The 72089-nt window shown below is 38.9% G+C and overlaps 1 protein-coding gene across 2 annotated transcripts; it reads right to left on the bottom strand.

The window, feature by feature from the left end:
- Positions 1-33719: 33719 nt before the first annotated feature.
- PCDH18 (protocadherin 18) lies at positions 33720-47285 on the bottom strand. Of its 2 annotated transcripts, none has more exons than XM_025921964.2 (4): positions 44313-47285; positions 43373-43461; positions 43119-43282; positions 33720-35675 (listed from the first exon to the last, which is right to left on the bottom strand). In XM_025921964.2, the coding sequence occupies exons 1-4, from the start codon at positions 46788-46790 to the stop codon at positions 35008-35010; spliced, it is 3399 nt and encodes a 1132-aa protein (XP_025777749.1). In that variant the 5' UTR covers positions 46791-47285; the 3' UTR covers positions 33720-35007. The 2 variants fall into 2 exon arrangements, with proteins under 2 accessions (XP_025777749.1, XP_086560348.1); XM_086704222.1 differs by having other exon boundaries at positions 43373-43458; positions 44313-47284.
- Between the last annotated feature and the right edge of the window lie 24804 nt (positions 47286-72089).

The raw sequence follows: 72089 nt of genomic DNA, 5'->3' as shown, positions 1-72089 counted from the left end.
CAGTACAAGCATATCACCTTACTTATTCAAAAGGACTATTAAGCAAAGAAGGCTGATTGGCTAGCAAATAAACACATGAGACCTGAAACAATATTACTGGGAGGGAAAAGGGACAGAAACAGCAAGTATATTGTACCCTGTTGATGATCACGCTCAAAGTCTGCACTTGGTGAAACAGTAGGACAAGAATTCAGACTCTGGAAGGCAGACCCAGTCCTCTGGACTGAGACCTTCTATGGCTGCAGATTGAAGAAGCACAAACACTTCTACCAGCTTGCTCAGGAACGTATCCAAGCCTCGAACTTGCAGCTGTGTGAATGGCTGTACCAGTGGTTTCCAGCCCTAATCGATCACCTCAGCACTTTGTTAGAATGTATTGTTTTAGCACTTAAGTCTACAGCTGGCTTCAGCTACCTACTAGAATAGATTTCAGTGCCCAGATATTTTGCAGGAGGCAAATTCCCCCTTGGACAAGTTAATTCTTAACATTTAGTCAACACTCCAGCTTCCAAAGGATGGCCTCTGTGTTTCCTACCTTATCTGCAACCCTTACCACTTCAACCCATGTTAGTTAACACTCAAGCATTGTGGTATTCTCACTGATACACTGGAGTCTGAGTTCAATTAAAAAAAAAAAAACAAAAAAACAGGTTATTTGGTTCATGTGTGGAAGGTTCCATGTGATCTATATTCTTCTATCTATTTTTACAGAAGAATATTTTAATTTTAGAAGTTTTTATCATCCTTCTATAAAATTGTTAATCACCCCAATATCATACTTTTCCTTTACATTCTATCCATTCTATCAGACTCCTCAATTTCTTCTAAAAGAAATGTTCTAATTTGACTTGAAAGATACGTATCTTTACTCTTTCATGCCATTTTATTTCATAACTTTAGAAAACACTTTTTAAGGGATTCTATTGAATGGGCTTACCTTATAGGTAGGAGTGTTTTATTATGAAGTTGTATTAGTTTCTGATGAATAGCACTGTTTTTAGTTGGTCCAAGAGCTTTGCTTCTTGTTCCAAGTTCTGTCTGAAGCCAATAATACTAGAACAAAGTTACAATATATTTCTTTTTTGTCTTTTCTAAAGGTTAATGGTCTAGTTTCTGAAATAACCATTTAGGAAATGTTAACTTTATGTTAATTCAAATTATTCTCCAAAAATTTGCCCTGAAATAACCTCTTGCCATTTTTACTCTGTACCTGGAAGAAAATAAAAAAATTCCCATGGTGGATCTTGCAAATGGAAAGAAAATGCATTAAACATATATTACTAAGCCGACTAAAGGAAAGTTTGTGGGTTTTTTTTTTTTTTTTTTTTTTTTTTTTTTTGCTAGAGTTATTTTGGCATATATCTAGACTATTTCTTTCAACTGGAGAAAGTAAAAAATAACCATCAGTGCACAAAGTCAACATGTTTGCCTTGGAATGTGCCAGAAAAAAAAATAAATAAATAAACCCACTTAGAAAACAAAGAAATATTCGGGTAGGTAATACAGAAGCTTTGGTTTGAGTGATGAAGTGTAGCAGCTTAGAAGTGCAAAACCCAGAGAATCGATGACCCAGGGCTGGTTTGGAGTATAAATTTGAGGCTTGTATCCTTTGAAAATGCATCAAAAAGAGATAAATGGATAGTGATCTTTTCACAAAGTTTCAGGGATCTAGAATATCAAGACAAAATATTGCCTGAGGGGAAAAGGTTAAATTTCCCAGATGCCTTAGCATTAAAGTATGAGAACAGGGAGGCAAAGGTTTTAACAATAATTGCTAACTACCCTTTTCTCTACTGTTAGACAATTTGTATTCTTCAGACATTTCCTGGCCCATTCTAAAGGGTAAATTCATTAAGGTTTACCCATTTTCTTCAGGCAAAAAATAGGGATATGCATAATATTTTGTTATTATTTCCTTCCAAATATTGCTGCTTACATAATGTGTAGTATTTTCAAAAAGCAATTAGCCTTAGCAAGCAACATTCTTTAAGTGTGTGCTTTTCAAACCGTTCTACTCCATGTCTCATTTTGAAAAACAGACAAAAGAAATTAGAAAGAAAACCTAGTCATCTCTTATAATGCTTTGAGATTTCTAATTAGAATAAATACCGTGACAACAAACAAACAAACAAAGGAAATGAATGGTGGGAGGAAGCTTATACCTATACGTGTCTTTTTGTTAAATCAAAGACAGATTGTATTCCTCCAAGTCTCCCTGTCCATTCCAATCTGATGCCCAGGACGGGTGTTACTATGACAATACTATTCGGCTAGATTTCTCATTTTAGGGAGACACATCTAAACGAACAGTGATAATTTGCATTTTCTTCCATTTAGATATCTACATATCATGATACCTGGATGGATTCTGTGGAATGGACAGTCAAAGAAAACCTGGAGCAAAGCTCTGAGTACATCAACCTCCACTAGTGTGTAGAAAAGAAGTGAGAAAAATGTACACGCGGAAAAGGAGCACCCAGAGAATCCGTTAAGAGTTCTTAGAACCTTATGATGAGATGACTGCAGTGATCTTAAAATAATTCCAAAAAGTCTTTGATTCAAGAGGTAGAACCTAATTCCCCTCCTCTCTCAATGTGGCTGGAATTAATAGTTTACTTCTAAAGACAAGAATAAAGCTGAAGTTACACGGTGTGATTTGAAAAACTAGATCATAAAAGGCACTTTCCTGGGCCACTCACTCTGAAGGCAGCCCGCTGCCATATTATAAGAAGATGTCCACAGAGTAAGGAATTGTGGCCTCCATCCAATAACCACGCAAGTAAGCCATCTTGGAAGCAAATCATCTAGCCCTAATTAAGCTTTCAGATGACTGTAACCCTTGCTAACATCCTAACTGCAACTTTGTGAATGATGCTGAGCCAGAATGACCAGCTGTGCGGCTCCCAAATTCCTAACCCACAGAAACTGTGAGGTGATAAATGTTTGTAGCTCTAAGTCACTAGGTTTTGATGTAAGTTGTTACATATAATATATAATTAACATAAAAACCGAGGGAATAATAAGATTTAAAGAGAGATGGTATGCAGACAATGCCAAATGCAGTATAAAGTCATATAAAAGGAGGATCAAGAAGCATCCCCTGGCTTTATGAGGTTGGAGGCTATTCATAGCTTAGGTAGGGGCTGTTTGATGAAAAACTGGGAATGGAAGGCAGAAGTCTATCTAGAACTATGAGTTAGAAACTGTGATTAGTGAGTTGGAAAAGTGTATTTAAGAAATTTCGTTACAGATGGGGCGCCTGGGTGGCGCAGTCGGTTAAGCGTCCGACTTCAGCCAGGTCCCGAACTCGCGGTCCGGGAGTTCGAGCCCCGCGTCAGGCTCTGGGCTGATGGCTCGGAGCCTGGAGCCTGTTTCCGATTCTGTGTCTCCCTCTCTCTCTGCCCCTCCCCCGTTCATGCTCTGTCTCTCTCTGTCCCAAAAAAAAATAAACTTTGAAAAAAAATTAAAAAAAAAAAAAAAAAAGAAATTTCGTTACAGAATATAGGGGGGACAAAGTGTGGTAACTGGAGTAGTTCCTGTGTTCCAGAGGAGGTTAAGATAAAATACACAGCGGTACCTGGGTGGCTCAGTTGGTTAAGCCTCCAATGACAGCTCAGGTCATGATCACGTGGTTCGTGGGTTTGATCCCTGAGTCAGGCTCTGTGCTGACAGCTCAGAGCCTGGAGCCTATTTCGGATTCTGTGTCTCCTTCTCTTTCTGCTCCTCCCCAACTCACACTCTGTCTCTCTCTCTTTTTCTCTCTGTCAAAAATAAATAAACATCGAAAAAAATAAGATAAAACACACAAAAGAATATACTATTAATGTAGGGTTTGACATGTGGAGACGAAAATTAAGGGTCTGAAAATACCAGGGGAAAAATTTGGCAATATACCTGGGAAGGGAATGTTGTAGAAACGTGGTGGTGACCCATCTATTTACATTTACTCATTCTTAATATAAAGGGAATATAGATGATGGTTGCAGCTAGAGATAGATTTGCATGCAAAAAGTTCAAGTATGTCTATCTGATTGATATTACCTCTGTAAAGTTGAGCTACATGTTTAAAAAAAAAAAGAGACGGGGCGCCTGGGTGGCGCAGTCGGTTAAGCGTCCGACTTCAGCCAGGTCACGATCTCGCGGTCCGTGAGTTCGAGCCCCGTGTCGGGCTCTGGGCTGATGGCTCAGAGCCTGGAGCCTGTTTCCAACTCTGTGTCTCCCTCTCTCTCTGCCCCTCCCCCGTTCATGCTCTGTCTCTCTCTGTCCCAAAAATAAATAAACGTTGAAAAAAATTAAAAAAAAAAAAAAAAAGAGACTAGGATTTTTAAAACAGTGGCTAAGTGACAGAAGTCTCTCCCTTTTCTATCACTTCAAAAGCAACAAAAAGCAATGGGCAAAATAGTAGTGTCACCAAGATGGTGGGGTAGGAGACCCTAGCCTCCACTGTCCCACAGAGAACAATTAGACAATGATCCACAAAAGCTATGAGAGAGCTCAGGAGTCCATTTCAGAAGCTTCAGCAACACAGCAGAGCAAAAAACCCAAGAAGAGCTGGGGCAAAAAGTCCAGATGAACAGTTTCAAGGTGCCTGCATTATCCAATCCCCTAAACCGGCACTGCTCAGAAGCAAGATGGAAAGAGTTCTGGCACCAGAGAGTTCCCCTGACTGGGAGTAGGAGAATCTGGTGAGCAGTCAGCCCTTCCAGACTTTCAGGGCACTGCACTCAATCCCGGTTCATTTTCACCCCACCCAGAAGACGGCAAAACTGAGCCCTCACAGCTAGGAACAAGGAAGAAGGGCAGGGACTACCCGTATCAGTCCAGGAGCAGGAGCCACAGTGGTTCCCACTGGCCTGCTCAGCAGGAGACCCCGACAGCCTACCCTGCGGAGAACGTCAACCCCCTTTGCCAATGCTGCACACCACCCCCCCCCCTTTCATCACTGAGGATCTTACTGTGGACCATAGCAGACCGTTCCATAGAGGACCCCAGCAGCTTTTGCCACTGAGGAAACAGTGGTTACCGAGGCCACCCCAGACCCTGCAGATTTCACCACTGAGATTTTTGCCCCAGAAGTTTTCTTTTGTTTGCAAACCACCCCCCGCCCCATCCCCACCCCCCACCCCCGCCTTTGTCCCTTCCCGTTCCCTCTGCCGCCCTCACAACGGAGTCTGGAAGCACCAGCAGCCAGCCCCAGCCTCTGTGACTGAGCATGCAAGACACCAGCCCGAGCCCCTAACAACTCACCCCCTTTGCCCCGCGTGTGCCCATGGCTAGCACTTACACTTGCGTGATTGCATCTCTATGGCCAAGGCCCCCGTGGCTGCTGTGGGCGTGGATCTGGCCCTGCCTCCTGTCACTGGCCCCCACGGCCATGTGCACACCCATGGCTAATACCCGCTGCTGTAGAAGCACGTGTCAACAACCTAAGCCCACACGGTTGCCTGGCACTTGCAGATTGTTCCCAATTCCTGTCACTAGCCTGCACCAGCATATGCACCCGCAGCTAGCCCCTGCGGCTACACACGTGCACGCTGCTTGCCTGACTCCTATCCCTGGCCTCCACTACCATATCTGCACCTGTAGCCAGCTCCTGTAGTCATGCAAATTCACACTGACCTCTAGGGCTCCCACAGTTGCTCTCATACCCCAGCTGGTCCCTGTCCCTGCTGCGGGCCCCCAGCCCTTACCGCTGCTGTTGCTCCTGCAGCGGCCTGGCCACCACCACACCGGCATCTGCAGCCAGTCCGCACAACAGAGGGTGTAATTCCATCAGCCCCAGTCACCACCGCTGTCCGCTGTGGCTCCTAACCTTGAACCTGAGGCAGCGCTGAGTACATCCACAGCACTTGCAGCCAAGTTCATGAAGGTCCTGTGTCCCCCAAACAGATTCAGTGCAAAGAGATTTCCCTCAAGACGTATAATACTAAAACTGTACAATATCAAAGACAAAATGAAAATCTTGAGAGCAGAAAGATAAAAGAAGTTGGTCATTTCTAAGGGAACCCCTATAAGGCTGTCGTTAGCTTTTTTCAGCAAAAATCTTGCTGATCAGGAAAGCCTAGGTTGATGTATTCAAAATGCTGAAAGAAAATAACTGCCAGCCGTGAATACTTCCCCTGACGGATTTGTCCTTCAGAAATGAAGAGATAAAGATTTTCCCAGAGAAACAAAAACTGAGGGTGTTCATCACCACTGCACAGGCCTTACGAGAAATGCTGAAAGGAGTTCTTCAAGGTGAAATGAAAGGAGGCTAAGTAGTAACATGAAAATACATGGTAGAGATAAGTATGTATGAAAATCAGACTATCCCGGGGCGCCTGGGTGGCGCAGTCGGTTGAGCGTCCGACTTCAGCCAGGTCACAATCTCGCGGTCCGTGAGTTTGAGCCCCGCATCGGGCTCTGGGCTGATGGCTCAGAGCCTGGAGCCTGTTTCCGATTCTGTGTCTCCCTCTCTCTCTGCCCCTCCCCCGTTCATGCTCTGTCTCTCTCTGTCCCAAAAATAAATAAATGTTGAAAAAAAAATTAAAAAAAAAAAAAAAAAAAAAAGAAAATCAGACTATCCCAATACTGTGTGTTAATCAGCTAACTCTAATATAAAGGTTAAAGGACAAACCTATTAGATATAGCTATAGATACAGTAATGTTAATGGATATACAATATAAAAGGAGGCAAATTGTGATACCAAAAGCATAAAATGTGGAGGGGAGGGAATAAAAGGGTACAGCTTTTATATGCAATAAATTTAGGTTGCTATCAGCTTCAAGTAAACTGTATTTCTATAAGATGTTTTATGTAAGCTTCATGGTAACCACATACTTGCACACACACAAAATCTACAGTAGATACACAAAAGATAAAAAAAAGTCTAAGCATTTCATTATGGAAAATCATCAAATCACAAAGAAAGATAGCAAGAAAAAAAAAAGAACAAAGGAACTATAGAACAGCTGGAAAACAATAAAAATATGATATTAATAAACCCCTACCTATCAATAATTATTTTAATTGGTGGTCTAATGTAGAGTAGTGATGATAGATAACCATACTATAATGTATACCTGAATGTTGCTGAGAATAAATCTTAAGTGTTCACACCTCAAAAAAGAAATGGTAATTATATAATGGAATGGAAGTGTTAGTTTTTATTATGGTGGTAATCATTTTCCAATATATACTTAAAGCAAATCAACACCTCATATACCTTAAACTTATATATTGTTACATGTCAATTGTATCTCAGTAAAACTTGAAAAAAGTAATAAAAATAAAACTCATGTTCTGATAAAACATAGGGATATTTATAACCTCAAACCATAAATTATGAAGAGAGAATGACCACTTTTGCAAAAGTCAGAAAGGTAGATAGAAATACACTAAGATTCTATGGTTGATTGAATAGTGGGCCTCAAAACAATATGTTCACTCAGAACTCGTGAATTTGACCTTATTTGGAAAAATCTTTGAAGATGTAATTACATTAAGGATCTCAAGATGAGATATAAATCCAATGAAGGGGAAAAGACAAGAAGGAGAAGTTCCCTCCCTTCTTAGGACCCACCGGAGTTGGAAGAGGCAAAAAAGGTTCTCCTCAAAGGCTATAAGAGGAAGAATGGCCCTGCTGATGCCTTGATTTCACACTTCCCACCCACAGTGCTGTGAGATAATACATTTTGGTTGCTTTAAATCAACGGGTTTGTGGAAATTTGTCATGGCAGCCTCAAGAAACCAATACAGATTACCTCAATTTTAGAATTCAGGAAAAGAACCAAAGCATGTTCTCCAAAGAGTGGCCTGCTCTGTAAACAACTTACCAATCAAACAGTAGTTTAGAAACTTGGTTCAACAGCTAAACCTTAGAGGAACTGCTCTGGGCATAAGACCTTGGGATTCAAGCAAGACAGGTCTGAAAAAAAGAGCCACAGACAAGCCATATTTGCAAAGAAGCAATCTCAAACTTAAATAAACTCATAAAAAAGAAAACCAGAAAGTATAGTCCAGAAAGTTCAAGGACTTATGGTGAGAATTCAGAAGGAAATAAAATGTGAACAGGGAAAGTACAGTAAGGAAACCTAGGAACATAGATCCACAAGCATACAAAACCATCAAGGAAACGAATCCTCATTGGATGTAGCAACTAATGAATCAGACACTGCTGAAAACACAATAACTGACATGGAGGACAGGACTGGAACAAAAAAATGTAGATGAATGATACAATTAAGACAAAAGTTTAAAAAAAATAGACAACAATGAATGATAAGAAAGAAAGGCAAATGGTATTTCATTTTCAAAATTGGTGTCCGAAAAGAATATGAAATAATTATTCAACAAGGAAGCAGTAAAACTATTGTAAGATAAAATAAAGCAAAACCTTCCAAAATAAAATAAAAATAATATAAACTTTCCAAAAATCAAAGATGTGAATATATAGACTAAGAAAACACACTTATCACAAGAGAAACTGGCACAGAACAATCATGATATAAATCCTAAAAATTTTACTGAACGTTGAATAAACAGAAAAAACAAACCTTCTAGGGATCCAAGCAAAAAGGATCAAGTCAGCTAGAAGGGAAACAGAGTTATTCTGGGCTCTGATTCCTTGCTGCATCATCTAACACTGGAATCAGAGCAGTGTAGACACAGCTTTCAGAGTAGGAATGGATAATGTAAATATTCTATGTCAATTTATTTAAGCATCAAGTGCACTATGGCAAAAGAACTAATGATGGGCAATAAATTAATTTACCTGAACAAGTAGAATAAAAACAATTGCAGAGAATATGATTATACATAAAATGAAAACATTACATGCCCTGAAAATGTAGGAATGGGATGGCTAAAATTATAGTAGAAGGAAAACAGTGAGAACTTTGGTGAATAGCATGAATGTTTCATCTTTCATAAATGCAAGTTAAATGAAACCATTTAATGGTATAAATAAAGTTGCGTGTGTATTTTAAGGTATAAAGATCAATAACACGATAGGAAAAGACATGGAATAAAAAGAGTAAGTGCAATAGAAATATTGAATGTCATTGCCCATAGTAGGAAGTTAATAGACATTTTCTAAAAAGGAGATTAATTAAAAAAACAACAACAACAACAACACAAAGCAATAAGAAAAAAAAGTGGAATTCATTAATATCAAAATCACAAAAGGAAGGCTACACTTATTAAAAGAGTAATATTTTTAGGGGCTCCTGGATGGCTCAATCAGTTGAGTATCAGACTCTGGGTTTTGGCTCTGGTCATGATCTCACAGTTCATGAATTCGAGCCCCATATCAGGCTCTGTGCTGACAGTGTGGAGGCTGTTTGGGATTCTCTCTCTCTCTCTCTCTCTCTCTCAAAATAAATAAATAAGCTTAAAAAAAGAATAACATTTTTATGTTGGCCTACAAAGCACAATATGCTGTAATAAACATTCTTCACACAACAACATTTATATTGACTAAAAATTAATGAATAGGTAAAGGCATACTAGCCAATTACCTATGCACCAAAACCAAAACCAAAACCAAACAAAAACCACAACCAACAACAAAAAAAATAGATTCAACACTAATGGAACCAACTTTACAGAGAAAAACAATAAGAAAGAGATAGAAACACATAGTAGTTGTAAACCTTTTTTTTTTTTTTTTTTTGAGAGAGAGAGAGAGAGAGAGAGAGAGAGAGAGAGAAAGAGTGAGTAGGAGAGGGAAAGAGAGAGAATCCCAAACAGGCTCCATGCTGTCAACACAAGCTTAATACAGAGCTGGAGCCCATGAACCCTGAGATCACGGGCTGAAGTAGGATGTTTAGCCTACTGAGCCACCCAGGTGCCCCAGTAGTGGTAAACCTTAAGAGTCATATCTCCGGGTGCCTGGGTGGCTCAGTCAGTTAAGCGTCCGACTTCAGCTCAGGTCACGATCTCGCGGTCTGTGAGTTCAAGCCCCGTGTCGGGCTCTGGGCTGATGGCTCAGAGCCTGGAGCCTGTTTCCGATTCTGTGTCTCCCTCTCTCTCTGCCCCTCCCCCGTTCATGCTGTGTCTCTCTCTGTCTCAAAAATAAATAAACGTTAAAAAAATTTAAAAAAAAAGAGTCATATCTCCGTATTAGAAACATTATTATATCTTTACTAAATTATGTGTAAATATGTCTGTGCATGTGTGCATATTTCCAAAAGATGAGGATACATATTCTTTCCAAATTCTTAAATACTGTTTACAAGTTTATCATTTATTGGCCCTCTTAATAAATTCCAAAGAGTAAGAATAACATAACCACAATGCTATAAAATCGGAAATAACAGCAAGAATGGAGGAATGCTCTTTCTACCAGAAAATTTTTCTTACACATTTCTAATATAAAATGGGGAATCAAACTAAAATTGGAAATGATATAGGGGCACCTGGGTGGCTCACTCGGTTAAGCACCTGACTTCAGCTCTGGTCATGATCTCACAGTTTGTGAATTTGAGCCCCGCATCAGGCTCTATGCTGACCGCTCAGAGCCCAGAACCTGCTCCCAGTTCTGTGTCTTCCTGTCTGCTCCTCTCCCACTGGTGCTCTGTCTCTGTCTTTCAAAAATCAATAAACATTAAAAAATTTTTTTAAAAGGAAATGATTTAGAAAATTATGTCAATTAAAATACGCTATTTCTAATTTTTTTTTAACGTTTATTTATTTTAGAGAGAGAGACAGAGAGCAAGAGACAGAGGCTGAGCAGGGGAGGGGCGGAGAGAGAGGGAGACACAGAATCTGAAGCAGGCTCCAGGCTCCCAGCTGTCAGCACAGAGCTCCTGGTGGGGCTCAAACTCAGGAACTGTGAGATCATGACCTGAGCTGAAGTTGGATGTTTAACTGACAGAACCACTCAAGTGCCTCTAAAATAAATATTTATAAACCTATGAAAGACATAGGTAAAATAGTGCACAGAGGAAACATATAATATCAAAAGTAGCATACAATCAATTTGGAATGTTTGAAAAACGACAAAACAATAGTAAGGAAAGAAGTGAATAATAAAGTGGCACCTGGGTGGCATAGTCGGTTGAGTGTCCCACTTCCCCTCAGGTCATGATCTCACTGCTGGTGGGTTCGAGCCCTGCATCAGGTTCTGTGCTGACAGCTCAGAGCCTGGAGCCTGCTTCAGATTCTGTGTCTCCCTCTCTCTCTGCCCCTCCCCCACTCGTGTTCTGTCTCTTGGTCAAAAATAAACATCAAAAAAAATTTTTTTTTAAAGAAGTGAATAATAAAAATGAAAGCAAAAATTAATTCATTTTAAGCAGTTAAATGTTAGAACCAGTACATATAGCTTATTGCTATTTCTCGTGAATAAAATTGATAACATGAATAAAAAGGGCAGTTTTCTAACCTTACTTATCAATGACAATAAAGAGATAACAACAGACATTGTAGAAATTAGTAGAATTCTAAACAACTAATATTCTCAAATCTCTTCACATTTGTTCAACAACACGAATGAAATGAATGCTTTTCTTGGAAATTATAACCTAGCAAAACTGACCAGAGAAAGCGGCTCTGGACAAAAACTTACATGATTTACCATTCAAGAAATGCAGTTGCCTAATCGCCATTACCCAGATGGTTTCACAAGGCAATTCTTCGAAACCTCAAGTAATAAATAATTGCAGGGAAACTTCAATTGATCTGAACATAGGGAAAAAAAAGAAAATTTCTTTTAGAATGTGTGCATCACATTGATACCAAAATCTCATTAAAGATACACAAAAGAAAACCACAGTACATTCAAACATATTACAATAAAAACATTTTAAAAATAAGGAGCAAAATTCAGCTGTTTGTTTCTTAAATAGTAAAGCAAATTCAGTTTTTTCCTGGAATGTTCTTGTGATTAAATATTAGGAGAGCTATAAATATAAATCAACATATTTATTAAGTCAAAAGAGTCATATGAATCTCATAGATGTAAAAATTTTTTAGTAAAATCCAACATTTATATTTGATTTTAAAAACCACAATAATATAGGGTAATTTCTTTATGATGCTGTTATATGTATGTGCAAAAATAGCAATATACATGCTAATTGAGGAAACATTAGAAACATTCTCTTTAAAATCAATAATAAAGCAACAAAATTTGTTATCGATATTTTGATTATAATATTTCCTGGAGGTATTAGCCAATGATATTGAAGAATGCATTGGGGGGATGAATTTAGAAACAAAATTGGAAGGAGAGTTTCAAATTATAATTACTTGAGAATAATATATTTTTTCCTTGGAAAATCTAAAAGGATCAATTGGAACACTAATATATTTAATAATTGTCTTATATTATTACAAATAATAAGGCAAAGCAGTTACAGGGCTCAGTAAAAAAAAATTGATACATAGGAATAAATGGGTTTCTCATGGACAATAACTAGGTATAAGAGTAAAACACCAAAAGATAAAATATGAAACATAAAAAGAAATATATAAAATCTTGTTTGAACGGGGCGCCTGAGTGGCTCAGTCAGTTGAGTGTCCGACTTTGGCTCAGGTCATGATCTCACAGCTTGTGTGTTCAAGCCCTGTGTCGGGCCCTGTGCCGACAGCTCAGAGCCTGGAGCCTGCTTTGGATTCTGTGTCTCCCTCTCTCTCTCTTTCTCTCCCTCCCCCATTGGCGCTCTCTCTCTCTCTCTCTCAAAAATAAATAAACATTAAAAAAAATTAAAAAAAAATCTTGTTTGAAGAAAACCATCCGTGCCACCCAGAAACACAAACGAAGGCTTTAGCACAAGGAAAGACACATTCTCGAAAAAGAATATATGACATCCCCAAAACATCAGTTCTCCTGAAATTAATCTATGAATTTAATGCTCTCCTAGTAAGAATGCCAACAGCCTATTTTTAGAAACGAGACAAATTGATTCCAAACTTAAAATAGGAATAAATGTCCTAAAAATAGACAGAAAGAGAAAGAAACAGAGAGAGATTATGTTGCTCTAGCTGTATCACTTTAAATTCACAATAATTAAAACAGCATGATACTGAATAGAAAGGCAATTTCTATACTGTTAACCACTACAAGCATTGATATTTTTATGTTATTGTATTTTTTATTCTGAAACTAATCAATTGCTCACCATATGATTCATTTTCTATGAGTTTTTAGTCAAAAGATTGTTTAAATGAAAACCACAGTTGAGAGCTTGAGAAAAAAATATATATTATACAAATTGAAGGAGAATATTTATCAGCAGTAGCTTTTTGCCGGAACTAGAACCAAATAAAATGAGGAAAGTGTGAAGAGTCAAGGAGAGATGTGATTAAATCAAATTTTCTTTTCGTAGAAGGGGTTGATATTCAGGATATGACATCCTGAACAGTGGTTAACTTTCTGAAGGCATGTCAGCAGAAAAGGAAAATTGAAAAGCACTCAGAATAAAAATTAATTTAAGAAAAGTTGTTCTAGAGAGAGAGGGAAGATGGCGGCGTAGGAGGACGCTGGGCTCACCGCGCGTCCTGCCAATCACTTAGATTCCACCTACACCTGCCTAAATAACCCAGAAAACCACCAGAGGATTAGCAGAACGGAGTCGCCGGAGCCAAGCGCAGACGAGAGGCCCACGGAAGAGGGTAGGAAGGGCGGCGAGGCGGTGCGCGCTCCACGGACTGGCGGGAGGGAGCCGGGGCGGAGGGGCGGCTCGCCGGCCAAGCAGAGCCCCGGAGTCTGGCTTGCAAAAAGCGGAGGGGCCTGACAGACTGTGTTCCGACAGCAAGCGCGACTTAGCGTCTGGGAGGTCATAAGTTAACAGCTCTGCTCAGAAAGCGGGAAGGCTGGAGGACAAAGGGAAGGAGAGCTGCTGAGCCCCCGGACGACAGAGCTCAGTTTGGTGGGGAACAAAGGCGCTCGCCAGCGCCATCTCCCCCGCCCATCCCCCAGCCAAAATCCCAAAGAGAACCAGTTCCTGCCAGGGAACTTGCTCGCTCCGCGCAAACACCCAACTCTGCCCTTCTGCGGAGCCAAACCTCCGGCAGCGGATCTGACTCCCTCTTGCTGCCACAGGGCCCCTCCTGAAGTGGATCACCTAAGGAGAAGCAAGCTAAGCCTGCCCCTCCTGCCCCTGTGCACCTTGCCTACCCACCCCAGCTAAGACGCCAGATCCCCAGCATCACAAGCCTGGCAGTGTGCAAGTAGCCCAGACAGACCACCCCACCCCACAGTGAATCCCGCCCCTAGGAGAGGGGAAGAGAAGGCACACACCAGTCTGACTGTGGACACAGCGGTGGGCTGGGGGCAGACATCAGGTCTGACTGCGGCTCCGCCCACCAACTCCAGTTATACACCACAGCACAGGGGAAGTGCCCTGCAGGTCCTCACCACGCCAGGGACTATCCAAAATGACCAAGCGGAAGAATTCCCCTCAGAAGAATCTCCAGGAAATAACAACAGCTAATGAGCTGATCAAAAAGGATTTAAATAATATAACAGAAAGTGAATTTAGAAAAATAGTCATAAAATTAATCGCTGGGCTTGAAAACAGTATAGCGGACAGCAGAGAATCTCTTGCTACAGAGATCAAGGGACTAAGGAACAGTCACGAGGAGCTGAAAAACGCTTTAAACGAAATGCATAACAAAATGGAAACCACCACAGCTCGGATTGAAGAGGCAGAGGAGAGAATAGGTGAACTAGAAGATAAAGTTATGGAAAAAGAGGAAGCTGAGAAAAAGAGAGATAAAAAAATCCAGGAGTACGAGGGGAAAATTAGAGAACTAAGTGATACACTAAAAAGAAATAATATACGCATTATTGGTATCCCAGAGGAGGAAGAGAGAGGGAAAGGTGCTGAAGGGGTACTTGAAGAAATAATAGCTGAGAACTTCCCTGAAGTGGGGAAGGAAAAAGGCATTGAAATCCAAGAGGCACAGAGAACTCCCTTCAGACGTAACTTGAATCGATCTTCTGCACGACATATCATAGTGAAACTGGCAAAATACAAGGATAAAGAGAAAATTCTGAAAGCAGCAAGGGGTAAACGTGCCCTCACATATAAAGGGAGACCTATAAGACTCGTGACTGATCTCTCTTGAAACTTGGCAGGCCAGAAAGAATTGGCACGAGATTTTCAGTGTGCTAGACAGAAAAAATATGCAGCCGAGAATCCTTTATCCAGCAAGTCTGTCATTTAGAATCGAAGGAGAGATAAAGGTCTTCCCAAACAAACAAAAACTGAAGGAATTTGTCACCACTAAACCAGCCCTACAAGAGATCCTAAGGGGGACCCTGTGAGACAAAGTACCAGAGACATCACTACAAGCATAAAACATACAGACATCACAATGACTCTAAACCCATACCTTTCTATAATAACACTGAATGTAAATGGATTAAATGCGCCAACCAAAAGACTTAGGGTATCAGAATGGATAAAAAAAACAAGACCCATCTATTTGCTGTCTACAAGAGACTCATTTTAGACCTGAGGACACCTTTAGATTGAGAGTGAGGGGATGGAGATCTATTTATCATGCTACTGGAAGCCAAAAGAAAGCTGGAGTAGCCATCCTTATATCAGACAAACTAGACTTTAAATTAAAGGCTGTAACAAGAGATGAAGAAGGACATTATATAATAGTGACAGGGTCTATCCATCAGGAAGAGCTAACAATTATAAATGTCTATGCACCGAATACCGGAGCGCCCAAATATATAAAACAATTACTCATAAACATAAGCAACCTTATTGATAAGAATGTGGTAATTGCAGGGGACTTTAACACCCCACTTACAGAAATGGATAGATCAACTAGACACACGGTCAATAAAGAAACAAGGGCCCTGAATGAGACATTGGATCAGATGGACTTGACAGATATATTTAGAACTCTGCATCCCAAAGCAACAGAATATACTTTCTTCTTGAGTGCACATGGAACATTCTCCAAGATAGATCATATACTGGGTCACAAAACAGCCCTTCATAAGTTTACAAGAATTGAAATCATACCATGCATACTTTCAGACCACAATGCTATGAAGCTTGAAATCAACCACAGAAAAAAGTCTGGAAAACCTCCAAAAGCATGGAGGTTAAAGAACACCCTACTAACGAATGAGTGGGTCAACCAGGCAATTAGAGAAGAAATTAAAAAATATATGGAAACAAACGAAAATGAAAATACAACAATCCAAACGCTTTGGGACGCAGCGAAGGCAGTCCTGAGAGGAAAATACGTTGCAATCCAGGCCTATCTCAAGAAACAAGAAAAATCCCAAATACAAAATCTAACAGCACACCTAAAGGAAATAGAAGCAGAACAGCAAAGGCAGCCTAAACCCAGCAGAAGAAGAGAAATAATAAAGATCAGAGCAGAAATAAACAATATAGAATCTAAAAAAACTGTAGAGCAGATCAACGAAACCAAGAGTTGGTTTTTTGAAAAAATAAACAAAATTGACAAACCTCTAGCCAGGCTTCTCAAAAAGAAAAGGGAGATGACCCAAATAAATAAAATCATGAATGAAAATGGAATTATTACAACCAATCCCTCAGAGATACAAACAATTATCAGGGAATACTATGAAAAATTATATGCCAACAAATTGGACAACCTGGAAGAAATGGACAAATTCCTGAACACCCACACTCTTCCAAAACTCAACCAGGAGGAAATAGAAAGCTTGAACAGACCCATCACCAGCGAAGAAATTGAATCGGTTATCAAAAATCTCCCAACAAATAAGAGTCCAGGACCAGATGGCTTCCCAGGGGAGTTCTACCAGACGTTTAAAGCAGAGATAATACCTATCCTTCTCAAGCTATTCCAAGAAATAGAAAGGGAAGGAAAACTTCCAGACTCATTCTATGAAGCCAGTATTACTTTGATTCCTAAACCAGACAGAGACCCAGTAAAAAAAGAGAACTACAGGCCAATATCCCTGATGAATATGGATGCAAAAATTCTCAATAAGATACTAGCAAATCGAATTCAACGGCATATAAAAAGAATTATTCACCATGATCAAGTGGGATTCATTCCTGGGATGCAGGGCTGGTTCAACATTCGCAAATCAATCAACGTGATACATCACATTAACAAAAAAAAGGAGAAAAACCATATGATCCTGTCAATCGATGCAGAAAAGGCCTTCGACAAAATCCAGCACCCTTTCTTAATAAAAACTCTTGAGAAAGTCGGGATAGAAGGAACATACTTAAAGATCATAAAAGCCATTTATGAAAAGCCCACAGCTAACATCATCCTCAACGGGGAAAAACTGAGAGCTTTTTCCCTGAGATCAGGAACACGACAGGGATGCCCACTCTCACCGCTGTTATTTAACATAGTGCTGGAAGTTCTAGCAACAGCAATCAGACAACAAAAGGAAATCAAAGGCGTCAAAATTGGCAAAGATGAAGTCAAGCTTTCGCTCTTTGCAGATGACATGATATTATACATGGAAAATCCGATAGACTCCACCAAAAGTCTGCTAGAACTGATACATGAATTCAGCAAAGTTGCAGGATACAAAATCAATGTACAGAAATCAGTTGCATTCTTATACACTAACAATGAAGCAACAGAAAGACAAATAAAGAAACTGATCCCATTCACAATTGCACCAAGAAGCATAAAATACCTAGGAATAAATCTAACCAAAGATGTAAAGGATCTGTATGCTGAAAACTATAGAAAGCTTATGAAGGTAATTGAAGAAGATTTAAAGAAATGGAAAGACATTCCCTGCTCATGGATTGGAAGAATAAATATTATCAAAATGTCAATACTACCCAAAGCTATCTACACATTCAATGCAATCCCAATCAAAATTGCACCAGCATTCTTCTCGAAACTAGAACAAGCAATCCTAAAATTCATATGGAACCACAAAAGGCCCCGAATAGCCAAAGTAATTTTGAAGAAGAAGACCAAAGCAGGAGGCATCACAATCCCAGACTTTAGCCTCTACTACAAAGCTGTCATCATCAAGACAGCATGGTATTGGCAGAAAAACAGACACATAGACCAATGGAATAGAATAGAAACCCCAGAACTAGACCCACAAACGTATGGCCAACTCATCTTTGACAAAGCAGGAAAGAACATCCAATGGAAAAAAGACAGTCTCTTTAACAAATGGTGCTGGGAGAACTGGACAGCAACATGCAGAAGGTTGAAACTGGACCACTTTCTCACACCATTCACAAAAATAAACTCCAAATGGATAAAGGACCTGAATGTGAGACAGGAAACCATCAAAACCTTAGAGGAGAAAGCAGGAAAAGACCTCTCTGACCTCAGCCGTAGCAATCTCTTACTCGACACATCCCCAAAGGCAAGGGAATTAAAAGCAAAAGTGAATTGCTGGGACCTTATGAAGATAAAAAGCTTCTGCACAGCAAAGGAAACAACCAACAAAACTAAAAGGCAACCAACGGAATGGGAAAAGATATTTGCAAATGACATATCGGACAAAGGGCTAGTATCCAAAATCTATAAAGAGCTCACCAAACTCCACACCCGAAAAACAAATAACCCAGTGAAGAAATGGGCAGAAAACATGAATAGACACTTCTCTAAAGAAGACATCCGGATGGCCAACAGGCACATGAAAAGATGTTCAGCGTCGCTCCTTATCAGGGAAATACAAATCAAAACCACACTCAGATATCACCTCATGCCAGTCAGAGTGGCCAAAATGAACAAATCAGGAGACCATAGATGCTGGAGAGGATGTGGAGAAACGGGAACCCTCTTGCACTGTTGGTGGGAATGCAAATTGGTGCAGCCACTCTGGAAAGCAGTGTGGAGGTTCCTCAGAAAATTAAAAATAGACCTACCCTATGACCCAGCAATAGCACTGCTAGGAATTTATCCAAGGGACACAGGAGTACTGATGCATAGGGGCACTTGTACCCCAATGTTCATAGCAGCACTCTCAACAATAGCCAAATTATGGAAAGAGCCTAAATGTCCATCAACTGATGAATGGATAAAGAAATTGTGGTTTATATACACAATGGAGTACTACGTGGCAATGAGAAAAAATGAAATATGGCCTTTTGTAGCAACGTGGATGGAACTGGAGAGTGTGATGCTAAGTGAAATAAGCCATACAGAGAAAGACAGATACCATATGGTTTCACTCTTATGTGGATCCTGAGAAACTTAAGAGAAACCCATGGGGGAGGGGAACAAAAAAAAAAAAAAAAAAAGAGGTTAGAGTGGGAGAGAGCCAAAGCATAAGAGACTGTTGAGAACTGAGAACAAACTAAGGGTTGATGGGGGGTGGGAGGGAGGAGAGGGTGGGTGATGGGTACTGAGGAGGGCACCTTTTGGGATGAGCACTGGGTGTTGTATGGAAACCAATTTGACAATAAATTTCATATAAAAAAAAATAATAAAATAAAAAAAAAAAAAAAAAAAGAAAAGTTGTTCTATCATGGACTAAACTGGATTATTCTGAGTTATACTCAAAACCACCGTCAGAAATATGTGCAATTAGTGAATTTGGATATTTTCACTGAGATTCAGACAGTGAAATATCAGCAGACTTGTTACGCTAAATGAGCAGAAAGCATTCCTCCACATTAAAAGAAATTATGTAGTTGAGAGATTCTTTCTATGGAAGGCCAGACGCTCTGTAAATCTGTCATAGTATACATTCCTTCATCCCAGACATTAGTTTAATGTATGGCATGTCTTTGCTTTTTATCAGAATGCATGCATTATAATAAAAATGAGGAATATGGAAGAGATAGTGCTTTCGTTTTGTTTTGCCATTTGTTATTTGCTTGTTTGTTGTCATAAAAGAGCTAACGCTGCGAATCACAACCCTTCAACAGTGACTTGCTCAATAGGAGAGGAAGGATTCTGCAAATACTGTTCTGTGGTGAGTGGCATCATCATTAATTTCATGTGTATCCCCGAATATGATGTGGGCTGGTTGGATGCCTTATGCATGGTGTAAGCTCTCAACTGACAGGCTGGGTCTACAGCTCATTCTGACAGTTTTTCTGGCTGTTTCATTGTTACAATTTCAGAGCAACAATTTTGTTTCTTGCTGCTCGCAATCTTCATGTGATAGTTCTGGGTAAGTCTCAGGTTTCTCTTATATTATTGCTGACACGAAATGTTCCAAATGTACTTTCAGAGAACTTGGTAAGAACTCTATTGTTAAATAACTTGTGCATATTGTATTATACACACATATACACAATATACTTTGGGGGAGAATATACCTCCTTTTCCTCAATATGCTACCTTCGTGATGCACATAGATTTCTCCTTATGTGACAATTTGGGTTTCACTCAAAACAAAACAAAATTATGAAGTTTTTTTCCTAAATATGGGAGGGGCCCTGAGATGAAGTTTGATGTTCACTGTTAATCACTGTATCTTCAGGCTCCACCCTGGGAAGATGGCGGCGTAGGAGGACGCTGGGCTCACCGTGCGTGTGTCCTGCTGATCACTTAGATTCCACCTACACCTGCCTAAATAACCCAGAAAAACGCCAGAGGATTAGCAGAATGGAGTCTCCGGAGCCAAGCGCAGACGAGAGGCCCACGGAAGAGGGTAGGAAGGGCGGCGAGGCGGTGCGCGCTCCACGGACTGGCGGGAGGGAGCCCCGGCATAGGGGCGGCCCGCCGGCCAAGCAGAGCCCCCGAGTCTGGCTTGCAAAAGCGGAGGGGCCTGACGGACTGTGTTCCGACAGCAAGCGCGACTTAGCATCTGGAAGGTTATAAGCTAACAGCTCTGCTCGGAGAACGGGAGGGCTGGAGGACAATGGGAGGGAATGTTGCTGAGCCTCGGGATGACAGAGCTCAGTTTGGCGGGGAACAGAGGCGCTCGCCAGCGCCATCTCCCTCGCCCATCCCCCACCCGAAATCCCAAAGGGAACCAGTCCCTGCCAAGGAACTTGCTTGCTCCGTGCAAACACCCAAGGCTGTGCTTCTGCAGAGCCACACCTCCGGCAGCGGGTCTGACTCCCTCCAGGCACTGCAGGGCCCCTCCCAAAGCGGATCACTGAAGGATAAGGGAGCCGACCCTGCCCCCCCCACCCCTGTGCACCTTGCCCATCCACCCCAGCTAATACGCCAGATCCCCAGCACCACAAGCCTGGCAGTATGAAAGTAGCCCAGACGGGCCACACCACCCCACAGTGAATCCCGCTCCTAGGAGAGGGAAAGAGAAGGCACACACCAGTCTGACTGTGGCCCCAGCGGTGGGCTAGGGGCAGACATCAGGTCTGACTGTGGCCTGCCCACCAACTCCAGTTATACACCACAGCACAGGGGAAGTGCCCTGCAGGTCCGCACCACTCCAGGGACTATCCAAAATGATCAAACGGAAGAATTCCCCTCAGAAGAATCTCCAGGAAATAACAACAGCTAATGAACTGATCAAAAAGGATTTAAATAATATAACAGAAAGTGAATTTAGAATAATAGTCATAAATTTAATTGCTGGGCTTGAAAACAGTATAGAGGACAGCAGAGAATCTCTTGCTAAAGAGATGAAGGGACTAAGGAACAGTCAGGAGGAGCTAAAAAATGCTATAAATGAACCGCAAAATAAAATGGAGACCACCATGGCTTGGACTGAAGAGGCAGAGGAGAGACTAGGTGAACTAGAAGATAAAATTATGGAAAAAGAGGAAGCCGAGAAAAAGAGAGATAAAAAAATCCAGGAGTATGAGGGGAAAATTAGAGAACTAAGTGATGCACTAAAGAGAAATAATCTACGCATAATTCTTCCAGAGGAGGAAGAGAGAGGGAAAGGTGCTGAAGGTGTACTTGAAGAAATAATAGCTGAGAACTTCCCAGATCTGGGGAAGGAAAAAGGCATTGAAATCCAAGAGGCACAGAGAACTCCCTTCAGACGTAACTTGAATCGATCTTCTGCACGACATATCATAGTGAAACTGGCAAAATACAAGGATAAAGAGAAAATTCTGAAAGCAGCTAGGGATAAACGTGCTCTAACATACAAAGGGAGACCAATAAGACTCGTGACAGATCTCTCTACTGAAACTTGGCAGGCCAGAAAGGAATGGCAGAAGATCTTCAATGTGATGAACAGAAAATATATGCAGCCGAGAATCCTTTATCTAGCAAGTCTGTCATTTAGAATAGAAGGAGAGATAAAGGTCTTCCCAAACAAACAAAAACTGAAGGAATTTGTCACCATCAAACCAGCCCTACAAGAGATCCTAAGGGAGATCCTGTGAGACAAAGTACCAGAGACATTGTTACAAGCATAAAACATACAGACATCACAATGACTCTAAACGCATATGTTTCTATAATAACACTGAATGTAAATGGACTAAATGCACCAACCAAAAGACATAGGGTATCAGAATGGATAAAAAAACAAGACCCATCTATTTGCTGTCTACAAGAGACTCATTTTAGACCTGAGGACACCTTCAGATTGAGAGTGAGGGGATGAAAAACTATTTATCATGCCATTGGAAGTCAAAGAAAGCTGGAGTAGCCATACCTATATCAGACAAACTAGACTTTAAATTAAAGGCTGTAACAAGAGATGAAGAAGGGCATTATATAATAATCACAGGGTCTATCCATCAGGAAGAGCTAACAATTATAAATGTCTATGTGCCGAATACGGGAGCCCCCAAATATATAAAACAACTACTCACAAACATAAGCAACCTTATTGATAAGAATGTGGTAATTGCAGGGGACTTTAACACTCCACTTACAGAAATGGATAGATCATCTAGACACATGGTCAATAAAGAAACAAGGGCCCTGAATGAGACATTGGATCAGATGGACTTGACAGATACATATAGAACATTGCATCCCAAAGCAACAGAATGTACTTCCTTCTCGAGTGCACATGGAGCATTCTCCAACATAGATCAATACTGGGTCACAAAACAGCCCTTCATAAGTATACAAGAATTGAGATCATACCATGCATACTTTCAGACCACAATGCTATGTAGCTTGAAATCAACCACAGGAAGAAGTCTGGAAAACCTCCAAAAGCATGGAGGTTAAAGAACACCCTACTAAAGAATGAGTGGGTCAACCAGGCAATTAGGGAAGAAATTAAAAAATATATGGAAACAAACGAAAATGAAAATACAACAATCCAAATGCTTTGGGACGCAGCGAAGGCAGTCCTGAGAGGAAAATACATCGCAATCCAGGCCTATCTCAAGAAACAAGAAAAATCCCAAATACAAAATCTAACAGCACACGTAAAGGAAATAGAAGCAGAACAGCAAAGGCAGCCTAAACCCAGCAGAAGAAGAGAAATAATAAAGATCAGAGCAGAAATAAACAATATAGAATCTAAAAAAACGGTAGAGCAGATCAACGAAACCGAGAGTTGGTTTTTTGAAAAAATAAACAAAATTGACAAACCTCTAGCCAGGCTTCTCAAAAAGAAAAGGGAGATGACCCAGATAGATAAAATCATGAATGAAAATGGAATTATTACAACTAATGCCTCAGAGATACAAACAATTATCAGGGAATATTATGAAAAATTATATGCCAACAAATTGGACAACCTGGAAGAAATGGACAAATTCCTAAACACCCACACTCTTCCAAAACTCAATCAGGAGGAAATAGAAAGCTTGAACAGACCCATCACCAGCGAAGAAATTGAATTGGTTATCAAAAATCTCCCAACAAATAAGAGTCCAGGACCCGATGGCTTCCCAGGGGAGTTCTACCAGACGTTTAAAGCAGAGATAATACCTATCCTTCTCAAGCTATTCCAAGAAATAGAAAGGGAAGGAAAACTTCCAGACTCATTCTATGAAGCCAGTATTACTTTGATTCCCAAACCAGACAGAGACCCAGTAAAAAAAGAGAACTACAGGCCAATATCCCTGATGAATATGAATGCAAAAATTCTCAATAAGATACTAGCAAATCGAATTCAACAGCATATAAAAAGAATTATTCACCATGATCAAGTGGGATTCATTCTTGGGATGCAGAGCTGGTTCAACATTCACAAATCAATCAATGTGATACATCACATTAATAAAAGAAAAGATAACCATAGGATCCTGTCAATCAATGCAGAAAAGGCATTTGAAAAAATTCAGCATCCTTTCTTAATAAAAACCCTTGAGAAAGTCGGGATAGAAGTAACATACTTAAACATCATAAAAGCCATTTATGAAAAGCCCACAGCTAACATAATCCTCAGTGGGGAAAAACTGAGAGCTTTTTCCCTGAGATCAGGAACACGACAGGGATGTCCACTCTCACCACTGTTGTTTAACATAGTGTTGGAAGTTCTAGCATCAGCAATCAGACAACAAAAGGAAATCAAAGGCATCAAAATTGGCAAAGATGAAGTTAAACTTTCACTTTTTGCAGATGACATGATATTATATGTTGCAGGATACAAAATCAATGTACAGAAATCAGTTACATTCTTATACGCTAATAATGAAGCAACAGAAAGACAAATCAAGAAACTGATCCCATTCACAATTGCACCAAGAAGCATAAAATACCTAGGAATAAATCTAACCAAAGATGTACAAGATCTGTATGCTGAAAACTATAGAAAGCTTATGAAGGAAATTGAAGAAGATATAAAGAAATGGAAAAGCATTCCATGCTCATGGATTGGAAGAATAATAATGTCAAAATGTCAATACTACCCAAAGCTATCTACACATTCAATGCAATCCCTATCAAAATTGCACCAGCATTCTTCCCAAAACTAGAACAAACAATCCTAAAATTCATATGGAACCACCAAAGGCCCTGAATAGCCAAAGTAATTTTGAAGAAGACCAAAGCAGGAGGCATCACAATCCCAGACTTTAGCCTCTACTACAAAGCTGTCATCATCAAGACAGCATGGTTGGCACAAAAACAGACACATAGACCAATGGAACAGAATAGAAGCCCCAGAACTAGATCCACAAACGTATGGCAAACTAATCTTTGACAAAGCAGGAAAGAACATCCAATGGAAAAAAGACAGTCTCTTTAACAAATGGTGCTGGGAGAAATGGATAGCAACATGCAGAAGATTGAAACTACACCACTTTCTCACACCATTCACAAAAATAAACTCAAAATGGATAAAGAACCTGAATGTGAGACAGGAAACCATCAAAACCCTAGACGAGAAAGCAGGAAAAGACCTCTCTGACCTCAGTCGTAGCAATTTCTTACTTGACACGTCCCCAAAGGCAAGGGAATTAAAAGCAAAAATGAATTACTGGGACCTTATGAAGATAAAAAGCTTCTTCACAGAAAAGGAAACAACCAACAAAACTAAAAGGCAACCAACGGAATGGGAAAAGATATTTGCAAATGACATATCAGACAAAGGGCTAGTATCCAAACTCTATAAAGAGCTCACCAAACTCCACACCCGAAAAACAAATAACCCAGTGAAGAAATGGGCAGAAAACATGAATAGACACTTCTCTAAAGAAGACATCCGGATGGCCGACAGGCACATGAAAAGATGCTCAACGTCGCTCCTCATCAGGGAACTACAAATCAAAACCACACTCAGATATCACCTCATGCCAGTCAGAGTGGCCAAAATGAACAAATCAGGAGGCTATAGATGCTGGAGAAACAGGAACCCTCTTGCACTTTGGTGGGAATGCAAATTGGTGCAGCCACTCTGGAAAGCAGTGTGGAGGTTCCTCAAAAAAATTAAAAATAGACCTACCCTATGACCCAGCAGCAGCACTACTAGGAATTTACCCAAAGGATACAGGAGTACTGATGCATAGGGGCACTTGTACCCCAATGTTTATAGCAGCACTCTCAACAATAGCCAAATTGTGGAAAGAGCCGAAATGTCCATCAACTGATGAATGGATAAAGAAATTGTGATTTATATACACAATGGAGTACTACGTGGCAATGAGAAAGAATGAAATATGGCCCTTTGTAGCAACTTGGATGGAACTGGAGAGTGTGATGCTAAGTGAAATAAGCCATACAGAGAAAGACAGATACCATATGTTTTCACTCTTATGTGGATCCTGAGAAACTTAACAGAAACCCATGGGGGAGGGGAAGGAAAAAAATAAAAAAAGAGGTTAGAGTGGAAGAGAGCCAAAACATAAGAGACTCTTAAAAACTGAGAACAGGGGCGCCTGGGTGGCACAGTCGGTTAAGCGTCCGACTTCAGCCAGGTCACGATCTCGCGGTCCGTGAGTTCGAGCCCCGTGTCGGGCTCTGGGCTGATGGCTCAGAGCCTGGAGCCTGTTTCTGATTCTGTGTCTCCCTCTCTCTCTGCCCCTCCCCCGTTCATGCTCTGTCTCTCTCTGTCCCAAAAATAAATAAACGTTGAAAAAAAAAAAAAATTTAAAAACTGAGAACAAACTGAGGGTTGATGGGGGGTGGGAGGGAGGGGAGGGTGGGTGATGGGTATTGAGGAGGGTACCTTTTGGGATGAGCACTGGGTGTTGTATGGAAACCAATTTGACAACAAATTTCATATATTGGAAAAAAAAAAAAAAGATTGTTTCTTCAGCACTGCTCTCTTGTCATGGCTGATAGGATAGAGATTAAGGTGATTAGCTCTAAGTAGATCCTCTCTACCCTAAGAAACCTTAGGTTATAACAAAACACAAGCAGCTAGGTCACGGAACTGAGTCACTGCCAGTGCAACACCATATAGAGTTTCCAGCTGCAGACTTTCTCCAAACTGACTTAATGAATTAGAGAAGATTGGATTGGATTCATTCTTCTTAATTTTTGCTTCTTAGCCATATTTTTAATTGTAATTTTTTTCAGTTTTATGGAGGCATAATTTGAAAACAATAAAATGCACAGATGTTAAATATACATTTAGATGAGTTTTGACAAATGTAATCCACCACCCCCATTCAAGATAGAGAATATTTTCATTACTATAAAGATTTCCCTCACTTTGCTTTGTAGGCAATCTCCACCCACTCTGCTCCCTACCCCCACAACCTGTGAAGTCGTTTTTTTGATATCTATCAAAACTTGAGAAATAGTTTCTATTTATTCTGAATAAACCATTTTGGAGGCTGATTCTGATAATAACTATATCCACTAACCCTACCCCATCACACTCCCTGCCCTTGCCCCATCCCTTGCTATCTAGGATTACTGTGTAATATTTAAATGCTATTTTATTTTATTTTATTTTATTATTTTATATTACTGATTCTTAGACCTTTGATAGGTGATAACTATATTAGTCTCTGGAATCACAAAATAATTTAAAAAACAAACATCTACACTCCGTCTCTCAAGGTGTCAATATTCTAGTGCAGGAATTAGAGACATAAACTGAAAATTACAGTAAAAATTATATGAAGACTAGCAGTGACATTTTGAGAGTGCAGGGATTCCTAAAGATTGTGTGGTAGGGATTCACTGCTCAGCAAATATAGCAGGCATCATTTAGTAGCCTTACTCTGTGGCCATCTGATTGTTTCTAGCCAAGGGTCTATCAGTGGAAGTGACGTGTGACACTTTCAGGGTTGGTCCCTAATGACCTCCTTATTGTACTACTCCATGGCTATTTCCTTTGTTTCTGGCTGGAAAGGAGATCCTTCCCAAAGTAACCCTGGAAATAATGGGTTAATGATAGTAGAGTCTCCATGAGACTGGTCCTCAAATGAACTTCACTTAAGACTGTTTTATAAGAAGAAACTTCTATTATTCTTGAGAAGTTATTCATTTTGAGTTTACTTTTGTAACTGTTAGCCTTCCCCAACAGAAAGTTACAATGTAAACTATAGTTTCTCTTTCTTACATGAAATTATTTTTCCTTTCAATCCATCCAGTAAAATTATCAATAGGGAAGAAACTTATTTAATTCTCCATATCTGCCCCTGAGCTGACCAGATGTTCCTGTTTTAAATTCTTGTGTGTTTTTCTCAGCTAAAGTTCATTATTCATTTCAGTTGAGGTGAATAATGTTGTTATTATTATTAACATTATAGTACGAGGATGAAGAAACAATTGTTCACTTGTTATGTTACTTACTCTAAGTCATTCTGCCAGAAAGATGTAGTTCTGGAACATCAGCTTTGGGCTTTTGACTGTACCGCCTGATCTAGAAAAAAAATGCCCAAGGAAAAGGGCAAAATATTCCAAAGTGTCTAAGTGGTGCTTAAGAAAAGTGCAAACTAAGCATAGACAGTCATATGTGGTGTCAATTTTTCTTGATTTCCAGTTTCTGCTGCTGGCAGGAAACACCAGATTTTATTTTATTTGATGCTAAGTTCTTTGAGGCTTAATGCTTAAGTATTTGGGGGTAATCTAATGCAATATTTTTTCAGTCCTTCTCTCTGGGTAGCATTTGGGTTCAGAAGAAACATACAATCAACCATGCATTCAGAGCATATTTATGGAGCATCTGTAATGGGCCAGGCCCTGTTTTAGGCACCAGAGATGTACAGGCAAACAAAGCTGACCCTCTGGTCATTTCCTGCCCTCTTGCTTATTGGCTGGATGTGGAGTATCAGCTCTGCTCCTCATATATCTCCCTCTCTCTCTCCCTCCCTCTCTTCAAGACTTGATTATTTTAGAGCAATTTTAGATTGACAGCAACAATGAGAGGAAAGAACAGAGATTTCCCATACACACCTTGAACTCATACGTGCAAAACCTCCCCCATTAGCAATATCCTTCACCAAAGTGGTACATTTGTTGCAGTTGATGAACCCAGACTGACACATCATAATTACCCACAGCCTATTGTTTACATTATTGCTCACTCTCTGTGGTTTACATTCTAAGGATCTGGACAAATGTGTAATGACCTATGTGCATCATTAGGTATCACGCAGAGTAGGATTTTCACTGCCCTAAAAATTCTCTGTGCTCTGCCTGTTCATCCCTCTCTCCACCCCGCCCGATCTCTGACAACTACTGATCTTTTTATTTTCATCATTATTTTGCCATTTCCAGAATGTCCTACAGCTGGAATCATACAGTCTGTAGCCTTTCCAGACTGGCTTCTTTCACTTAATTATATGCATTTAAGATTCCTCCATGTCCTTCTGGGACTTGATAACACCTTTCTTTTAGTGCTAAAGAATATCCCACTGTCTAGATGGCACACGGTATGTTTATTCATTCACTGACTGAAAGACACTTTAGTTGTTTTTAACTATTGTCCACTATGAATAAAGCCGTTTTTTAAAATAAATGGCTGTAGCCATTTAACATTAAAAAAAATTAATGTTTATTTTTGAGAAAGAGAGAGGGAGAGCATGAGCAGGGGCGGGGGAGAGAGAGAGGGAGACACAGAATCTGAAGCAGGCTCCAGGCTCTGAGCTGTCAGCACAGAGCCTGATGAGGGGCGCAAACTCATGGGCCGCGAGATCATGACATGATCTTCATGACTCTGAAGTCAGAGGTTTAACTGACCGAGCCAGCCAGGTGCCCCTAAAGCTATTATAAACATCTTTGTGCAGGTTTTTGTGTGGACCTGTTTTTTAAATCCCTTGAGTAAAAACCAAGAAGCATGATTGCTGGATCATAAGGTACAAATATGTTTTTTTGTTTGTTTTGTTTTGTTTCTTTTCAAAACTCCAAACTCTCTTCCAAAGTGGCTGCACCATTTTGCATTCTCATCAGTGGTGTATAAAGAGCTCCTGTAGCTCCACATCCTTGCCAGCAGTTTGTATTGTCAATATTCTGGATTTTGGCCACCCTAATAGATGTACAGCAGTTTCCATCTCTCTCTCTCTCTTTCTCTGTTTTATTCATGATCATATTTCAAACACCTAACACAGTGTCTGATCCATCATAAGTACACAATGAATACTTGCTGATTAAAGGAATGATTTATATGCTGACCCTCTACTCAGTTGCCATCCAAGGAGAAAGTGAGGAGGAAAAAGAGAAAGAAAATGCAGTGAAGATCGAAGTCAGTTGTCGTGGTTGATCCTTTGTAGACTTTCCTACAATGACCCTTGTTGTCAGGTGGTCTTGCATATTTGCCACCCTACACTCAGCAATTAACAAAATTCTGTAGAGGGAGTTCATGCAATCCACACAGACAGCCTCCAGGCATGAGTTTGCAGAAGAGATCCAAATCACAAGTCAGGGAATGGCAAAATATTTTTCTGGTTAGAATTCACAAAATATTCTTCATTGCATTTTTTTGGATGCTGTATCTCGTGTAACAAGATTTCCTGGAAGTTGTGTAGATTGTTTGAAACCTAAAACTGGCTAACCCAAAGATGTGCGTCCAAAGAAGTCTATGCTTCTTCTGTCTAGAATATTTTGTGGTTAGTTATTTTAAGCTACAGATTGTACCTGTTAATAAAACAAGAATGTACCTGGGCTTTTTGGAAAGCTTTCCTTCATTTAGATAAAAGCACTTTGTAACATAGTAGTTTATACTATCAGCCCCTCCCCCATTTGGACAAGAAAGAAAATTTGCATCTTTTACAGGCCATCCACAGACAGTGAGGAGGAGAGATGCTATGCCAGAGGCACATACACCTTGGCACTAGATTTTCCATGTCTGTACGCCTATGCAGGGAAAGTCGGGGAAAGGAGAAACATCTTCTCCAAAAGTAGTGTTTTTGTACTACAGTTTCTTCTAAAGATCATGGGAAGTGAGAATAAAGAAGATACTAACATTTGAGATTTTACCCTTCTGAGTTTATTCACCTTTAGAGTCTATGCTGTCAACAATTGCCTAAGTTGTCTTTCTCTTCTGTGGTAATCGACCTTTTTTACTTTAACATGTATTTCCTTGCACTTAACTTTGACTTATACTAAAATTCCAAGCTTATCTTTCCTAGCCCAATCCTTAATACAGAGAGAAGTGTTTTATTTTTAGGAAAAAAAAGTTCCTCCCTCAATAAATTGTTTTCTACACTATGTCTCCCTAGACACTCAAAAACATTAATTTAAAAAAGAACAACAGAAATGACCCTTTGTTCTTAATTGTTTACATTTACCCTTCCATTAAACCAGTGAATCAAAGGAGCAAGGTTTATTGAGAATGAAATCATATCTCAAAAATATGATCCCGATTGTATTAACAACAAAGAAAATATGTGGAAAAATGATAAAATCTAAGTGATTATATAAAGAACTATATACATGCAAAAATTTGGAGAAGGTTGCTATAAAATGTGGACAGTAGGATGAATTATCAAGGAAGAGTACCATAAAATAAATAAATTGAAAAGATAAAATCTGAAAAAGCAAACAAGAATTAGGAGCAACTTGCAGAAGTCATAAAAGGAAATAGAAAACTATTATTTTAAAGTGCCAGAGTCGGATGTTATTGCAATTTTAAAAGTCAAGAAGTATGTAAATTTTGGCAGCAATTTTGCAATGCCAGCTCCTCATAAAATTCTTTTAACAGTTCCACAAGTTCTATAGGTTAGCATATAACAAAAATATAAATTAATGAGAAGCATATACAATCACTTTCAGAGCTGTTATACAGTATCTTCCTAGTCAGTATTTTTGTTTTGGTTTGGAGTGTATTAAAGGCCCTATTATTTCTGGTATACAGATTGTATATACTTCATGTCGTGTACAGATTGTGTATACAGAATGTTCATACTTGACTGTGACTCCACTTACACAGGTGAGCACTGAACCTCGACTTGGGCAGTTTCAGTTGCAATGTAGAACTTTAGATATCATGTACTTATTTTAAAAAAGTGACTTATTATTTGTACTGGGAACAAAACTGAATGAGATGAATGGCTCATATAGCTTAATTTCTCAAATTAAAACTTTATATAACCACATTCAGTCGTTTCCATCATTCACAGTTAGAGACATCCTAATACATTAAAAATGATTACAATCAGTAAGGCAGCTAATATTTTCACAATATATAAGACAGCTTCTTAAATATAAGATAGCTTTGTTCTAGGAATCTAAACTGCAATTAAGGAAGTTAATACTCTGGGTCTTTAAAAATGCCTATACTGTCTTTATTCTTTTTAAAACTCAACATAAATCTTTAAGACTTTCATATGGTTGGAATTTAATTTTACACAGCAATATCTATTGCCTCTCAGAGTTGAGCACATCCCCAATCTTTGATACTGTGATGATACATTCAAGATATATTAAATTCCAACGGGAACATCAAAACCTTTCTGATGTGGTGGACCAGTTCTATGAGTTCACATACGATTGGAAGTTACTATGTCAGGCAGTACCTTTTAACCCACACAACTAATTTTTAAATAGACTCCCAACAGTTTGAATTGTAATGTGTCAGTACCCAAACTCAGCTTTGAGTATGTTCTGACGTTTTAGTAGGTACCAAAAGAAAGAAACAAGGATGCTAAGCTGACTTTCACAAATGAGACTTCTTCAGTCACTCCAATAAGAATAACTTAACCATCTCTTTTGCCTGAATATTTATCTACTGGTAAGTGGCAAATTTGATACATGTGTGACAGGAAGAGAAATAATTTGAATGACCAATACAGTTATAAATCTCCTCTGCTACATACCAAGAAAGAAGTAAATGATAAATGAGTAACAATGTGAATAACCTGTAAGAATTTGGAGAGAGCCAGTTCTAATCATCCTATAAACAAGTGTTTAAAAGGAAGATTTATTAAGCAACAGATTTAGTGTTGAAAGAGAATTTTGGAAGATGATTCCACTAATAGAAGATTATCACTGAAGAACATTTAAAGGAATCAAATGGGGCCAAAGGGATTAAACACTCATGATTGGATAAAAGAACCTCCTTGGTTTAAGTGCTTTTGGTTGCTTCAGTCTGAAGAGAGGCATGGTACCAAAGAGGAGGAAATTCAAACTTGAGAGGTTAAATTGTTATGATAGCACCAGACAAGCGTGCTTTCACTGAGATTATATTACCTGTAAAGGGAACAGGAGTGAAAAGCGACAATCTTGCACTAATAGCCTGTGGATCTGGAAAGCCATAGTAAGTGGAGAAGACTGGAGAAACAAGGAGTCTGAAACACGGAATGCTTACTATACAGACAATATACAAAGGTTTTGTGTTTAATATAATATTGCATTTTATTTACTTCACATTATTTAAACATTGATTTTCACCTCTGCTTCCTAAATGACTATTGCTGCTTTAAATTAAGAACACTGAAGTTATGGAAATCTTAAGGATAATACATACTGAAAGGAAGTGAATTTGAAAAAAAGAATGTTTTTAAATGTGGTTAGCATTTGTGTATGTAATCTACTGAAAAATAAACTGAAATTTCCCTTGTAACTGCAATCCCTCCTATAAAGGAAAATGTGCCTTTCAAAGACATAATACATGTATTTGATGTGGTACCCATTTGAGATTTAAAATATCTGAGTTTAGCCTCTTTTAGGCTATTTAACTTTCTTCGTATTTCAATTCCCTGCTAGTAAACCAAGGAGGATAATATTTTCACCTCTTGGAAACATTGGAAGGTACATTTTTTTTTTTTTTTTTTTTGGATTCAACTTAATACAAAATGTTCAGAGATTTTTTTTTCATTTGAAAAATGTTCATGTAGTTATTATTTGATTATTCTTTTTTTCTTTATGCTTCAAATGCATTTAAATATTTTAATCTACTGGGAAAATGGTAGACGACTTTCATTCCCATCACAGGTCTCAAATCATTCCTTTTCCATTGCATTTCTCTTGTTCACCAAGCTGAATGTTCCCTCTTTATCATTCAAAACTCAACACTGAATTACCTTCTCATGAAGGACACACCTCATGCAAAACTTTTGAACGTATATGTAGGAACAGGGTTCTGATTTATGGACAGTTCTTAAGCTTTACTTTAATTTTCCTTTTATTTCCATTGACAGCAAAATTTTCTGGAGAGTACAATCAAGATAGTGTATTCATAGAAATAACATTAACAGAAGCTTGGTCATAAATGAGAACAGTCATAATAACGATCTCCTTTACCAAGGCATTCCACACAGAGAGATAACAGCACAATAATTAAAGAATTTGTCGTTCGTCACACAACAGATACAAAAGAATTGCAATAACAAAATCATAATTTTAAAAAACGTTCTTATACTAAAAATAAAAGCAAAAATATGAGATCATGCACTGGAGACAAAAGCTAAAAGTGAATAGTTATAGCAAAAACATTGCAAAACATAAAAATGTTCAAGTATCGTGAGAAGACAGGGAAGATTCAAACAAAACAGTTTCAGAATAAATCAATTCCATTTACTACCCTAGGAGAGACACTGACACCATGGTCTTTGTCCACAAATACTTTAGGCTGTTAGAATACATACCGTTACCCATTTAAAGGACAGAATCCATTTTCTTGGAGCGTGTCTACTGTTACAAGGATGGAATGAAATTCATTGTTTCCCTTGGTTACAAATAGACACTAATACTTCAGGAGAAATATTCTCGAGTATAGGCCAGTGTGATGCCTTGGAACAGTAGGGGCCTGGGGGGGGGGGGCATTGGAAAGCATTGACTCTAGCCCTATTTTTTTCATCATGGTCTGTGAAAGACACTTCATAGTCCTGAAATGAAATTTCACCCCATGTCTCAATTTTGCTGAAATTGAACCATCAGAACTAGCAGAGAGCAGTAAAAATAATAATTAAGTGGCTTGACCTTGTCATTGATGCTTCATTTTTTAAAAAAGTATCGAAAAAAGAAACTGGATCACTTAACGAAACTAAGAATTGCATAATGCTTCAGTGGGGTTGTTCGTACAGCAACAGCAAATTCTTCCCCCAACAGAACTCATCTACACAGTGCCTTTACACTTTGTGGTCGAAGACTATATCATATTTGAACAGTGGCTACTTTCTACATGATTAGGAAAGACATGTTTGTCATGGGAGTAAAAAAATAAAATTTGTCTGTTAAATTACACATAAATATAAGGTACAAATGTATTTTTAAAATACAGATTAAAATAATCACACTTGCATCGTGTACATACGAAAATACAGTATTCAATATTCAATATACACAGACACATTTATGATAAATGCAACTATTTGGCAATGCCAGTTCTCTCAGGGTTTTCTCTGTCCCCGATTTCCACACACACGGAAACAAGAAGGCTTCACTAGCATCTCCTAGCTCTGGCGAACGTCTTGAAGCAGTTTGTTAATCTCCGCCACCAGCTCGCTGGCATCCATGAGTTCGTGTTTCCCGTCGTTGAGATGGTTGAGCACATTATCAAAATCATCTTCTTCATAGTTCTCGGGGATCTCCTCCATGGCCGGCAGCCACTTGGAAGAAGGCTGCACACTGGAGTGAGTTCCAAGTGGGGGCCCCGAGTTGTTAGCGGGATTCTGAAAATGTGTACTAGCTGCCCAGGCTGCCACGCCTTGCGGGTAACCCGCAGTCTTGGCTGGCAAAGGCGCCTTCCGCCGTTCCAGAGAGTTGGAGCGATCCACCTCAGGACACTCGGAGCAGGTGTCCAGGGAAGGGGGTAGGAGGCGCTGGAACACGCTGCTCATTTCCGAGAGCAGAGAGGACGTGCTGGTGTCCCCGGAGTCCTCCTCGTTTGGGGAGTCCTTCCCAAAGGTGGAGAAACTCTTCTTCTTCTCACCAGAATCTGCAGGCTGGGCGTCGTCCTCAAGACTCTGATGGGGGTGCTGCTGCTGGGGTTGTGCTGGGAATTCTTCCCCCGGGATGAACATGTTACTCCTATAGTCAGAGGACGGCGAGGGCAGAGGCGGCATCCAGCACTGGTCAGAGTGTCCCAGGACCCTGCACTCCTCCGTGCAAAGCCTCATAGCTACACCCAAGGAAGACAACAGGGATTCATCGTCATGCTTAGCATATCTCAAAATGGTAGAAAAGAATGCAAGTTTAGTCTTAAAAAAAATAGGACACAGTTTTAAACTACTACCGTGATGATACCCGTTATTTTACACATTAAATGGACTACAGTTATGGCTTTAATCAGTTAAATGGACCTCTTTTTTTTCCCCCTGTTTATCAAAGAACAAAAGGAAGATTATGACTCACATACTTCTCAGGAATATTATTTCTGCTACTCAAGTAATGAGGAAATGGATTTATAGCTTACACATGAGGATGTCTGAAAAGGAGCAAAGGTATGGGTGGTGGGATATTTGCTGGACATAAATTCTAAAATCCTCAGAGCTGTATGGTGAAATCTGTGATTTTAGAATGCCACCAGATTAATTTTTGAGCAATACCTATGAGTAGCCTTCTGGATATTGGGGTCTATCTGACCAACTTTACTTTTAATGGAGGCATTGGGAATATAACAAGCTATCAGGTCATTATACTTAGTAAATTCTCTCAAAGGTATTTTGGATTATTTATTGATTTGTTACTTAAAATAGCAGTGCAAATTGTCCTCAACTACTGGACACCTATAGTTACTCTATTCAGAAGTCTTCTTTTAAAGGTTTGAAATTCAAGTAGATGGAAAAGTCATCAAAACTGAAGAATATACAAAATCCATTGGTTAGCTCTTCCAGTTGTTCCAATGTCTGATTGGAATTTGAGTGGCCACGCTCATAGAAAATAATACATGATATTAGAAAAGCAGAAAATAAAGAGGAGAAAAATTTCTAAATTTGGCAAAGGCAATAACTAAACTACAATAATAATAATGAAGGAATGCAAATAATAAATGCTATTAGAAAAGCAGAAAATAAAGAGGAGAAAAATGTCTACATTGACAAGTGCAATAACTAAACTACAATAATAGGAACGATGAAGGATGCAGAAATGTAAAACATACTTCACAAATCATTTATCTCTTTGAGTGACAATTATGTCTCTTCGGCATCATGATTTTGCTTTAGAGCAAGTGACAATGCAGAAAATGCAAAGTAATTATCTTACATTTGAACGAAACTGGATTGATAATCAACCTTAGCTATCTAGTCAGAGCTCATTCTTTAGATCTGGCTATTTAAGCAAGGTTTCTCTTCTTCCCAAATTATTGCTAAAAAGGATGACACTTGAACAATGTCAAAGCCCTTACCAGGAGAAGCAAGTAGTCTCTTGTGTTTATTGTTGTATCCCTAGCACCAGGTAAAATGTCTGCATAGAATAAGAATGCACTATGTATTTTCTAATCATCAGGGAAATGCAAATCCAAACCACAATGAGATATCACTTCAAATCTGTCAGGATAACTACTACAAAAAAAAAAAAATAACAAGTGTTGGCAAGGATGTGGAGAAATTCGAATACTTGTCCACTATTGCTAAGAACACAAAATGGTGCAGTCACTATGGAAAACAATGTGGAAGTTCTTCAAAAAATTACAAGGATAACTATCATATTATCCAGCAGACCCATTTCTGGATACTTATCCAAAAGAATTGAATTCAGGATCTCAAAGAGCTATTAACACTCCCTTGTTCACCGCAGCACTATTCACAATAGCCAAGGTGGAAGACAACCCGAATGCCTACCAGCAGATGAATGGATAAAGAAAACACAGTATTTGCATACAGTGGAATATCATTGAGCCTTAAAAAAAGAAGGAAATTCTGCAATATGTGACAACATGGATGAACCTTGAGGACATTCTACTTAGTGAAATAAACCAGCCATAGGACAAATATGGCATGGTTCCATGTATATAAGGTGTCTAAAATGAACAAATACATAGAATCCAAGAGTGAAATGGTGTTTGCTAAAAGGTGCATGTGCAGGGGGGTGAGAAAATGGGGAACTGCCAAACAATGGGCATAAAGTTTTGGTTGACCATAATGAAAAAGTTCTAGAGATCTGCTATACAACATTGTACCTATAGTTAAGAATGCTGTATTCTACAATTAAACATTTTTAAGAGGGTACGTCTCATGTTGTGTTATTATGCAGTAAAATAAAATTTTAAAAAAGATTAGTATGCAGAAAAAGAAAGGCGAAGAGTAAATGTTTCCTCTCAGAAAAAAAGAGAAATAAAGGACTTTGTTAAAAGGGGTGGAAGTCCCTCCCCTTCACCACTAAACCTTCGAGATAATTTGGTTTTATACCTCATCAATTCTGGACCTCATCCCTTAACAGAGAAGGGATAATCTGTGGAACAAAATTGAGAACAAGTGTTCTGAAGGAGAAAAAGGTCTGATTGGTAGGAAAACTAGAAATACACAGAAAGTAGAAAAAATACAGAAACAGCAGAACTAAATATGGGTAAAAGGAAGGACAAACACCCAGAATCCTTGTGTGATTTTGCCATGAAGAAAGCACACTCTTTTAGCATATCATTTCCTATTTAAATTTAAATGAAGATGGATGATTTAAGAAGAAAAGCATGTTTAGATTTACTGACGGCATGCATTTTTACTGCTGGGAAATAATTACTATTGTTCATCATTTATGTGGACAAAACCAAAAGGAGTTGAAAGTAACTGGAATGCCTTAATAGCACTGAGGTTTTCTCAGCAGTGAAATAGCTATCAAAGTGGTAATGAAGTTTTTTCCCTAATTCCCCGGGTCTGTGAAAATGGAAAGGAGATCTGTCTCTCTTGTCTTACACGCATCCTGTTGGAAGGACTGGAAACAGGTCTGATGATACCTTTCATTTGTTTTCCGGCCTTTGACCCTGTGGGAAGGACTTAAGTTTTTGATTATTTGATTGTCTTTGTTTTCTTTTAATATTTAATGACAGTGGGGGAAAACGGAAAAATTACATAGGCTTCTAAGAATCCCGAGTATGATCAACTTTCTAGAGACCCGAATATAATGAACATGCAACCAAAAATACAATCTGGATGATTCAAATGATGGTATATGTCCACAGGTAATTTTGTTTACAGGAATTTTTTAAAACAGGGAGTGCCATTTTATAACTTCACAATAAATAAATGGAGCCCTGAGTATTAAATAATAAATTAACATAATTTTTTTAAATTCAGAAAATAGGAAAAATTGAAGAAGGCAGGCTAATAGAGAGAATATTGGCAAAAATAGAGATAAGAAGGTAGTGGCACAGAATAGATCATTTCTGTTTCAGTGATATGCTCAACCTTTTCCCTGGAGACCCAACTATTTAAAAACATTCTCAGTGTGCATATAATTCAGAGCCACAGAGGTCTCATACCACAGCAGTAAGTCAGAACTTATTGGCAAGTGGTGCATATGGCTAATCTTTCTGTCTCTCCTTGAAACCTGCCAGGTGGTTACATTTCCCCTGGGAAGGGGAAGGCTTGAGGGAGCCGACAACTCTTCTTTCCCACTATATGACTTTCAATTTTGTGACTTACTATACTTTTTAGGTAGGACTCGACGTAAGGAGAAACGAAAAGCATGTGCCGAACTTCCATCAAGTCATGAGTTACTGAATAACCAATCAGTTATCTATTCAGAGCCTGCTATATGTGGAGTGCCATGATAGATCCTTGTCCTCAAATGGTTTCAGATCTAGTTCTGAGTCTAGTGTAACAAATGAGGCTCCAGATGCCCAGTTTAAGTGCCAGCCTATATGATGCTAAAGGCATGTCAAGAAAAGGAAAAAAAAGAGGCAAAGCGGAGACTAAAGTAGTTAAAGACACAAACTGTGAGAGATGAACAGGATTCAGATAGACACAGTGAAGAGAAGCCAGTTGTTTTTTTTTTTTCCAGGTAGAAAGGCAACATGAATAAAGGATTGACGTGGAAAGATAGTTCCAACTATTGCAAAAGATATGAAACAGCCCAAAATGAGAGTTAATAAGTTAGGAGTGGATTTTATTGGCCTTGGAATGCCAAGGGAAGTAGTTTTATTAGGTGTTGCTGGGCAACAAAAGTCAATAACTGATTTTAAGCCAAAAAAACTTTAAATTAAAATGTTCTGAAAAAGTTGTTCAAGCTGCATAAAAGAAATATTTGACAAAGGGAGGAGGTGCTAGAGAGCGAACCTCAGCTTGTACGCTGGGCCAGTAAACGGGCCCTGGAAGAATAGCCAGGACCCGGATACCAGCCATGACGATGGACAGAACTTGGAATTAAAGAGAAATGTCGGAGTAAAGTAATCACCAATGGCAGATTAATGAAAAGTGGAATGAGCTCGGGAAAGGAGTTTCACAAGAAACAAAATCAAAAGGCCTTTATAAATCACGCTGGTGCCGCTAAGACATTGGAAAAATGGAGATTCTGCAAGTAGTTCAAGATTTTGCACTGTAGCTCAAAGTTGAATGAGTAAGGAAGAAAGCATGTTGACAAACATGAGCTAACGGACAAGAATGCTTGCTGATTTTACTGCTCAGAATGCAGGATATTTCTGTGGGAATTAATAGAATGAATGACCAGAAATGACCTTGTTGGCAGGCAATGCAACATAACATAATCTATATTTGATCACAGTTTAATGCAGAAAACCAGTTGGAATAAGACACTTAAGTCCTAAAAATACACATGCTTTTGAAAACTGCACTGATTTCTGTTAATGGCATTCAGATGTGGACTTACATTTTTTTTTTTTTTTCCCTACTTGGCCTGTTTCCTGGGAATATAAGTTTACAAAGCATGAGCTGCCAGAAAGAATAATAAACCAGAAAATGGGTGAAGTATCATCAGAAGGATGGTCATAATTAAAGTAGCTCTGCACAGATACTCAGTATACATGTAACTTTCTACACCAGCCAGACATGAAGAAAGCTTAAAGTATTTTATAAGTCACTGGGAATATCCTGGCGCTCTATGCCACCTGAATGCTTTCTCCACATGGAGGCAGGTAGATAGTAAGAAAGAAATGTATCTACAGTGAAACAACATCATACACCAGCAATATAACTCTCCCACCACACGCCCAGAGTAAGTATGACTGTGCAAATATGGAATATTTTGAAAGGGTTGTCTGTATATTGAGCGGTATCATTGTTGATAATATAAAAGCAAAACTCCTAACTTTGAACGAAATGTTAACTTAGAAGGAGCCGAAAGCCACTCACTAAATAAGACTCACTATTACCTAGACTGTGTATCTACCCATTGTTTCCTCAATGTCTTTATTAACATGCATTTTTATTTTATTTTTTAATGCAAGCATTAGATAATTCTCCTGCCATGAACACGTCTGGTGTTGGTAACTTTGAAAGAATGAAAGAAAAGTCCTGCCTTTTTCTAAAACAGGTCAGCTAATATAATTATACAATTTCAGAATTAAAAAGGACTTTAGATATCATTTAGGCCCACAAATAGAAAAGTTATCTCAATAGGGAAAGGTATTTTCCTTTTAGCTGTATCAATATATTATAATTTCAGGGGCGCCTGGTGGGGGGGAGGTCCGTTGGGTAAGTGTCTGACTTCGGCTCAGGTCATTATCCCACGGTTTGTGGGTTCGAGCCCCACATTGGGCCTAGAGACTGCTTCAGATTCTGTGTCTCCCTCTCTTTGCCCCTCCCCCACTCACACTCTGTCTCTCTGTCTCTCTCTCTCTCAAATAAATATTTTTTTTTAATTTAAATGAATAGGTTTCACACAATTTAAAAAGAACTTACATAATGAAATACTGATGTTATGCCCACTGTACTACTTTTCATTTGGGAAATCACATTACTCAACATTGAGGACCAATATTCAAAATTAGGGTTCCATCAACATCACGGAACCGTAGAAATTTAGCCAGCCAGCCCTTTCCTTTCATTGGTAAAAATAATAAAACTGATTCTCTTTGAGCAAGTTTTCTGAGGCTGTATGTATCCCACTGGATTTTCAGAGATTTATTTTCTTCCTTGAAATAGGGAGTCTCTGAATAAAACAAAGAAACAAAGACACCACTGTGCAAATATTGGTTCTCATGTACATTATAGCCCTAATGGCAGCAGAAGTCCTTTCCACACACTCATCTATGACTGTAATAACATAATGAAATAGGCAGCATTTAATCACTTCGTAGAGGATAGTTAGACTTCAGAATAGAGGAACAAATCCATTACTAAACTTATTTTTTAAAAACCTGTTGCTTCATTACTCTTAATAGGTTGGTATTTAAGAGTATGGGATTGGTTCAAATCTCACCTCTACCATGTACAAACTGCCTGATTTGGGATACATTTTTTAACCTTTATAAGCTTCAGTTTTCAAATTAAAAAAAAAAAAAAAAAAAAAAGGAGCACTACTCTTGTCACGACCCCACTCCACATTCCTGTGCGGAAGCCTTAGGAGACAGGATGCAGGTACAGAAGTCCTCAGGGGCCCCAGGTAAGCACGGGGACATTGGTGGTCACTCTTGGTGGCAACAACTACCACTACCACTAGGACTCTCTACGCAGTGATTTCGCCTGCATTTCTGTAGCTCTCTGAAGCCCCCTCACAACTCGTTCCAAAACTCTCTTACTCATCTATATTTAGAAAATAGATATTGGACGGAACTCAGACGGCAAGTAGTTTTGCTCTGCCTTTCTTTAATTTATCAAATGGCAGGCACTTGATTAACACTCAGCTGATCAGATTCAGTGGAGTTTAGGAATGTAAGTAGCCAGGGCGACGTTTTTATGTGTTCCTAAGAGTCGATTGATATTACAGTCTCTGGTAACGGGGTTGCTGCAGTGATATAGTCAGTGTTTACCCAGTTGGTTCAGACAGGTTCTACTGCACAGTCAGAGAGGGGGGACTCTACGGAAAACGTGGCTTTTAACTTCCCAGGGTCTCCTCCATCTGGCTACAGACTTAACATTTCCCTTGTAAACGCGTGTGCCTCTTCAACTACCGTGCGGATAGGAAATGAACGGTGGCAAAAATATTCTGTGCTTCCCACCTACAAAGCTGCATTCTTTGTCCTATTTTTGGTGATTGAAATGTACCATTCCCTAGTGTATTTTAATCTCTGATTCTGCGAGTGGGTTCCCATCACAGGAAATTTGTGTCTTCCAAATTATAGCCCAGTTCACCACCATGCACCAAAACAGGCCGTTTGAATAACAACAACCACCCAGTAATTTCACAGAGTTGCTCAAGAGTATCCTGTGGCAGCACTGGATGGGGCAGGGAGAGGAAAGAAATAGTGTGGCTCTCTATCCCCTCTCCCCACCCTTTCCTTCTTGTCCTGCTCTGCTCTCATGCTTACCCCTCCTCCACCAACTGCCGTGTCTGAAGTTTAAGAAAATAATTCTGAGGGGCTCCAGGTCATGTTCAATGCTAATAGTGTACAGATGACAGACGCTTCAGTGCAAAGGACAAAGAAAAATGTAAGCATGGGAGAAACTGTGCACTCATGGGTGTAGCAGATCTGAAAGTAAGAATTCATCATCTATCACCAGCCTCTTACCTGCTGGAATTCTTCCATCTGTAAGGAACAGGTCACTGAATCCTTCACCCAGCAGCCTGTCTATTGGTGAATCTCGCCCCAAATCATAATCACTGTCTCCTGCTTCACTGTCACCACGGCCACTGTCTTTCAAGCTAAATTTGTCCATGTCTTGGAGGGCATATCTAGAAAGATAAATCAGGGAAAGTATGGTTTTTACTCTGTAGCATTCACGCCATTAGAGACTCAATAGGTAACAGGGGGATAATTCATACCTATAACTCCTGGAATATTTGTTTCCTCGAAAACTTGGCCTTGGTTGATATTGCCCCTGGTGAAGCATTGAAAGAAGCTGGGAGACCTGCTGGAAACCAAACACACAGAACTGATTTCTGGAAACAAACCCCCTAATACTCACGAGCTTAAGCAAGGAAAAACAGTTGCTCACTGCTTTTCATCCTGATTAATTGAACATGTTATCTCTGTTTTAAAGATTTACACATGCTGGAATGTGGCAGACGATGCAGCCAGGCACCACACACAACTGAATACATCCCGGAGAGGCTTGAATGATCTCATACACTGCTTTTTTTTTTTTTTTTTTTTTTTTTTTTGAAAGAGAACTCCTTTATAAATAATAGACTGAGTTCCTTTATGTTTTAGTTCAGGTTAAAGAGATCCATTATAAAAATACATGGAAAATATTGTAAGATGCAACAATCTAGCACATGCAGTTAAAATAAGGTCAGAAAAAATTCAAAAGTTGAACAAATACAACATGCATTCAGATGGGATTCTGGAGGCCTCGGGTTTTTGCTGGTGCTGTTGTTGTTATCTTTTGGCTTTTTTTTTTTTTTTTTTTTTTCTGAGTAGAAGCCACAACTGTGAGAATGAAACAAGTCCCTTTATTTGTGGCTTCCAGTATCTTAATCTGGGAAGGAAGGGTATTCTAATTAGATAGTCATTTGGGAGATTCACATTTATTTTTCAATACTATGCATCATACATGCAAGCCCATTCTTTAAGGAAAACAGAACAGCATGCTAAACTATGCATACTTGCTACATACAGGTGATGTACCTTGTATCCCATTTAATTCGGATATTGTTAGTATTGTTTACTGCTTAAAGGAGACACTTAAGAACTAGCACATACACAACCTCTGCACACTAGCAGCTGACCGTGTCAGTGAGTTGGTACAGAGTGCGATCTTACCTCAACGGCAGGAGTGGCATGGGTGAGTTCTAGTGAGAAATTCTCTGGCACGTGGTTGGATGAGATTGTCACCAAACTGTTGAGGGACTGGTGACTGTGGTGACTCTGCCGGCTGCCCATCTGCCCTCTTTCCAAGGTGGGGGATGAGGATGGAGACGATCTGTGATGAGATCTGATGGGCAGAGTGCCATTCATCGTAGGCACCAATGTGATGTCCCCTTTGTGAATCTGCCTGGATGGCCTTTTTGGGTGGTGCTGGTAAGTGGATTCTGCTACCCTGCAGTTGTAGGATCTAGTGTCTTTCTTTTCTCGGTTACACCTCGTTGCAAACAGCACCATGATAACCAACAACACTGCACAAATGGCTCCTAAGGAAATAATTATAACCATGGAGACATCCAAAGATGCCTGGCTGACTGAGGTCATTGCTGTACTTGTCACTGACTCTGCATATTCAAAGATCGTACACTTCAGAAGGACTTTGGTATGCAGCTGGGGATTGCCTTTGTCCTGGATGATGACTGAGAGCTCCCACTCGGTGTAGGAAACAGATTCCATGCTTACATTGGTATGGATGTCACATGATCGTGGATCGATTAAAAAGATATTCTCCTCGTTGCCTGCTATTATGGAGCAGCTGAGTTCAGCATTCACACCAGAGTCTCTGTCAATTGCCCTTATTCTTGTGACATGAAAGCCACTTTCAGCCCCTTTGGGTATGGAGATTTCTGCAGTATTATTGCGCAGAGCAGGCCCTATAACCACAGGGACGTTGTCATTTTCATCAATGATGGTGAGCACAACTGTGGTATTGCTTACTAGTTGCTTTGGACTTCCTCCGTCTCTTGCTTCAACCACGAAAGTGATCTGACTCACTTCCTCATGATCAAAAATTCTGAGGGCATAGATGGCTCCATTAGATGGGTCAATGGTGACATAGGTGGTTATGGAACTGCCCAGGATAAAACTCTCCAAAATGGTATATGTAACTTGCCCATTTTCTCCAAGATCAGGATCTGTGGCCGTAACGGTGGTGATATATGCCCCTGGCGAGTTATTCTCTGAGATTGCAAATTCATATCGACTTCTCTGGAAGTGGGGTGGATTGTCGTTTATATCATTGATCTGAACAGTAAAATGTTTTACTGAAGAAAGACTGGGTGTCCCCTTGTCCTCAGCGATTACAGTCAAACTGTACTCAGATCTCTTTTCTCTATCCAGTGTGGCATTTGTCAAGATTAAATAATTGTTTTCATAAGTCTTCTGAAGTTTAAAGTGACCATGTCCGTGAAGCTTACAAACTATTTCTCCATTCAGCCCAGAATCCTTGTCCTGAACCCTGACCAAAGCAACAAATGTGTCAATGGGATCCCCCTCAAAAATATAAGATATTTCTTCTTTTCCAGGGGACATGAGGTTTATGTTGATTTCAGGTTTATTGTCATTAACATCCACAACCTTGATTATAATTTTGCAGTGAGCTGGGATTGAATTTGGGCCCAAATCTTGAGCCTGCACATCAATCTCATAGGATTTGGTGATTTCATAATCCACTTGCTTGAAAAGAGTCAAATGTCCTTTTTCTGAGTCAATTTTAAAAGTCTCTATAATTTTGGGAGACACATGACTGCTGAAGGAATATACAATTTTCCCATTAGCGCCCTCATCTGGATCTGTGGCGTTCAGGTCAAGGAGCAAAGTGCCAACGGGGGAGTTTTCTAAGAGTTGTATTACATAAGACTGCTGCTCAAAAGCAGGGCTGTTGTCGTTGGAGTCGGAAATGCTTATTTTTAGTATGGATGAGCCAGACCTCTGAGGCACCCCCATGTCTGAGGCAGTGAGCTTAAGCTCATAGCTTGACTTCAGCTCGCGATCCAGCTCTCTGACCACTATGAGTTCGGCATACTTGGCTCCATCGGTCCTGGTGCGAACCTCAATACTAAAAAAATCATTGGCAGAGAGAGAGTAGGTGTGGAGGGAATTTTCCCCAACATCTGGATCAAATGCACTGTCCAGGGGGATGCGCGTCCCAACGGCCGCGCTCTCGGATATCTCAATAGGTATGACAGATCTTGAGAACTGGGGAGCATTGTCATTGATATCCAGCACTTCGACTTCAATATGGAAAAGCTGCAGATGCTCGGTGGGTAGAGTGATCACATCAAACTCTATGGAGCAGTTCAAGTTTTTCTGGCACAGTTGTTCGCGGTCGATTTTAGCCCCTATGCTGATTTCTCCGTTATCCTCATTTACTACAAGGAGAGGAGAATTCCCCCTTTGCATGGCTCGGAAACGAACGGTGGAAGGATTAGGCAGCTTAACTAAAACATCAGCCACATCCTCTGATAGTCTTGCAATCACTGATCCAACCCTCTGCTCCTCATAAATCCTGTATTTCAAATTCTTGCCCAGCACCTCGCAGTTGAAAGACACCGTCAGGAGTGCAAAAACAAATCTAAAGTGCATTTTAGCATTCATTTGGCACCTCGGTCAGTTTAGGAGACTCCTCACACAGACCAAGTTAAAACAGCAAAGCAATTCCCCTCAACTTCCTTTGGCAACTTAAAGCTAAGCTACGTTTGGTACTTGCCACTTGAAAGCGTCTCTTAATAACACAGCACAGCAATTAACAGCTCGCAAACTTTGGGTTTATACACACCGTGTCACGACTCGCAGCTCTTGCCGGCGCGGAGTCCGAGCCTTGCATTTGTCCTCTCCGCAGGCAGAAGAGGGTCACCTCCGCGCTTCCCTCCTTGTGTTGTCGGAATCCATCGATTGCAGGGTGCCGGCAGAGGCTGCAGTGAATCTTTCTCCAGCGATGCTCTCTCCCTTTCTCCGCGCGGCTGCAGACTAAACACCCGTGATTGCTGACTCCAGTCTAAAATCTGTACAACTTCACTCCAACTCAGACAAAGCTCTCCTGCCCGGCGTGTGTTGAATCGCTTCCAGCCAATCAGCGTGCTTCCAAATCAAAAGCTGATGGTGTCCCCAAAGCGAGGGCGGTCGCCGAGAGTGGAGGGTGGAGAGGGAGAGCGAGCGGCGAGGAGGAAGGCGGGGGCTTGGGGCGGGCGGGGGGGTGGGGGGGGGGGCGCGGCTGGGAGAGCCGGGAGGAGGGCCGGTTGGGGGCTGGGGGAGGAGGATGGGAGACGCTCCTTCGCTCCGCTCCTCCCTTCCTCCTCTTCCTCCTCCCCACGCCCCCCTCCTCCTCCCAGTCTGCTGCATTCACTTTCTCTGAGCGTGCCACGACAAAGGGGAGCAAATTACAGAAGAAAAACTTTAAATCAACTTCTGGTCGCCTTTATTCAGTTGGCATCTTAAATTGTTCTGGTTTTCTTAATTGCCCTTTCTTCTTCCGCAAACATGTAATCATCTTGCTTTTCATAGTCTTTAAGTACTGGTTTAACTTGAAATACCTCTAAGTGCATTTTGTTGGTGAAGGAATTTAATAAAATTTGAAAACTTGCTTCTAATTATGCTTCTCAGACCGCCCCCTTCCCCTCCCCCTCTGTAAATGCTTGGGTCTTTCTCCTGTGAGCACAGGCAGATTTTCTTGGGGCTCTGTTTTAAAGAACAGAACAAGTAAGGAGGTTTCATTTTCTGTTTTTCTTTCATCTTTATTCTTTGAAGATAAGAAAAGGGCTATTTTCCACCCTTGAATTCTCTTAATTAGCAAGATTTAAAGGAACACCTTAGGATTTGAAACTAATTACCGATATAGTTCTACCATCTATCACTTTTTTCTTTGAGTTGGGGCAAAATTGGCTATGATATTTCTTTGTCTTGTACTTCAAAAAAATCCTATTTGCCTTCAGTAAAAGACATTTCATGCTTTAGCATGCCAGTTTCTACCAAAAGGTTTTCTCTATACATGGTGAGCCTTCACAATGTAGACTGGGGGAGGACCTGGACCCTGCAGTTTACAAGTCAAATTTTTATAATATATGCATTATTTATGAAAGCACTTTTCAGATATGTATTTTAAGAACCCAAAGCTTGTTTACATTGAAGAATAAAATGCCTGAGCTGAAAAATTGCATTGTGTGTGTATCAGAATGCTGGGAAATGTCATGGGAGGCTTGTGCTTTATCCGGGTCACAGAAACTGATAGGGTATTCTTATTTGAAAATATGATTATTTATGATATTCTTTCTGCTCCACAATTTCTTTTAAGTTTATCATCATGGCTCTATTGCTGCTTTTTTCTTTCTTTCTTCTTCTTCTTTGTGTGTGTGTGTGTGTGTGTGTGTGTGTGTGTGTGTGACTCTTGCATTATTCCTCAGCTGTCTTCATCCACTTGCATATTTGCTGTTTCGCATAATCTCACTGTCACTTTTTTCCATTTATCTTCTCCCACTCTCTATTTTGCCCCCCAGAAACATATAAAAAAGGTAATTTTCTGATTTTTCCACTTTGCTTACTCTCAGCAGAGCTCAGCTAAAGTCACTAAGAAGGTTCCTTCCAAGAAAGAAAGCAGAGGACTCCCAGCGTGAACTCTCCTTCTTTTTAGGCATTCAAAAGCATTTTATAAGCCATTGTCTTTTTTCCCCCTCCAGAAACCAGCGCTGTGTGGCAAATTGTGCAGAATAGGAATGCCTATAATGAATGTATTTAGCACTGGGTCACGCTGATGAACATTCTGCCCCCATGAATAATACTGTTTTACAAGGTTGTAGCCCTTTCAAATTGCTGATCCCCAAACCCTATAGGCAAACTAGGAAGACTACCACAAGCAACTAGGACTTTAGAAACCCATAGCCATCTGGCCTGGATCTCTAACAAGCTGAGCCAATAATTATATCAATGCAGGCTTTAGCGAACCCCTTTGCAAACACCAAAAGAGCAAAGAAAGGAATTAGTGACTATTCAAAGTTGGGGTGAGAATTCAAAGGTAATCTCATTCCATTAGTTCTAGGAGAGTTTTCTTTGTGGATTTGATAAGTCTATCCCCAAAATCTCTAAGGGCCATAGACTTGATTACCTTAACGTAGAGGATACTTGTCCCGAACACTTAACAAGGAAAAATAAATTTAAAAATCTATCTTTTATTTCTGACAATGAGTTTGAACCGAATTAATCCTTGTCAAACCAGCTTCAGATTACCACACTGAAGTATTTAGAATAGGTTGTAAATTAATATATATTGTACTCATAAAGAGTGTGTTTCTATGATCAGGTCTTGGAATTCTTTCATGGAGGATGGCTTTTTTTCACTTGTGATATCACTCTCATCATTTTCAGCTTACCAATCCATTCCTGAGAAGTTATATATACCTACTTGATAGCCCTGGGCTTTTGATTTCTCCTTAGGATATACTCCTGTGTTTCCAAACTCATTTGCAAAAAGTACAAAATAGGAAATAAATCTTGCACTTTTGATTAGCTTCAGCAGTTCAAAATGTCCTTATTTGGTAGCCCTGAAAAGAATGAACAAACAAAACAAAACAAAACAAAAAGACACTGCTCTCCTGTCATTTGCTATTTGTCAAACAGTTTGTATTAGGGGAGAAAAATGATAAACGTCTGTTAGTTGTCATCTAATGATGATTTGATTGAACTTTCTCTGTCTTCTAGAATTTTACAAGGTCATGAATAAGTAGTCATGAAGAAGTTTAGACCCTCTAAAATCACATCTCAGATACCCAGAGAAGAAGGATTGAATGTTCCTTGAAGTCCATCCACCTTCTAGATGGTAGCCTTTGTTGACAAAGGGAAGAGATGGCTCTGCTTCTGGAGGAATTCTGAGTGATGTTAGGCATGAGGACAAAGGGCTCCTAACTCCCGGAGGAGAATCTTGGTTATTTCCATCCTGTTGTGTATGTTCTGTCCCCAATGTTCCTTTCACCAACTTTCAGCCCAAGTTGGCTGAAAGTTGCTAAACTAGAGAAAAGATACCAGCTGACATTTGCAATACATCCTGTCATTTCTAATAAGAGTTTTATTATGCCATTTATTTTGATTACTCTTGTTTTAAAGAAAATGAAGCTTTATAATTCCAAATCTGTAATGTTTCCCTTGTTACTAAGAGGCAGGGGAATGTAAGACTCAACTACAAAGCTCAAACGTCTCTCCATTGTATGAATAGTGTCTTTTTTGGTACTGAAACACAAAATTAAAGTCCTAAAATTTCTTATAATCCGATGTGGAGGGTTTTTTAAAATGTTTTATTTATTTATTTTGAGAGGGGGCAGTGGCAGACAGAGAGAGAGAGAGAGAGAGAGAGAGAGAGAATCTCAAGCAAGCTCTGTGCTGTCAGCATAGCCGCAGGGCTCAGGCTCACAAACTGAGATCGTGAGCTGAAATCAAGAGTCGGATGTTTAACAGACTGAGCCACCCAGGTGCCCTGCAGATGTGGAGTTGTTTTTGTTTTTGTTTTTGTTTTTTAAATTCTTGGTTATTTGCATTTTATTAGAGCATGTAAAATGCAAAAGAATAGGTAGAGAAATAAATATTCACTTCCATCTGAGCATGTCATATCTTCCCCATCGTCAAAAGAATAATACAAATCTCACAATCTTCTTGTAGATTAAGATAACATTACACTCATTCCTCTTAGTATTTGTCGTGAGATGTTTTGTAGGAGGAATTCCTGGTCCTGCTTGACACCACATGTCCATAACAAGCCTAAGTAATTACTCTACTGTGTACCTTGGGAAATTAGATAAGAGCTAAAGTTTTACCAGAAAAAAAGTTGGTAGAGTTAAAGTATTCTAATACCTTGGAACTGTTTAAGACCAGTTGTTAGCTGTGTGACCCTGAACAAATTATTTAACTTCCCTGAGACTGTCTAATCCTCTGGTAGTAATAATAATACACCATCAAGAATTCTTGGAAGAATTAAACAATCAGAGCTTCCCACAGAGGTTGGTCAAGAGTAAATATACAAGCAAGATTAGTTTCTTTTTCTTAGATTCTGGGTCTGTTTTCTTCCTAACATGTATTGGAGGGGGAAAAAAAAGTTGATTATATTTGCCATCCTTGTTGCTTTTCAAACTTTTGGTTTAGATGTTTATATAATTTTATGCTGGAAAGAGGAAGCTCTCCATTTTTGATTTATGACTGTCACCTTTGAAACATAATCGACAAAACTAATAGTACTGATCTATGATGTTTTTGAAAACTTGCTGGCTCACTGATGAAAATTCCAAAAGCTCTATCCCATATATCTAAGTATGCCTTCAGACCCTGACTATAGAAATATATCTAATAATACAGTTAAAAGAGGTCTATCAGGTGCTTAATTGTCTCTTTTATTTGGTAAGACACACATCTAGTATTTGCCTGTTCTCAAACAGTTTGAAATGAACAGTTTAAAAAAGAATCATGTCGGGGCGCCTGGGTGGCGCAGTCGGTTAAGCGTCCGACTTCAGCCAGGTCACGATCTCGCGGTCCGTGAGTTCGAGCCCCGCGTCGGGCTCTGGGCTGATGGCTCGGAGCCTGGAGCCTGTTTCGGATTCTGTGTCTCCCTCTCTCTCTGCCCCTCCCCCGTTCATGCTCTGTCTCTCTCTGTCCCAAAAATGAATAAATGTTGAAAAAAAAAAATTAAAAAAAAAATAAAATAAAATAAAAAAAAAAAATAAAAAAGAATCATGTCACACTATACTGGGAAAGCAAAAGGATATAATTTGATATGATATCTTGGCAATGACAAGGAAAGATAAAACTTGTCAAATAAGATTTTCATTTAGAAAGCACTATTAGACTTTCTATCAATCATATTACATCTCTTTATGTCATTCCCTGTATTCCATTTACTAATCTATTCAATAATATAATAATAAAAATCACTGAACATTATAAACTCTTTATTGGAACAAAGTTATCACCATAAGATCAAAGGTTGGTAAATAAAAATGGGCCCTAAACTCAGATTGGACTTGTAGAATAGAAATGGACTTCGTAGATTCCGACCAAAACTGAATAGATTAAATGCCCACAGGAGGGCCACACACCTGGAGGCAGACCTATGCAAGTGCCAAGAGCGAGCCATCAACAGAGGATCGGGAAGAGTTGGAGCCCATGAAATGCAGTGACAGATGCCGGGTCAGTTTTGTCTGAGTGGGCAATCAGTACTTGGGAGGTCCTGCCAAAGGTAGCCTGCCAAGTTCTACCAAGTGACTTAGGGTCTGGCACCAGGTAATCAGCTGAGTCTGGATGTGACCCATGTAGGTGAGCTCCTGCTTATTTTAGGACTTCATGCCTCCCCAGCCAGACAGGTTATGAAATTAGAGATTAAAATGAAAGAATAAGACAGCCACCTAAGAGCCAGTATTCTGAGAATGGGCACATACTGGGAGCCAAGTCAAAATTCTAGACCAGATCACAAAGTTAAACCAGAAGGCAGCAACATTGATTTTAGAATTAATCGTGTGACCGATAGTCCCTTAAATGCCTTCTCTTCAGGGCAGAACACTGAGGCAGAATACTAAGCCTGTATTTAACTTTTTTCCCCAAAATCTGCTGCTTGGGGGATGTGAGGGACTTTGCAGGGAAATGGGATAAGCCCTTAACTGAGCTGGGTCTCACTTCTTAGTTTAAAGCATTGCCACACAGTATAGGGTCCAGAGAGCAGCAGCATGGGCATTATCTGGACATTTGTTAGAGATGCAGAATCTCAGACAGCACCCCAGACCTACTCACACAGATTCTGCATCTTAATAAGATTCTCCGCTGATCCCTATGCACATTAAAGTTCGAGACACATTGTTCCAGAGAGTACTCCATTGTCTGAAGTGGTAGGAATCCTGAAGTACAAGATGGCACTCACATCCTATGTGCTGTGAGATTTGGCTGCTCCAGGGAATTTAAACAGGTGGCATATGGTAAAGATTACCACAGAAAGGGCCAGAGGTTGGATACCATTTATTCAAGAATATACATAGAGGTGACGGAAGAAAACTTGTTGATTTGGCTAAATTCATAGAGAAGGAAATAAAAGTTTCCTCTGGATCCCATGTTTTATACCACTTATCATCCTGTCCTCCACCATTGAGGCAGTACACTTTGCATTAGGGAGAGAAATACTTGGAAAAAAAGATGCAATTCTTCGTGAAGAGTCATTCCTGAAGGCGAAAATATTTCCAATGTCATTACATACATGTGCATTTGTATACACGTATATACATAGGAATCCCTGGTTGTGTGTTTCTGCATCTACCAAGTATATATAAATTATAAGTTTACCTTATGTTCTCCATGCCAGTATTTCTTCAACATTCAGTGGCGTGGGAAAGTAAATCTTGGTATACTGCTTATTTATCCTTAAGTATTTCTAGCTAAGGATTAAGAAAAGAAATTGAAGCGTGGCAAAAAGTTTCTTTTCGATGCTTCCATTTCATGTACAATACTTCTGGATGTCTCCAATAAATATCTAATATATCCAACTTCTTTTTTTCAAACTAGGAGCATCCCACTATATACACACTGATGTCTACTCACTCTTAAGATATCACTTCTGGAAGTATAAAGGGTAACTAATATGACTTAGACCGATGAGCATCCACTTGAGTGCTGTAAGTCAAATGAATGCTATTTTGGATATATAGATTCGATTACAACCCTTTGAAAGGAGGCTTTAATATAGCATAATAAGCTTAAATAAATGTCTGTTGAATTATTAGCATCAGTTATGCACAAAAATGTACTACTAGTAAATTCAGCTAGGTTAATTGTGACTTCATCATCCAATTACTTATTTACTTAGAAGTTGTGGGAAATTATTTAGTCCACGGTTACTATCCAGCAGGTGAGCCACTTTCAGTGAGGAGGACTCCAGGATTTGTGGTGCAGTAAGAGAGAGCAATGTTATCACATTGTGGGCTGCTTCGTTTTACAAGGAAAAGAAAAGGTTCAAGGTATTCTCTCAAATAGCAACTTTTATCAAGAATAATTCAGATTTTACAAGATCAAGGAAACACATGATTTATAGATTTGGGACACACATATCTAGCTATCTGGCTGGCCTCTGAAATGTCTATACTTCCTACCCCTTTACCAACCTAGGAAGAAAATGAACAGTTTGCACAGTTTTTCCATGATAAATGTCTGAATGTGTATTAATTATACTACAGAAAATGTTTCAATTGGAATAAAACTGGGGAGAGTTGTGAAGGCTTCTTTGAAAATAATGCCAATTTCCTATAAGGCATATAGCAGACTATCCATTTGTGACAATATGGTGCCTCTTTCTTATCATCTAATATCTATTTTGAGTCCAGAGGAGTTTATTTATAATAAACTAATCGGTATTCTCTATTTACAGGAATTTAATTTCCTAAGAAGATTCTCACTTAAACAGGAAAGCATTTTAGAAAACACTGTCCCCAAAGCAGCAAAACATTTTAGAAAATATCTACTCAAAAATGTAATTAAGAGGGCAAATTTAAGAGTTTACATTTAGATTGAGTTACTCATAAAATATGCCATTGAAAAAAGTTGCATTTCACATAGCGATTAAGCGTTAGCATCTTGGAACACAGTAACAGTAAGGCAATAGTTGCTGAACACCATTATGTGCCACGCGCTTTGTTTGTATTTCCTTAATTTTTACTATAACCTCAATAATGAAATGTTTATAATTGCTAGAAATGTATGCAATACAGTAACAGAACCCAGAGTGTCAATAAGGAGTTTATTATCGCAAAACACAAAATACACAGAGATAGGGCATTTCTGATGTGGAATATTTAAGCAGCCCAGTGATGCCATCATGAAAACAGGTTTCTCCCTAACTTCTGCTCTCTCATCTTCAGTATGCTGCCTTCTCCTTCTTAGCCTTCCTGTGTGGGTTCCTTTACCTTCCCAAGATGGTCATTATATTTCCAGGAAATATCTCTCCACTGAACTGAATCACAAAAAGGCAGTATTTCTTTTATGGATCTTCTTTCACCCAGAGGAGAGTATAGATCCAGAAGGTATTATGTTAAATGAAATGTGAGACTGAGAAGCAAATACCATAGGATTCCACTCATAAGTGGAATTATAAAAAAAGAATAAACAAACAAAAAGCAGAATCAGACCCATAAATACAGAAAATAAACTGATGGCTGCCATAGGGGAGGGAGATGGGGGGGTGGGAATGAGTGAAAGGGAGAGGGAGATACAAGCTTCCAGTTATGGAATGAATAAGTCATGGGAATACTTATTATAAAGGCACAGTGTAAGGAATACAGTCAATAATGTTGTAATAGCCATGGTGGCTACACTTGTGGTGAACATAGCATAACATATCAATTTGTCAAATCATTAAATTATACACTTGAAACTACTGTAACATTATGTGTCAACGATACTTAAATTAAAAAAAAATAAGAAAACAAATATATTCTAGGAGCCTTCCACTTAAAGCTCATTGGTCAGATTTGTGTCACATGAGCCTTCTTTAGTCTCTAGCAAGGAGAGTGGAATTGCTGTGATTGGTCTAGATTAATAAGGTTTTAGGTCTGGGTTAGAGGAGTAACTCCTTCACGTCATACAAAGTGCTAAAATATCGAGACTTGGTTAACAAAGTACAGTGGACAGTGGATATTGAGTGGAGAGCAAAGCACGTATTTTCTGCCACATTAATCCTACAACAATTTTATGGTATAGAAACTAAGGCTCACAGGTTTAAGTAAACTTTCGCACAGCTAATATCTAATTGATATTGAATTGTTGATATCTGTAACTGCCTCCAAAATCTTCCCATATAGTCATAATTTTTTATTTGTTTTAAGTATTAATTGAAAAAGCCTGTCCCATTTTAAATTTCTTAATGTTTTCAAAACTATGAAGCTATGGGAAAAGATATCAGTACACATCAAGGGAAATTGTGAATGGAAACGTATTGCAACCCATGCAATGAAAATATATTATCACTGCTTTGTCCTTTGGATAGTATCCTTGACAATTATCAATACTACAAGATTAGTTGAAGTGATTCTTAGGCAGGACTGGAGAAAACAGAGGAGGCAAAGGTGGAGGTGATATTTTCCTGATTCTAAAAATCTCAGATCCCTTAGGACATCTTCATCCACCATGTGGTATTTCTCTAAGATCAGGCTCATCTAGAAGGAAACACAAGTGAATTATCTGTACATTTAAAGGTGCGAATAAAAAGTCTGGGACACTGAGAAAAGGAGAGTAGACATTCAGATTCCTACGTATGCTATAATCAGGAACGTTCCAGTATTTGAGCAAAAGCTAATGGGGGACAGACACAATGCTGTACAAGAGATACTGACCTGAGATCAAAGAAACCCACTTCCCACTCATCAGCTCTTTGATGTTTCATCATTGTTCATACCGTCTCCAGCCTTCCCAGTGTTAAGTCACTCTCCACAAATATATTTTTTTTTGTATAAAGTAATGAATCCTAAATTTGGGAGGAAGGCATAAAAAGTGCACCTGGATATCCTGCTTACCTCAAGTACTCAAGAGTATATTATTTATTTTGACAAACTTTTCTAGAAACTCTGCTTTCTGTTGTGAGGGTAAATGAAAGACACTAACAGTCCTGGCAAAGCAAATAACATAATTTAAGGCAAGCAAATGTGCTGTATGTTGCTTTGCCAAAAGTACTGAATTTAACCATCCAAATAAATAACAATAAAAAAAATCTGTCTTTACTTTTTAAGAAGCAAATACAGTCTGCACATCAAGTCTGCACATCAAATGTCTGAATTTCCAACATTAACTTAAGGAAATAATAAAATAATATGCACTTTCTTCATACAAACTTTCATAGACAAAATGGCTGTGCATTTCTGTTTTAATGGATTCTTCTAGTAATAGGAATATGGAAAAGCAAATCTCACCTCTTCCCATATTTATTCAGTGTAGTTTACCAAAGCACAATGAAATTGTTTGAAAGTGATTTTTCTGGACAGTGTTAAACTTCTAGAAACCCCTGATGTGCAAAAAAAAAGTAAACATATTTGAGCTTTTTCACAAATAATCAGCAACTACATTTGCTGCGGTTCTTTCTGTTTTGCTGTAACTCTACAATGTTTTAAATTCAAAAGGTTTCTGCTAGAATTGGATTATGATTATTATGCAGGAGCATATCCCAGTATAAACAGCTTGCTTGGCATTTACATATTGCTCCCACATGCTTCCATATCTGACTTCTCGGTAAGTCAGAAGCACATATTTTATTATTATGAAAAGAACACAGTTTTTTTTTTTTATTTACTATAGAATCTTGGGTTTTGACAAACAGAACAATCCAGCACCATAGAGTTTATACGGCCAAAACTTGAACCGATAATAATGATATGAACGTACAGAGCATGTAAATATTTCAACCTAAAAATCTGTATTGTTAATGCAAGATCATCAAATGTTGTCCACAGTGAATTCCGAAATTCCAGCCTAACTAACTACTTTTATAATAGTGAGGGTCAACCAGTGAGCAGAAAGTGAGAACCTAAGCAGCTTTTGTTAAACCTCCACGGAGACATTGAGCCTCTCTCTTCCGGTAGTGTAAACGTGACAAATCTTACCCCATCTGCAGCCACCATTGAAGGAAGTCCTATATCCCACGACTGAAAATCACCTTCCATTCCTCTATCATGGTAAAACCAGTGCCATAAAGTCATTGCAAAAGACAGCCAACAACTTTGTTATTGTAATAGGCTTTTCCTACAAGGAATAGCAGACCAGTGTTTTCTCAAAGCAGGTATATACATCCTCAACAGTGAAAGTAACTAATATATAATTGAGTTTCTTAATGTTTCATGCTGTTCTGCTGTTCTCATGGAAAATTCTAAACTGCCACGTATAAAATACTGCCAAACAACCCTAAAATGCCCAGGATGTAAGAATCATTTCCAATTTTGCTTGCCTCCATTCTGGTCATTTATTTCCCTAAGCCGGGGCACTCTGGCCTTCTTATTCCTAGATATCTAACAAATTAAAATTATTAAATGATTGATGAGCGACAACTCTCAATCAACAAAAACAGAACATTTTGGCTAAGGCTATTCAGAAAGATCAAGAGTTTTTGTTTTTATTAAGAAATGAATATTTATAACAATTCTATATCCTAACCTTTTTTTTTTTTTCTTTTGGTTTTTCTGTAGGGACAAAAATGTCTCCTTTCCTTAATGTCATCCAAAAGTATGTGGCCTTGTAAATCTGCCCTAGAATAAACAGCCTACGTGGGGAGTTACAAGAGGAGAAGGTAGGGCATGGCGTATCAGAAGAATATGCATCATATATTGAGCATCAGACTTTCTACGTAAGTTGTTAACTGTTCTGGGTGCAAATGTTTCTCTATAAAGAATCAGATGTTCTTTCTCCTTCCATTCCTCAAACATGATAAAACCAGTGCCATAAAGTCATTGCAAAAGACAGCAAACAACTTTGTTATTGTAATGGGCTTTTTTTTTTTAACAATGGGTCTAGCAGGTGGCATGTGGCGATGGCTGGGTCTCTCTCCATCTCCAGGGTGCCAAGATGTCCCTCAAAGTTTCTGTGGGAGGAATTTGTTGGTGGGATTTGGATTGTAAAGGCACGCGCAAGCATCTGCTGCCTCCCTGGTCTCATTACCATTCACACAATTAACTCCTGTGGCTCTTGGCTCAGCAGCCAGAACCAAGGACTCAATTTTACTGCCTCTTTGACAATGCTCATTATCATTCATCTGAACTTAAGAGTTCTCAGGCTTTCAGCTCACAGGAAAGTTTTCTCAGGAAAATAGATCACCCACAGGAAAGCCTTAGGAATGGAGAGCAAGCAGCAGAAAAATGGCTGAGGACCTAAACTGACACCTGGGAGGAACTGAGGTTCTGGAATGTGGAATTTTAGTTCACTTCATAATGGCATGTCACATCTTTCAAGACTGTATCCTATTTCTTTTTTTTTTTTTTTTCAACGTTTATTTATTTTTGGGACAGAGAGAGACAGAGCATGAACGGGGGAGGGGCAGAGAGAGAGGGAGACACAGAACCGGAAGCAGGCTCCAGGCTCTGAGCCATCAGCCCAGAGCCCGACGCGGGGCTCGAACTCCCGGACCGCGAGATCGTGACCTGGCTGAAGTCGGACGCCTAACCGACTGCGCCACCCAGGCGCCCCAAGACTGTATCCTATTTCAAAGGCCTACGTTTGATCTCCTAATATTTTCCATTAAGGAACTATGATTAGTTAACAACAGTTGTTTCAACTATTCTCATTGATCCCAGCTCCAATTTTGTATCCTGGAGAAGCTTTGGTCAAGACTAAAACTCTGTCTCCAAAAGGGTCTTGAGGCATTTTCCAGTAGAGATCATACAGAGTGTTTTGAAATGCAAGGAAGGAAAGATTCACAAAAGATAAGACAAAATCAGGCATGCCCATATTTGTAAAGCCTCACTCAGTCTGATTAATCAGTGTTAAATTGCAATAATTATCAGGAATGCTACCTGAAAATGAAAAATGTACTGTCTCTTTAACCACTTGTCTCATGATAAATATTCATAAACTGCAGTTATTAACAAGTTTATGTTGGGCCAGATCGAGGTGATAATGTATGACTTCTTTCTAGCTTAAATAGCACAAATCTGTCATCTATTGACATGTAGACTACAAAGAGGTTAAAAGAAAACCTCCTTCCTTGTTACTAAGCGATATAAAAACCGCACCTTCTCTTAAAGATAAAACTTAATTTTGAAGAAGAAGCATTAAACCAGTCTGGCTCAAATGGAGTAAGGCTGCTTTGTTTGAAACAACAAAAGAATGATTAGGCTGTTAAAAGCCAGAGAAGCTGTGTTCTGTGGTGAACGCCATGGAGCCCTATTTGTACTTTTATGGAAAAATCAGCTCGCCAAAGGGAAAGTTTACAAAGCTATCTCTCTGCAATAAGTAAAACTTTATTCCAATGATGACAATTGGGAAGATTATAATATTCGTGATATCACTATCAAACATTTTTTTTTTTTAATTTATTGAGCTTTATATTGTCTTAGTAAGGGGAAACCACCTTACTGATCTTGATTATACTGCTTCTCCTTGGAGTTCCACAAGGCAAAACATATAATTTCATCTCCCTCTCTCCCTCCCTCCCTCACACCCTCACTCCCTCTCTCCCTCCTTAAATACATACATATATAATATTTATATTACATATTTAATACATATTTATATTATATATGTAATACATATTTATATTATATATTTAATTTGGCATTAGGAATAAAGACATTTTCTTTAAGATCATAAATTCATTACTATAAATTTAAGTTACCTAACTTTATATACCATTTTATATTGCCTCCAAAATGCACATTTTCTCAAGTATAACACAAGAGAAAGTAAAATAGAAGTTTAGGATGTGATATAATTCAAACTCACCCTCACGTGAATGGAGAAAAACAAAACCCTCACACTAGGTACTCTAACGCTTATGGTTTGTTAGAATTCAATTCATGTTTGGAAGATAGGTAATATGTAGTTGAATCTGCAGAAAAAGCATTGTTTCCAGGCTGCCTTGACAAAATAAAAGTGAGTATCTGAATTCTTCATATCCTGTCTTGATAGAAGTGATAACACTCTACTAAGAAACTTTACACACCTAGAATTTCTTCCCAGCTTAGAACAAAACGCTTGGAGTTCCTTCTGTACACTAGAGTCCAGTATAAATCTCTGGTGCTTACAGAGTCCACATTGGCTCTCACAGTAAGCTGTGGACTCCAATCTTGACTCTTTATTCTGTAGACTCATGGTTGCATACTCTACTAAAACTTGCATTTATGAGAACAAAATTGATGTTATTTACTTCTTGAATGCTGGTGCCCATATGAAATGCTGTTTGGTTTGGAACTTTTGTATCCCTCTTCTTCCCCATCCCAGACCTTAGAATCTTGCCCTTGTACCCTCTAGAGTTCTGCCCCAGTGTATCTGGAGCCAGTCTTGTCCTGCATCAGGAGGGATGTATGAATGTTGGTGCCTACCGCTAACTGATACTCTCTTGCCTCTGACCCTAAGCATGGTCCTTGGTTCTAACTGAACTTCTTTCTTATACCTGATGTGTCCTCTGCACTTACTGTCCCAATTCTAAAGTTGACCTTCGGAGCCTCCTTCGTTTTGCTAGTTTTATTCTCCTGCCGTTACAAATCCAAATTATTCAATCCTGCTCCAGACTTTTTTGGTTTTTGCCTTTTTATCAGCTGGTGAAATTCTGTGAGGCTGACATTCCTTTGGGAATATTCCCTGGAATCCTCATTGTTTGCACCACCTACCCATGAAAGTACTAACGATCTCACGTTATGCTGCCAAGAACTCATCCGATGGCGGATCGTGGTCTACTGCCAGACCCACTGGTGTTCTGTCCACTGCACTGGATCTTCCCTTCTGTGTTCTGGATGAGCCTTCTAGAATTCGCTCCGCTCCAGTAAGACGCTTTGTTTATAGATTCTTTCCCCTCATGGTCTTGCGCTGTGTGGTTAACCAAGCCTTATTTATCATGCTTGCCTATGTCCATAACATAAATGAGATTGTAGTCATATTTCTGTTTGCTAATGCACTACAGAAAAGGTGAACTCTATAGAAACTGGACACACGCCAACTACTTATATTCTAGTTTAGGTATTGCAGAAGTCTCTGGTGTGGGATATTGTTAAAAATAATAGAACACAGGCACCTATGTTATCAATTCATATTTAGATTTTCAAAAGTAATACATTATGTCTTATCTTTGTGAATCATGTTCCCGAATTTCAGGTGTCATGTTTTATTGTAACTAAAGTAAAACAAGCAAGAGTATATCAAGTCAATTTCAGTAATTGGTTAAATAATTATGCCAAAGGGGCGCCTGGGTGGCACAGTCAGTTAAGCCTCCGACTTCAGCCAGGTCACGATCTCGCGGTCCGTGAGTTCGAGCCCCGCGTCAGGCTCTGGGCTGATGGCTCGGAGCCTGGAGCCTGCTTCCGATTCTGTGTCTCCCTCTCTCTGACCCTCCCCCGTTCGTGCTCTGTCTCTCTCTGTCCCAAAAATAAATAAACGTTGAAAAAAAATTAAAAAAAAATAATTATGCCAAAAAAATAAGAATTGGTTGTCATTGTTATGGCAAAAATACTATATTTTCTCTAAGGATTTTAATATGAGTGTAAACATACACATATAGATATGTGTGTTTACATACATATTTTTATAAATTATGTAATAGTCATATATCAATATAACTCTTAAAGGAAATCTAATGACATACAGCCACATACTAAAATATAATTAAAATAATAGAGTGCACTTTCTCTCCAGAGTTATAAGTTTGACAACATCCAAATGTTTACTCAAGTGTTTTCTAAAAAGCATATGCTCCCAGGCGCATGAGTTAAATCTCTGAGCAGATACAATGCATAAAGAAGCAGCTGGTATCACCTCTCACAAATTAAAAATATACAAATTTTAATATTTTGATGATGAGATTTGGAAGCAACCAAATTTTCAAACTTTACCATACATACAGATATAAACAAATGTTACTTGATTCTTTATGTGTGAAAAAATATCACATTCCTTATAAAAAATAAAACATAGGGGCGCCTGGGTGGCGCAGTCGGTTAAGCGTCCGACTTCAGCCAGGTCACGATCTCACGGTCCGTGAGTTCGAGCCCCGTGTCGGGCTCTGGGCTGATGGCTCAGAGCCTGGAGCCTGTTTCCGATTCTGTGTCTCCCTCTCTCTCTGCCCCTCGCCCGTTCATGCTCTGTCTCTCTCTGTCCCAAAAATAAATAAACGTTGAAAAAAAAAAATTAAAAAATAAAACATAAACATTTACCTAGGAAAAATCTGTGTATGTCTCTAACAAAATTGATGTGCTAAATTTAGTTTGTACATGGAATATCTACAGTATACTCGTGTTACTAATCAATGTTAAAATGCTATATTCACATTTTGCCTTTGAGTGCCCTTTTAAAACCATCACGTTATTAAGATATTGTTTGACTGTTTTGCCCTTACAAAAGTCCCCTTAAATCATGGAATAAGGCTGTTAAGCAAATGTAAAATAAGTCAACCATGCATTGTATGGCATATGGGCAATTTCCATCAAAGAAGTTTGTATGTGGATAAAAGTAAAACCCTATAAAATGGGATACTGGGGTATAAATGGATTTGGAGGATAGCTATTATAAATGCTGTACCAGTCAAATCCCTTAAGGAAGTTGACTATTATTCCTAAAGTTTTTATTCTGTATCTTGAAGATGTACAGAGTAAATAGTAGCACTTTTTAATTTAAATAGTAGCAGTTAACTGATTTAAAAAATAAATCACAAGATGGAGACATTTTGTATTTCATTCTTCAAAATAGTGTTTTAACTTAGCTATTTTTTAAATTATAAATAGAAGATTGGTCAATGAGGTTTTTTTTTTTTAATGTTTTATTTATTTTTGAGACAGAGAGAGACAGAGCATGAGCAGGGGAGGGGCAGAGAGAGAGAGGGAGACACAGAATCTGAAGCAGGCTCCAGGCTCTGAGCCATCAGCACAGAGCCCGACGCCGGGCTCAAACCCACAAACTGTGAGATCATGACCTGAGCCGAAGTCGGACGTCCAACTGACTGAGCCACCCAGGCGCCCCAGGTCAATGAGGTTTTTGATGAAAGATTGTTTTATAGAATGGATGACATTGATTCAAAAAACCTTCTTCTGCTCAGGGTCATGACAACCTACCTTATTACCTCGGCGTCTCATCTGAGAGCGCATGAGCTTTAGAGAGGTACTTGGTCAGGCATTCTCTCCTTGGTCAGACATTAGAATCATCTGAAACTACTGGTGCCTAGATTTCACCCTCAGAGATTCTGACTTAATTGCTTTGCCTTGTTTCCTGGCTATTTTGAAAAATTCCCCAGGTAGCTGTAATATGCAGTGAAAGTTGAGAATTATTTGACTTTTTCTAATAACAAGAGTTTGACTCTAAAGATTATTTCTGTATCTTGCATGACATATTGAAGCAACTAAACTGATTTCTGGTTTAGGGCAAAATTTGTGTTACTTGTCTGCCTGCGGATTCGAGGATAGCCATGGAGGAACCACACAAGGGATGCTGGGCCTAATTTGGAAACAGAAGGGGAAGGGGCGTGAGCATCTTCAGGAGCTAGAAGAGAGAGTGAGCAGGTACGTAATGCAGGGAGACAAGGATATGGGGAGGTGACTTTCTCTCAACCTTTTTCTACTTTACAATCCACTGTCTTCTTATGATTCACATAAGAGTACAAATTATGTATAAATGATGGTATACTGGAAGGAGAAAAACAACAAAATGCCAGCATTAAACGATAGGTATTTCCTGGCCTGTCTTAAAAAAAAAGAAAAAAAAAATTGGAAAAAGACCCTGGCTTTAGTGATTCTCTAAAAATGAGTAGATTTTGACCAAGAAGAAGTCGGGACTCACAGGTTCATAACTGATGTGACACATTTCCATGCAAATGTTCTAGCAGTTTGAAAATTAGACCAGTGAATCTGGCTTAAAAGTCACCTTCACTCTTCCTGAAAAAGGAATTTCCAATTCAGAGACAATCCTGAAGAGAAACGGTGATAGATGTGTTACAATACAAATGTTACACTTTAAATAATTTAAAATGTTTGAAGTGGGGACAAGTAAAGATTCTCTGAGACAAAATGGTAAGCCACATGTCCCTATCGAAAACATGTATTTAAGTGCAGTTCTTTTCTGAGGAAACTGAATTAGGCAGTCTGTGTAAGGGAGATGAAATATCTAACCAGGCCAGGTGAACAGGGGTGGCAGAGGGTAGAGTTTTAAAGGGTTAAAGAGATTTCTTTTTTTCCTATCACTATGGGGGAGTGCCTGAAAGACTCTTTAATACCTTTGATGTGTGCCAAGTTACTTGAGTAATGTGAAATTGATACTTCACTCTATAGCTCAAGGATTAAAATTATTAAACATTCATTTTCCTCTTAAATGATGTATTATGGACAACAATTGACAGAAAAGAGAAAGGGCGAGTGTTAAAAAGAAAGAAAAAAAAATAGAGGAACACAATGAAAGTAGTGGCATGATATGAGAAAACTAGAGATAAGAGTCTGAGGGAAGACTTTCGGTAGACGCCATGTTGAGGGGTGGTCTGAGTCACCACAGGCTTTGCCACTGGTTTGAGATTTGAGCTTCAGGCCAATTAAATGTGAAGAGATGTTCACATGTAAAGAGATGTTACTGTCTTTCCGCCCTAATTTCTTTCACCGGTTTGCGTTACAATTATTTGACTAGACCAATGAGTCTATAAGTTGGTCAATTAAAATTATATTCTTAGCACTTCATTTTCTAGCCAATAGTTCTCTTTATTGAATGAAGTAATTACCTACCTTAAAATGATTTTTATAAAAAGCAAGTCACTAAATGACAATAATACAAAATAAATTATTTCGAAAAGGCCACTTATCGCAGCACTATTATAATCACACACACACACACACACACACACACACACACTCAATGTAAAGTAGAAAAAAACACAAATACTTACCAATTGTGTACTGTTTGAGTAAACTGCGGGGGAAAAAAAAAACATCCTGTGTAAGACTACATAGCTGGATGAGTAGCCATTCCATGAAGTGACCATCAGGATATGGAGAAAATTAGATAGACTACGCTGCAGGTCATTTGTGAGGTATAATCCACAAAGCTTCAGAAAGCTTATTGATGGAGGAGAGGAGAATAGGGTGAAGGTGAGTGAGAAGGATATAAGCTGAATTTCTTTGCCTTCATCCTATGCATATGTTCAACTTTGAAATCATGTAAATATACTTTATCATTATTAAACAGAAGTAAAATTTTAAAATATCTTAAAATACAAATAACATGAAACAAATGACATAAATATGTATATAATATTTTTGAAATCACACACACTCATTTATACATATATTTCCTATTTGGGTCACTGAAAAGACCTAGAATCAATGACCAATCCAATAAGGATGAATTCCTTTGATGCCCTAATTGTGGTCTTTCAATAGTGTTTTCTATTGAAACAACCTAGGGTTCCTTGGACAGATGGTTACTTCTAGGTCTGAGGTAGGAAAGTGTGTAAGATGACCCTGGACCATATTGTCATAATGGAAAGAAAAAGTGTCAGCAAAGCCTTGAGGGATAATGTCTACAACTCAGGAGCAAACTTGAATAGACCCTCAGTAGCCAAAACTGGAATCATTTGAGCATTGCTAAGAATAATACATTTGATGTTTTGAAATACGTTAAAAATATTTAAATCCATAAATTCATAATGACAATAAAAAAACTTTATTGATCACCTTTAAACATGCTAAAGAACTGAATGTCTTGTACCAAAAGGGAAACAATTGGGATTTGTCCCGCTTTTTGTAAATAACCTCTGATTCTTGTTAATCAGAGTTGATACGGAGACTGTTTTAAGGAGGTATTCTATCTGATAAAAGAAGATATATGTTAAAATTAGAATATCGTCATTTCATCCATAATGAAATAAGGGATGTACATAATAATCATCAATGACTGATACAAAGTACAAAAAGACAATCAGAGACATTATATGCCTCCTGATGGGACTAACCACCACTGCTTAGAAAGTAGACTTGCCAAAACCACCTAAAAGGAATCTGATCATTCTCTGGATTACCAAAATACAGGAAATAGAGGGAATGACACTCCTGAAGACACTGTTGGGATACAATCAACAAATCCCAGCATGTGAGAAACTAGGGGAAAGATAACCTGGATCTTCAATGAAAACTTTTGGTAAAATTATTGAGAGGAAGTGATGAACTTCATATGAAAAGATATTTCAATTAACCATAAAACATGGCCCTTCTTTTTATTCACATTTCAGAGAAACAGAGTAAACTTTTAAAAAAAGAAAAAAAACTGTTGGAAAATTTTTATCATATTAAGGAATTATTTGTTTAATATGTGATGGTAGTATTATGGCTAGGTTTGATTAAGAATCCTCACATGGACACAAAATCAATTCAGTAAAAAAGCATCACTTCAACCCTTAGAGTCTTTTTTGATAAGCACCCTAAACGATAATTTCTACAAAGTTAATTAAGTATCTGGTAATAGTTACAAAAAAAAAAAACCAAAAAAAAACTACCTACTTGCACAATGAGGAGCACAAAAAATTCGTTTGCTTCTTTCAGATGCCACTTAAGCTTGTAGATTATTGTTGTTGTTTTAATCAATAAATCAATATGGCAATATGCAGTGCCAGTAATTCAGAATTTGTTCCAAGCAGTGTGGTTTTCTGGCAATTGTCCTTCCTGAATCTGACATACAATCTGAAAGTACTAGGAATTTATAATCTCTTATTGACTTATATGCCAACAACCAATTTTTTTTTTTGGCTGTTGGTACCCATATTTGTGTTTTGGTTGGTAGAAGTGAAAGCTTAGATATTGTGTAGTTAAAAGGTGGGAAGTAGATCCCAGAGAAACCATAATACATGAGAGTAGAATGGTAAATGATAGCTGAAGCATATTCATTATCAATTAAGCTCCTCTATGGTCTTTCATCTGATCACCCAAGGTAATGAGTTTATAAGACATCTGTTTCTGTTATTTCCAGATATTCACATTTTTATGAATGCCTAAACGAGTATATTTATACATATTTAAATGTATATGTGTGTACATGGGTTTGAAGACGTGTGTGTTGGGGGGGGGGGGACAGAGAGAGAGGAGAGACATCTCACAATGGTAAGGAAGACAAATACTCTTAGATTTTCCTGGGTTTCAATCCCAGTTCTGGCTTTGGCACTCAATTAGTCATGTAGACTAGGCCATTTACTGATATTCATTGATTCTCAGTGATCTATCTTAAGAAAGGGGTACTAAAATCCCAACCTCATACTTTTACAGTAAGGATTAAGTAAGATTATGAATTTATAGAATTTAGCACAGTTCCTGGCACCTAGTTGGCACTCAGCAAGTGATGAACTAGGTAAATTAGGATGAGTTATTTACATCCCAATTTTTTTTTAATAAATGGGGGCACCTGAGTGGCTCAGTCGAATAGGCGTCCAACTTTGGCTCAGGTCACAATTTCGCTGCTCATGAGTTCGAGCCCTGCGTCAGGCTCTGTGCTGACATCTCAGAGCCTGGAGCCTGATTAGGATTCTGTGTCTTCCTCTCTCTCTGCCCCTCCCCCACTCATGCTCTGTCTCTCTCTGTCTCAAAAATAAATAACCATTAAAAATATTTTAAATAAATGATTAGGGATCACAATATAGAAAGAGACTAAATGCATGAAGGAGAGGGTTAAGTTCAGAAGAGATTCTTCTCAATATTGTTACTTTCTCTGCTTAGATTATCTTTATTGAGCCTTGAAAATTCTATTTCAAACCACTAGTCCGGAAAGAAGAGTCTAGAAATCTATGAGCACGCTCCCCACCCCCAACTAACAGTAGTACTTCATAATGAAATTTACTCTAGGTTTGTCATAAACCAGGACCCTCAGATTAGAACTCCCTCAAATATTTCTATAGGAATATACCTGCTATGCAACAAACTGCCTCTGAGAACACAAAGTTCAATACCTGGTCCTATATTGCATATGTCATAAGATATACACAATTTCTGGAACTATAAACATTCTGTTTACAAATGATTTAAAAATATTTTAAAACAGTGTCAGCGTTATTGTCATTATTTGTTTTAATGTTTATTTATTTTTGAAGGAAAGAGAGACAGAGCATGAGCGGGAAGAGGAAGAGAGAGACACAGAATCCGAAATGGGCTCCAAGCTCTGAGCTGTCAGCATAGAGCATGATGCAGGGCTCGAACTCACAAACCACAAGATCATGACCTGAGCTGAAGTAGGTCGCTTAAAAGACTGAGCCACCCAGGTGCCCCTGTCATTATTTGTTTTAGTTTCCTTCAACAAATTTGATTCATTATAATGAAAATACCAAACATGATGGTAAACAGTCTCTGAAAAGCTTAATCTTTCCTTAAAAAAAATGTTTTATTTAGACTACAGCAATGTTTCATAAATTGTAGTCTTGCAACACCTGTACATTTTTATCATATGAGCACTACCTGTATTATTTTTACAAACTAGCATTTTGTTCAAACTGACTCAATATTTCCACTTAACAATTTTAAAAAGGAAATTTTATATTATTACTAAAAACAGTGGTGGAAGAAAGAAATGGAAAACCCAATCATTTGTCACATGAAAAAAAGTATAACCAGTGAAAATAGTTCATTATTTTATTTTATTTTATTTTATTTTATTTTATTTTATTTTATTGTTTATTCATTTTTTGAGAGCGAGAGAGAGAGAGAGCGAGAGAGCACAGCAGGATTGGGCAGAGAGAGAGAGGGAGACACAGAATCCAAAGCAGGCTCCGGGCTCTGAGCTGTCAGCACAGATACTGATGCGTGAACCCGAACCGTGAGATCATGAGCTGAGCCAAAGTCAGACACTTAACCACTGAGCCACCCAAGTGCCCCAATAATCCAAAATAAAAGATGATTAAATCAATGTCCCTTCATTGTGGACTTTTATAAGGCCTTGTATAGTTTCATACCTTAGTCACCCTTCCAGCTTTTCATATGATTGCTTTCCTTCACTTGCTTTTGAAGGACACTAAATGTCATTCAATCTGTTGTAGTCTTTATGATTTCTCATCACAGGGCCTTTGCATTTATCATTACCTCTACCTGGATATCCTTTCCTCTTCTCTATATCTAGTTAATGATGATTTGTTCTTTATACTTTAGTTGGAGCCTTGCTCTTTCAAAGTCATTTCTGACCTCTCTGATCAAGTCAAATTACCCTATTACAGATTCTCATTCTATTTTAGCTCTTGTCAAAGTAGTGACTTTTTTATTTGTTTTTATGACTATTTGACTAATCTCTCTCCCATTACCTTCTAAATTTTAAGAGGTCTGTGATTATGAATGGCTTTGCATTGCATTTTGTCTCTAGCAAGTGGCATCATGCCCAGCCCACGTGTATTAAATAAATACGTGTATTTTTTATGTATTAAATAAATGCATTTCTATCATATTTTTAAAAACATAAAGAAACGAAATTGTGTATATACATATATTTAACATAACATATAAAATATAATTTATATATTTTAAAATAACCACTCCCTTTACTTCTCTTACTCTGTTGTTTTCCTCACTCCTAACCATATTGAGTTTGGATTTGATAACCAGGCAAATGACAATTAGATATGGCTTTTGAGATACTGCAATATTTTTTCCAGAGAAAGGCTTGTTTGCTTTCTCAGGGAAGACAAGGATAATCAAGATGATTGTATTATTCAGTATTTTGATTTTCAGAGTTCTCAAGCCTGCCAAATTCTCCCAGGCAATGCCAGCCATTTCAATACTAGTAATGCACCATTATTTTCAGATCAGACGTCTAATTTTGACATAAAGGGTCTAGGTTGTAGAGTCAACACACAAATCACATAATCATTGATATAAAAATGACAGTTCCCCACAGACCACCTAAAATCATGTATTTCCCCGATGGTGAATATTGGAATAAAGGATAGTTTTCAAAGTCATATTACTTTATAATCATGAAGATTTCATGCGTACAAGGTATGTCCACATGTTATGTGTTTCCTTATCCCTAAAGTACTAAAAGTTGGGAAGAGCAAGTATCCATATTCCCATTTAATAAATGCTAAGCCTTAGCAAAATGGCCAAGACTTTACTGATATTTTATGATAGCTTGTCGGGTTCTAAGAATTATAACTATCTTAGAATTAGGGGCGCCTGGGTGGCGCAGTCGGTTAAGCGTCCGGCTTCAGCCAGGTCACGATCTCGCGGTCCGTGAGTTCGAGCCCCGCGTCAGGCTCTGGGCTGATGGCTCGGAGCCTGGAGACTGTTTCCGATTCTGTGTCTCCCTCTCTCTCTGCCCCTCCCCTGTTCATGCTCTGTCTCTCTCTGTCCCAAAAATAAATAAAAACGTTGAAAAAAAAATTAAAAAAAAAAAAAGAATTATAGGGGTCTGGTTATTAATGCAATAGTTATTAATGAAAGTCAAGGAACTTTGAAGTTGGTACTGAGAGGAACTCCACATAGACAAAAATTTTGAAATGTAGTAGTAGAAAGAGTTTTGTTACAAAAGAATCCAAAGTACAGTGTACCAAAGCTTTCAGTGAATGATAGGCAGTGATTGGAGTATGTGTAGATAGAAACAAAGAAGAGAGACAAGAATATAATTTGTAATATAATCAAATGAAGTAAACTTCAAAGAAGAGTTTCTCAAAAGAGGGAGATGGGGGCGCCTGGGTGGCTCAATTAAGTGTCTGACTCTTGATTTCGGCTCAGATCATGATCTCATAGTTTGTGGGATTGAACCCCTCATAGGACTCTGCACTGACAGCATGGACCCTACTTGGGATTCTCTCTCTCTCTCTCTCTCTCTCTCTCTCTCTCTCTCTCTTTCTTCCTTGTCCTCCTCCTCCTCCTCTTCCCCTGCCTCAAAATAAATAAATAAACAATTTAAAAAATCAAAAGAGGGACATTAGTGGTAAATCTCAGTAGGATCTGAGAGAATATTGAGATAACCTCCTAATCAAATGTTACCTCTGACACAGGAAAATTATGATTCTTGAGTTAAGGTATTTATAAAAGAATCAACAATTTTAAGGAAAAAGTCAGTATTAGTTATGCCAAGAAAATTCAGGGATCATCCAATGAAATATTTCCCTGTGATATGGGAAAGGGCTAGAATAAAGAGGGTCACAGAGAGCACAATTTCCAGCAGTGGTCAGCAGTGGTCCTGAAAGTGACAGGAAAGTAACACACGGGTGAGAACCTCTGTACTTTTTTTTTTTTTTTTTTGCATACTCATATCTACTGA

Source organism: Puma concolor, chromosome B1 (assembly GCF_028749965.1).
Source record: "Puma concolor isolate L17-30 chromosome B1, mPumCon1.1.hap2, whole genome shotgun sequence".
NCBI lineage: Eukaryota > Metazoa > Chordata > Mammalia > Carnivora > Felidae > Puma > Puma concolor.
This window is presented reverse-complemented; position numbering and strand designations above follow the sequence as displayed.

Bases quoted from the DNA above. Each gene is read 5' to 3' on its own strand.
- PCDH18 (XM_025921964.2), bottom strand. From the start codon at position 46,790: ATGAATGCTAAAATGCACTTTAGATTTGTTTTTGCACTCCTGACGGTG. The intron at 43,462-44,312 runs GTAAGATCGCAC...TTTGGTTTCCAG, and splicing joins ATGCCACTCCTGCCGTTGAG to CAGGTCTCCCAGCTTCTTTC. The intron at 35,676-43,118 runs GTAAGAGGCTGG...CCTTGGGTGTAG, and splicing joins AGATGGAAGAATTCCAGCAG to CTATGAGGCTTTGCACGGAG.